At 37.8% G+C, this 72,089-nt stretch overlaps 2 protein-coding genes across 2 annotated transcripts; one reads left to right on the top strand and one right to left on the bottom strand.

The window, feature by feature from the left end:
- The first annotated feature begins 13,386 nt into the window (after positions 1–13,386).
- Positions 13,387–22,216, top strand: MANSC4 (MANSC domain containing 4). The gene is made up of 3 exons (XM_044677718.1): positions 13,387–13,618; positions 17,733–17,867; positions 21,585–22,216. The coding sequence occupies exons 1-3, from the start codon at positions 13,387–13,389 to the stop codon at positions 22,214–22,216; spliced, it is 999 nt and encodes a 332-aa protein (XP_044533653.1).
- A 13,957-nt stretch (positions 22,217–36,173) lies between these two features.
- MRPS35 (mitochondrial ribosomal protein S35) lies at positions 36,174–70,821 on the bottom strand. Its single transcript, XM_044679271.1, has 9 exons — positions 70,682–70,821; positions 70,297–70,643; positions 66,519–66,568; positions 65,874–66,041; positions 63,638–63,698; positions 61,766–61,905; positions 51,667–51,776; positions 48,987–49,056; positions 36,174–38,586 (listed from the first exon to the last, which is right to left on the bottom strand). Exons 1-9 carry the CDS (start codon positions 70,819–70,821, stop codon positions 38,317–38,319), a joined length of 1,356 nt encoding a protein of 451 aa, XP_044535206.1. The 3' UTR covers positions 36,174–38,316.
- Positions 70,822–72,089: the final 1,268 nt, after the last annotated feature.

The following is a 72,089-nucleotide window of genomic DNA, read 5'->3' as shown; positions in this document are numbered from 1 at the left end:
AAGGATATGAGCCCAGATTTGAATCCAGGTCCTCCTTACCCCCATCTCAGGGCCTGGCACTCTATCCACTGATCCATCTTGCTGCAACCCCTTTTCCCATCACTGTTTTTTTTTAAACTTGAATCAAAAATATTTTTTCTTTTCATTTGCTGTTATATTGCATTAACAAAGAAAAACTAATTTTTAAAAATTTAATTACTTATTTACATTGGGCTTAGAACTGATTTCTCTTTAATATATACATATAACTTTATGTATTAACATATTTCATATATTACATGATCCAAGTAATATACATTATATTATATTGTAAATATTATGTATAAATTACATGTATGATTTATATAAACATTACATTTTATATTATATGATAAATAAATAATATGCATTATATATTATATAAGTAAGAATAAAGAGAGCCTCTAACCAATGTTATGAATGAAAGAGATAGAGAGAATCTGTATGGTGAGTCTCTCTTCTAGCTCTCCCCTGTGCCTGAATATATACTGGGAGACTTTAAGGGGGTGTCACCCCAAAAGTGGGTGACCTGGATGGTCATGCCGCCCAAAAGGCATTGGGGGCAAGGCTTCTCTATAAAATGAGGTATGTGGTACCCCAATATGATTCCAAATAAGGACAGGGTTTACACAAACCTCCCCCCCCATCAGTTAAATTCACAGCAGGTGGTCTGGCTTCAAGATGGAGGCAAGATGTGGTTCCTCTATCCCTCATTGTCTCTCAGGCACTCTGGAATGCTATCTGACTGATGAATGGCTTTTATTATCAGAGATTGGGGAAAGGGGTGAAGGGCAGAGGGATTTTGGGGTGCCTTCTTCTCTACTCCTATGGGGTCTGTCACTTAGGTAGGAAACCCAATGGTTCCCACTTCTAAACTTCTCTCCTCACCTATTCTTCTATTTCTATTTCTATTTCTATCCTTTACCATAATTGTAAGTTTTTACTGAAAGGGGGTCTCTCAGCAAGATTGGGTAATGGGTGAGGGAGACTAAGAAATTGCTCCCAAAATGGAGTTCAAAAACTTAGCTGACTCAATGGATGAAGTCTTGTTGGATGAGATGCAAAGGAATGGCTTTGATCAGGGAATCAGGGTTTCAGTTTCCACTAGAAGATCCTCAGGAAGCCCTCAGGACTGGATCTGAGTTGAGATATCCTCCTCTTCCTCCTCCAAGTCCTCTGCCCAAAGACCTCTTCTCCTCTTCCTCTGGAGAACTTCCCAGAATTCCTTCTGGTCTCTCAATTGTCAGTAACTGTCACCAACTACCTTCTCGCTCCTTTTGTCCTGTACCCCTTGCACAAATCCCATCCTTACAGTGTTCTGGTTTTGTGTGGTGGGACTTTTGAAAAAGTCCCACTTAATTCATGCATCGCTATTTCCTATTCCTATCTTATGTTCCCCCTCCCTCCAAAATAATAAATCCTTATCTTGTCTTATCACTATACTAATTTTCTATCTATTCCTATTCTAAGACAGGTTTTGGAGAGGTTGGTAGGGAGAATGAGGATTGCAATTTATATAACAATATTTCCAGGGTGTAAAATGATTTTGTGACAAGAAAAGTTTTCCATTGAACACAATGTCTAAGTTTACAGTGTAACAATTTTCTTATCCTTAAACTCTTCTAAGTTATTATTTAACCCATCTATGATTTTAACAGAATTTTAACTTGTTTCTACTTTTAATGTATGTCTGTCAAGTAATGTAATTATCTTATTATTTCTAGCTGTTATCAAATTATGTTTAAACTACCCATGTTTTAAATGCAATGTTAATTTTTATATTGAGAATCTATTTTAGTATGATAGTATTCTTAGTTATCTATCCAACAACACATATATTTTATTCTTATGCTTTCCCTGCACAAGCTTGCTAAACATTTTTTGAACTTCCCTAGCCCTTACTGCACTTTCCCTATGTCTAATGTCCAAATTATCTGCTAAATTGTTAGTACGCTATAGTATCTACATGGTTAGGGACTATTATTTACAATTCTACTCTACTTTTCCAACCTATGTTACAGGTATGTATAAAATTTACATTATTTGCACTATTATACATTTATACAAGCATTAGTCCTGCATATTGATGTTAACCAGACAAGAAAATCACTTGATTTTCTTATGTGGTGAAAATCTTATGGAACTTGCAACTATTTACATTATAGACATATAAATTTTGTATTTTCACAATCTTCAGACACTTGCTTATTTACATGAAGTCTTGACTAGATATCAGTTTTGTGTTGTATTTTGTGTTCTCTTTATGTACTGTGCATGCAAAATACTCACTCTTGTTTTCAAAGTTGTCTATTTTCTTCAAGTTGTTTGCAGCTTTCTCTTGTATCTTGATGCTATGTGCTGTGGTTGCATTTTCCCTAAAGTGTGAGGTTAATTTGTGCTATGGCCACACCATAGTCTTCCATAACCCGTTTCCTTCTGTCCTCTTCTTTGTGCAATTGTCCATTTTTGCAAAGTTCAAAGTTCAAAAGTTTTTTTACAATGTCTTTTCAAGTACTGTTTTCTTGCATCTTTCTTCTTGGTGATCTTCTCGGTTTCCTTTTCTTCTCTTTGATGCTTTTCCCCTTCTCTGTTTCTCTGTCACATGTTGTCTGTTGTTGTTCATGTTGTCGGATGGGCTCTCTGGTCCAGATGCAGGAACAGTGCGGATTGTGATGCTTTGTCAGTGATGTCAATCAATTGTTTATGTGTGTATGTTATATGTACTTTCAGATGTTTTTTAATGATTTTTGTGTTTTGCAATGACTTGGCTAGGTTTTGTGGATCAATATCCACTTACATATGCTTTCCTTTTGGAGGGGTAATGTTCTCTATTGGTGGAACTAGCAATCCAATATTGCTTTGATTCCATTTATATATACTGTTTTCATTGCTACAGTCTACTCCACATTTTGTTTGTAATCCTTCTGTATTTAGGTTTTTCTTTAGGTGTTCTGTACTTTTGATGGATTATTCATCCAATACATATATGAAACATAGCCACTCATGTCTTTCCTCAATGCCTATGTCTGGTACCCTGATTACTAGTACATTTGCTTCTTGATATAGTCTTTTCATTTCCTCTTCATCATCAGAACACATGTCATCAGAGTCTGTGTAAATAGGGTATGGTTGGGATGGCTTGGTATTAATTACATCTAATGCTAAAATTGCTTCCATGTAAGTCATTTTCTGGTAGCATGCTAGTCATGTGTGGTTCATTATTTTCTGTCATTTGATTTACTTGTATCATTGGAGCCTCTATCTCTGTATATACCATGTCCCCTTCCTGTTGTAAAGTGACTACTGTTTGTTCTGACTTTGGACCTTCAGATTGCGATGCATTTTGATCTTGCAATGCATTTGCTTCCCCTACATTGTTGTTTCTGTATGGCATTAACATGTTGTTATCTTGATTGTTATCCTACCTTGGCTGTATTGTTTTCTGGATTGATTCATTGTTCTGTGTGAGTGAGCTGTTAGTGGGCATGATGCTGTGTTGTAATGNTTCCAGTTCACATGGAATTCCTCCAGTTTATTATTCCTTTGAGCACAATAGTATTCCATCACCAGCATATACCACATTTTGTTCAGCCATTCCCCAATTGAAGGACATACCCTCATTTTCCAGTTTTTTGCCACCACAAAAAGTGCAGCTATAAATATTTTCATACAAGTCTGTTTATCTATGATCTCTTTGGGGGTACAAACCCAACAATGGTATGGCTGGATCAAAGGGCAGGCATTCTTTTATAGCTCTTTGCAACTCAGCATCTATTAAGCATCTAGTCTGTACTAGATGTTGTGCTAAGTCCTGAGGTCCTGAGGTCTCTAGCACTCCATAAAGGACACTGGAGATCTAGCACCATGAACCTAAGAAATCCAAGGCAGGTAGGATAGGGTGACTAACCCCAGGAGATAGTGGCCAAGACAAGAAAGCAGGTAATCCAAGCTGAATCCAAATACAAAGCTTCATTTCAGGAACCAAAGCTGGAGAGATGAATTAACAAGAAAACAAAGACCACTATGAAGAATTTTAATAGGTGCAGGGATACCCAAAAATCCAGCCTTGAAGGAGAGAGCAACTTAATCTTATCCTTAGAGGTAATAATCACTGAAGCTTCTCGAGTAGGGAAATGACATGGTTAGGCTTATAATTAAAGTTATAACCATCTGAGAAACCCCAAGGATTAAAATGAAGAAAAGTATATGTGTATATTCATTACTGTAGTATAATAGCTGGTTACCATTTAGGACTAGATACTTCAATCTCTCCCAGATAAAAAGTATTAGTTAACAGAGTTTAAACTGGGACATCATAAAGTAGTGAACTCTCTTTGTTCCTTTAGAATCTCTCATTAATGGCAGCTTTTATTCCTTGACTATCACAGATACATCCCAGACTGGTGTTCTCTGGCCTGTTTTAAATGGACCAAGAGGCACAGTGAATAAACTTGTGTTAGAAAAGCAGTAACCTAGGATTATCTGAGCAGGATCAACCTGGACAACAGTGTTTGTCTGACAATAAGGATCATTGGCACTCCGTGCTTTTTGTCATTTGACATGATGATAACATCATTTAGGAATGGAAGGCTCTTAAGCGATCAGATCATTTATAAAACTCTCACAATAGGCTTTCTGTGGAGGTAGGATTGTGAAGTCAAAACACACAAAAGCACTCTTCTTTATCCTCAGCTGGCCTATTTACCAAAAGACCCAATAATAGATTAATTCCCCTTCATGACAATTTTGTCTGGATATTTATAGAGAATCCTCTAAAATAGGAATCTTAACCATTTTCTTAACACAGAGGCCTTATAAAAACAGAAGCCTAGGTTGGATTTGGCCCTCAGGCTGACCCCTTATTAGAAAGATCTAATAATAAAGGCCAGAATTGATAAGTTTCCCTGCTTCTCTCTAAACTCTAAAATTGGTGTTTGTTTTACAGAGGAAAACCTATCATCCAAAAAAGTCAAATTGTTATGTTGATCATACAAAATTGACCAGTTTTCAATATTAAAATTTAGGAAAAGTTGGCCTATTACAGAGCTTTGCTATCAAAATTTGGGAATGAAATCTAAAATGTGGTATATATCTAATATTAAGTGGGTAGATTCTCTTTGCTCTGAGTACTGTGATTGACTCATAAGAGCCATCAAATAGCAGAAACATTTATCTGTGAGACCTATTATTCCTTTTAAGTAATAATTGCCTAAACTGAGTTTATACTGAGATACATCAAGAGTTCATTTAGGGGGGCAGCTGGAGTGGAGTGAGAGTCAGGCCTAGAGACAGGAGGTCCTAGGTTCAAACCCGGCCTCAGCCACTTCCCAGCTGTGTGACCCTGGGCAAGTCACTTGACCCCCATTTCCCACCCTTACCAATCTTCCACCTATGAGACAATACACCAAAGTACAAGGGTTAAAAAAAAAAAGAGAGTTCATTTAGGGCAGGGACAGTACATCCTGGGTTCAAATCTGACCTCAGACACTTCCTAGCTGTGTGACCCTGGGCAAGTCACTTAACCCCCATTTCCTAGCTCTTACCACTCTTCAGCCTTGGAACCAATACACAATACTGATTCTAAGACAGAAGGTAAGAGTTTTTAGGGAAAAAAGTTCATTTAGTTTTGTTAATTCAAAAGTTCATTATGTTGTGATTAAAATTCTCTTGAGAATGTATATTAATTTTTAATTATTGATTAGTAAAGGTTAGAGAGAGAGAAAGGGAAAATCACATGATCATCTAACCTTGCCTAATTAATCTAAGTTTGCCACACTGTTTCCATTGGCCAGCCAAAAGTGGCAGGACCAGTAAGAGTCTGCTGCCCACCCTCACCAAGAGCCCAATGGCAAAAAGAGCACTCGCTCCCTCAGAACTCGTTCTTACAAAGCTATTTTTGCCACTCCTTCTGGGTCTCTCTAGCTGGACAGACCCAACCTCAGTCCAAGTCAGAGTCCCATCTTCCAGATGCCAGGAGTCAAGTGAGACTAAATCCAGCCTCTTCCAAGATGCTGGAGAGCCACGAGCCTATCAAGGAATGGGGCTGATACTGACCAAAATGGGTTTTCAAAGGGAATAAGGGGTACAATTTATATTAAATATACACAATGATCTAACCTGGGCTAAGAGGCACAAATTTAGGGTTACTATGCCCATTCCCTCTATAATTATGTATAAACACAGATACAAAAACAGGGACCCCTCTGCTCTGAACCTAGGCAGTAGAGGGAAGTGTTTTCAGCCCTGGAATAGCCTAGCCTCTAATGAGAGGTTGGGCTCCTTTTTCTCATGCTCTTTGGCTTTTTATGCTTCCCCAACCCTGAGGAAAATGCCTCAAAGCACCAATTTTAGCCAATATGTTCCTCCAAAAAGGCAGAGTAAAAAGATATTGTGGAATACAAATCAAGCAAAGCAATTATTTATTTCCTCAATATCCACAAAATGCTAAATTCAAAAGACAAGCTCTCATTTAAAGGCGTCAAATAAAAAAAATCTGTGAAGAGAGAGGTCTAAGTATTTATTGGCTTATTGCCAGTATTATACATAAATAAATACAGATACAAAAAGAGGGACCCCTCTGCTCTGAACCTAGGCAGTAGAGTGAAGTGGTTTCAGCCCTGGAAAGCCTACTGGAATACCAGTAATGGACACAGAGTAGCTTTTCGTACAGTTTGGAGGTTACGTAAAGACCAATGATGCAAATTAAATTGACAGTGATTGATCTATGAGAAAAAGCGATGGGTGAGATATATATACATCACACTAACAAGCAAGAGGGGGCTCCAGAATCCATAGCAACAGGGTTATAACACCCTCTGGAAAGGCCTAGAGCAGGTACCACTCAATACCGGAGACCCAGTGCTAGGCAAAACATCTCCTGACTAGACTGACCTATTCGCCATTCATCTTCCTTATCTCCCCAAAAGGATAGGACCAGCTCACAGCCTTAAGACAAGAAAACATGAGCTCTCGTGAAACCCACTACTAAGGGGGAGCAAGGTGGCTCAGTGGACAGTGCCAAACCTGGAGACAAGAGATCCTGGGTTCAAATTTGACCTCAGACACTTCCTAACTTTGTGACCCTGGGCAAGTCATTTAACTCCCATTGCCTACCCTCACTGCTCTTCTGCCTTGGAACTGATGTGCAGTATTGATTCTAAGACATAAGGTAAGAGTTTATTTTTTTTTAAACCCTTACCTTCCATCTTGGAGTCACTACTGTGTATTGGCTCCAAGGCAGAAGAGCAGTAAGGGTAGGCAATGGGGGTCAAGTGACTTGCCCAGGGTCACACAGCTGGGAAGTGTCTGAGGTCAGGTTTGAACCTAGAACCTCCTGACTCTAGGCCTGGCTCTCAAGCCACTGAGCTACCCAGCTGTCCCCAAGGTAAGAGTTTAAAAACAACAACAGCATCACATAAACTCTTTTACTAATGCCTACAGTGTTAAATTAAAATATGATCCATAGATATTAGTTTCAGTAATCGATAATCAATTTCATAAAGGACAAAAACCTTAAAGAAGCAACAAATATAACTGTAAAGTATGTCTTCCTTGTTATTCCTTGCATTCCGTCTCCATGCATTTTCACTAACTATCCTTCATGTCTAGAATTCTCTTTCCTCATGTCCATCCTCCCAGCTTCTCTGGTTTTCTTTAAATCCCAAGTAAAATCCCACCTTTTTCAAGAAGCTTTAATGCTAGAGGAATCTCTTCCCACTAAGATTCTCTCCAATTGATCCTGAACATATCTTGTTCATACATAGTTGTTTACATGCTGGTTTTTTATAAGGCTGGGAACTGGAAAGCAGGAATTGCCTTTGCCTTTCTTTTAATAATAATTATAGCATCTACTATGTGCCAGGCCCTGTGCTAAGTGCTTTACAACTATTATCTCATCTTTGAAGTAGGTACTACTATTCTCCCCATTGTACAGTGAAGAAACTGAGGTAAACCAAAGTTAAGTGATTTGCCCAAGGTCATACCACTCACTAATAACTGTCTAAGGCCAAGATTTGAATTCAGGCACACCTAGTTCTATGCCCAGAACTCTATCAACAGCTTTGTATCCCAGCACTCATCACAGTTTCTGGCATGGAGTAGGCGCTTGATAAATTCTTGTTGATTTGACATACTTTTCTAGCGGTTGAGACTTAAAATTATCAAAATATAAGCCAATTGTTAGGACTATTAAATAGACATTTTCTATTTCACCTTGGCTTTGAACTGTCCAAACAATTCTCTCTAAGTCCATGTTCTCTGTCAAGCCCGGTTACTCTAGTAAGCTCTATCCAAAGACCTAAGAACTCTGGCTGGACCTCTTAAACTTAAAAGGTTGCCTCCCAGACTAATCTTTCCATCACTGGGATCAGAAAAGAACTAAAACTGAAAAAGGAGGCAGGGACCTAAGGACGAGGCTGGTATGTCTTTTTATTTCAACATTTCTCCCAAGATGTGAAGAAGGGCACCAGCCCTTCCAGGAATAGGGTCAACTAATTCTAATCTCTACAGAATTCTGGGAAGATTAGAGAGACCAAGAGCATGCCAGTTCCTTCTAAGAACAGTCCTTTCTAAAGAACCACTGGATCAGAGACGGTTCTTGCTCAGTGGATGAGAAAGAGATTGCTTCATTATCTCAAAGCACAAGCTCTTCAACATTCAACCCCTACAAGTCCTGAAAGTCATCAGAATTGTTTCATGGCATGCTCCCTGGCAGCCTTCATGCTCACCCTCAGGCATGATCTGTGAAACTCCCAGACCATAGAAGAGGAGAAAATTAAGTACAATTAAGGCATTAACTAATCAGGATCCAAAACTAGAGCTTTAATTTATGATTCCCCAACAACAGGAAGAACAAATATGATGTTGTATCTGATAAACTAGCTCACAGGCAGCTAAGGTGACAAGGGAAATCTAGGCAAAACTATGAAAAAAAAATCCCTTGTTCAACTTGTAGTATTTGTTCCCAGAGTGTTCTGGTCACATCTTGGCACGCTGCCTTGCACACTATACCATCACCAGTCTCCTGATTTCGAACCTTTCTCTCCCAGCATTGTTCTACCCCTGCCCAATTTGTCTGACCTTCATGAAGTATTTACCAAGGGGAGGATGCTTATTCAAATAACTATAAAACAAAAAATTCCATGACAATATATGAGAGACACAAATTGCTTTGATGGGGGAAAACATTGCCAATTTTGCCAAGTCAGAGAATTCTTGGAGCAGGGGGCTGCTCAAAAGGGCTTTAAAAGATCGATAGGAATTCAGCAGATAGAGGAATAGTCAAGGCATTATTTAAACAGGGAGATGCATGTGGGGACGGGAGGGACTGGGGGTGTTCAGAAAGAACTAGAACTTCTGGTGTGAGGGCTTGTTCATCGACCTTTGGCGTCCAACTTTGACCTAACTCTCACACTGTGGCCCCAAGGAATGGAGCATGCCAGTCATCATGACTTCTCTCCCACCGCTGGGCTTCAATGACTAGAAAAGAGAGTGGAGCTGATGACTTTGAGTAATTCTGCCTCCCTTAAATCCAATTTGTGCTCAAGTTAAGACACCATACCATGATATCACTGGTCCTCTTCCAAAACGAAGGACAAACAGCAACAGGACAGATGGAGCAAGCTGTAAGGTGTTCTTTGGGAACAAGGCTAGTTCAGTTTGATTGGAGATGAGAGTACATGTATGGAAGCCACATGAAATAAGGCTGAAAATAATCTGGGGGTACCCGGGAACCCTACATAATATGCTTATGGAGCCACTGAAGGGAGAGCGGAGTGCTATAACCAAATCCATGCATAAAAAAGATAAGGCCTTGGGGGCAGCTGGGTAGCTCAGTGGATTGAGAGCCAGGCCTAGAGACGGGAGGTCCTAGGTTCAAATCCGGCCTCAGACACTTCCCAGCTGTGTGACCCTGGGCAAGTCACTTGACCCCCATTGCCTACCCTTACCAATCTTCCACCTATAAGTCAATACACAGAAGTTAAGGGTTTAAAATTTAAAAAAAAAAAAAAGATAAGGCCTTAAGTCTTTGAACCTTGAATAGGATAACTCAAAATATCTAAATTAGAATGGTGCAGAACCCTTGGAGAAAATGAGGTTTTTGGCAACTATTTTAGAGTACCTATTTACAGTCCATGTTTCAAATCATTTGCCAAAAATTATAGTTATATATTTGTTCTTTGAAAAAGAATTTTTATGACAACTTTATTTCAGAGTTTGTTTTTAAACACAAAAATTACCTGGTTCATACTATTAAGGTATATCATATGGGACTGTTAAAGTCAATTACATGTAGCACTCAGTCTTAAATTTTTCCCGTTTGGTTTAAGTTTATAGACTTCACCCAGGCAAAACTTCTATTGGCTTCAGTCATTTGAATGTTTAATTTCATTTATGCCGCTATCTGAGGCCCCTTAGCAAACATTTCTTAGAAGTACAGGCTACTGGATACTCTTTTGGATATTATATTTAACTCTAAAGACTTTGGGTTAGGTCAAATTTACCACTTAGTTTCTAAGTGACCTTAAGAGAATCTTCAGCCGAAAAATAAAATTAATTTACAACTTGCACTTTTCCCAGAGGAAAGTCATGACAATTAATAAGACAACAGACTTCTGAGCTATAAATTTCTCCCAAGAGGCTCGGCATATATATGGAATTCTTATTACTTTAATATAACAAAATTACTTTAATATAACAAATAGCAATTTGCAAACCAAATATCTTTGTCAGGATTTATGCAGTGTTTCTGAGAGACAGTGTGGTAGAGAAATATTTCAGGTCAGGACATGGAGAGCCTGGAATCAAATTCTGACTCAGGCACTTATCTTTATGACCTTCTTCATCTCTCCAGGCTTCAGTCCCTCAACTGTCAAATAAAGGACTTGGACTAGATTCCCTCTCAAATCCCTTCTAACTCTAACCCTATGACCCCATGATCCAATTGCTGCATTCAATCATTTGTTCTGAGTTGCATTTTTTCCTGCTTTCTTCATTTCATTGCATATGATCACTAAGTATTCCTGCTTTATTTTTGATAAATAGTATTAGCCTTAAATGTCATGAGATTGGATGTGCCCATTATACCTGCATGTAACTGAAATTTCTATTCCTTTTTCTATTTTTTTAAACCCTTACCTTCTATCTTAGAATCAATGCTGTATATTGGTTCTAAGGCAGAAGAGCAGAAAGAGCTAGGCAATTGGGGGTTGAGTGACTTGCCCAGGGTCACACAGCTAGGAAGTATCTGAGATCAGATTTGAAACCAGGACCTCCCATCTCTAGGCTTAGCTCTCTATTCACCAAACCACCTAGCTGCTTCTGAAATCTCTATGTTTAACACGTATTTTAATACCAGTCCAGGTGCATTCCTTCCTTTCCATGAGGAGGGAGACTCATCTGCCTATGGCTGGTAGTGTTTACAATCCTTTTAATCATAGTTCTGATCTTTGGCTTTTATAGATTCCATGGAAAATAGTTTTCTACTCTTTTTGATCCTTGTTAGACACCTAAGGGGTTAATAACAGAGCTCCCTACACTCCGAAGGTTTTGGATTGTTCCATTATCCTTCAGGGAAGCTGAGAACTTTGAAGAATGATTTATCAGAGTAGAAACTGTGCATCTTTTCTGTAAAGAGAGAAACCACTTGAGTATAAGGTTTTTGTAATCTTGGTAAGTCGTGTTAGATGTTAGAGTAATAAGAAAACTGAAAGGTTGTTCTAATAGAGAAAAAATCATGAATAACAGAGTCAACTTTGAATGTCAGCTTTTTGCCTTCCCTTTAGGAAATGCCATTTCCCTCTTCTCTCTCAACAGGTGGAAGAGTCTGACTTCTGCAGGTAAGACAGGTTTGTTGAAATTGTTCGTGGGAACAAAATCCCTATTCTGTTGTTTTGGTGTAGCTATTACGTGATTCCTATAAAATTAGGTGAATCACAGAAAACTTTTTAAAACAGGCATCTATTGACCTTCACTGCCCTTTTTTGCATTCAGAAGCTACACACTATGTGATATTGCCTTGTCTACTGATAGTAAACAGCAGGAAGAAGTTGCTGTAAGGAACGATTTCTAAAAACTACTTATTGTTGTTCTGAATAAATGAATCACTAGCTTGGAGAGGAGGGAAAGAATATGATATCTGTATTTTCATCTTTTTAGAAAAGGCTGCCATCACTCCTGAAATAATGTGTGTGGAGTCTTTGCAAAACTTAAAGCACTAAGAAAATAACTTAGAATCCTTGTTAGACGGGCTAGAAACGAACAAAGCAATACGCGAGTACTTTAGAGTTGGTCAGCTTTGGAACCCTGGGATGGGAGGCTCTTCCTGGGGCATCCGTAACTGAAGCCATCAATAATAGAGGGCTGTTTAAATAATAATGGACCTCCTCAGTGGAGAATATGTAACGTTCCACCAAAGTAGGAGGCGTATTAAAGAAAGGAGTGCCTGTTCTCTGGCTTCCAGCACTCAGCAGACCCAGAGATCAGGCAAGCCGCTTAGGGTGGCCATTAAGAAATCTGCCTTTCCCTTCAGATCACAAAGCGAGTAATAACCTCTCTTGGAAGAACTGTGGCTCTCTCAGCACGTTTGCTTCCGGAGGCGACAGCATCCTTTGCTTCTTGGTTGGGCATCTCAGGAAACAGAGCGAAATTCACAGCAAACCTTTTTCACTCTTGATTCCCATTTGTCTAAGTAAGGGAGATGGCAATGCTTTTCTGGAGCAGAAAACAAATCCAAGCACTGGGCCAATGCATGAGGGCAGGAAAACAAACAAACAAACAAACAAACAAACAAACAAAAAAACACAACGGATTCAAGGAAAGAAATAAAGCTAATAAGTCTGCCAAAAGGGGGGAAAAAAAAAACTAGAGGCAAATAACAGTTCATCTGTCTGTTTTGTTTAAAGTGAAATCTCCCCAGGACCATTCTGTTATCGGAAGCTCTAGTGAGGGAAATATTGTTTTCAGAGAGAAGCTCTCCCGTGTTCCCCATTTGTCCCCATTATATTTCCATAGTAAAGGCTTTCTGTGTCTGTTCAATTGCAGGGGAAGAGGGAGCCCACAGGAGAGGCTCTATTTCTCTGTCACCAAGTTAAAAGGGAGGCATCGAAAGAACGCTGAAAGTGAAAACTATCCAGAAAGGGGCAGCAGGAAGTCTCCCAGTCTCTGGGGAGCTCATTTTGGAGAGAAAGAAAGAAAGAAAGAAAACCAAATCCAGGTCCCCAAACGCACTGAGCCACACGTCAAGACGGGCCTGGCGAAACCTCGCCGGTCTTTAACGGTGGCCCTACGTACCATGCAAGAAATTCCTTCCTAAACCAAGAAGTTCTATGCTGGAAAAAAGACTCATCTTGAACTTTTCATATTGAGGAAATGCATGGGTCGGGGAAGGCGGCGGCCCAGTTGCTGTTGGTCCTGAGTATGGTCTGGCGCTCAGATGCCCTCTGTTCGCCCACTGTGTTTTACAAGGACTGCTGGATCCGACGCTTTCCAGGTTTCCTGATAGACTTGGAGGAATCTCAGAAGGTCGGAGCCCGGTTCCTCAAGTATTACTCAGAAAGCACAGGCCAGAAGTGCGGCAGGAGCTGTTGTCTGACCAAGGACGGTAAGTGTCGCTTGTCTGCAGGAGCCCTGAAAATAGGAGGTTCCTCGCAAATAGGAGGTTCCGGTGTTTATGAGGAGTTTTAAATTCTAAATGATTTTTAGGCAAAGAGCAGGATGCTAACTTGAAAAATAAAAAATAAACTCGTGCCTCCAGCTCTTATTCCCTAGTACTCCTGATTGCCATACACCGATCGATCGATCAATCAATCAAGGATCGATCAATCAATCAACGATCGATCAATCAATCAACGTTCATTTAAGTGCCTACTATGTTCCGGGAACTGTGTTAGGCGCTGGAAATACAAAGTGAAATAGAAGAGAGTCCATACTTTCAGGAAACTTTGATGCTACCGAGGGAGAGAATATGTACATATATAAGTATCTACAGAATAAATACTAAATAAATTCAAGGTAGTGTAGGAAGGGGAGGCATCGGCATTTGGGGAATCAAGAAAACGCTTTGTGTCGAGGGTGGTTATTGAGCTGTCTTGAAAGAAATAAAAGATTCTTCAACACAAAGATAAAGAGAGACTCCTTCCCAAGAAGGTGAAGTTTTGCCATGCAAAGGTGCAAAGATAGGAAATAGATTGTCGAATGTCAGACATACCAAGAAGGCAAGTTTGCCTGGACTGGAAAGTGGAGGTTCTCAAATTTTTTCATCTCTGGACTCTTTTATACTCCTAAAAATCATTGAGGACTGCAAAGAACTCTTGTTTATAATGGTTAGATCTATCGATATTTATCATATTTGAAATTAAAACATACCTTTTAAAATATTTAATTCATTAACAAATAACAATACTGAACCCTTTACAACAGTGTTAAATATTGCAAAGGTCAAAAAAGATGAGACCTGAATAAAGATCATGTCTGACAGTTTAGAAAGCCCTGGTCACTTTAGAGAGTAATTTCAGTTGAATAAGTTTGGGCAATGGAATGCAAAGGACTGAGAAGTGCAAGGAAAAAAACTGGAGACAATGAGTATCTTTTCCAGGAATTTGTCTGAGAAAAAGAGCCAGATATAAATGATAGCTTAGAGTGGAACAATCAGTCAATTAAGTATTTATTTGTAGTCTACTATGTGCCAGGGATTATGCTAGATGCTAGGGAGATCAGTACCAAGAATGAGCGTCATTCAAATGATGGAGACAAGTACAAAAAAATCTATAAAGCATGAATATAAAATTAATAAATATAAATAAATACAAAGTTTTAGAATGAGGGTGATTAGTGGTTGGGGAGATCAAGAAAAACTTCAAGCAGAAGTTGATGGATGAGCTTAAAGGAAAAGAAGGACTCTTAAAGAGTTAAGTAGCGAGTGCATTCCAGCCATGGGGGATAGCTATTGCAGAAGTACATCTCTATGGAATGTCTTGTGTGAAGAATAGAGAAGAGGCCAGTTTGGCTAATTGCAGAATGAGGGAAGAGTGGTAATGTCCAAGAGAACTGGGAAAGATAAATTAAGAACAGATTATGTAGAGCTTTAAAAGCTAAACAGAAGAGTTTACATTTTATTAGAGAAAAATAGGAAGCCACTGAAGTTGGTAGAGATGGTAGATCTAATGAAGAATCTTTTAAGAATGTGGGGAGGTTATGGTAGATAGTCATATTCAAATTCTTCCCCATTGTCCATTATAATTATCACACTCACCCCCAAGCAATGACCTTTCTTTTCTTGAATCTTTCTCTTTTCTTAATACAGTTAAAAAACAAATCATGGGGGCAGCTGGGTAGCTCAGTGGAGTGAGAGTCAGGCCTGGAGACGGGAGGTCCTAGGTTCAAACCCGGCCTCAGCCACTTCCCAGCCGTGTGACCCTGGGCAAGTCACTTGACCCCCATTGCCCACCCTTACCAATCTTCCACCTATGAGACAATACACCGAAGTACAAGGGTTTAAAAAAAAATCATAAATTAGTCAGCCTCAGTTCATTTGGGGCTCTAAGTACCAGTATTTGGTTATTCTTCTATACTAATTTTCAATGACCAATCCTTGCTTCTCTTTTCAACAAATGTCTTTTAAAAATATGAGTTGGTAGTAACTCCCTGTAAATCTACATTTTTAGGTCAATTTTCCTCATCTTTTCTTCCTCATCTGATTTCTCCTTGTTTCTGAAATCTTAAAGATTTCTTTTCTTATTAGGCCATTAGTTTTCAATTCTATTTGAATCCTCTAAAATCTATACTCCCCAAATCTAGAGTACATGCCCAACTTTCTTCCTCTTCTCCATCATGTACTCTAACTGAGCCTTTATTCACTACTACCCCAAACCTTCACCTTTTAATTTCTTTAATAAATTAATCATTGATTAGAATCAAAACCAGAAAGGCAACTCCCCTCATCCTTTTCTTCACCTTTTGAAAGTTAAAATTGCCATTAGAATAAAACATAGATTTCTCAGAGTTTTTTTTTTTTTTTTGCTGTTGTTCGTTTGTTTTGCTTTTGATAAAGAGAGCTCCAGCAGATTTTCAGAAAATTGGAGTCATCCGTCATTACAGTGTCGTGCTTTTGTAACAGTTTTATCTTCTGTTTCCTCAGCTCGTCCAATTTCTTCTCCTGTCCAGGTAGCATGTAGCATACTCTAATAGAAATGCTTTCTATTTATGTTTTCTATCATTTCAGTGAGTTCCTGTATATCCTCATGTGAGTATATATTTTTCATATATGATGCTATTTCACAACTCCTTTGATCTATTTTTGCTCCTTTTAAAAAAAAGCGTTCCCTTCCAAAACAATGTTCTAGTCATGAGTTCCATTCTACCAAGTCCCAGTGAGATCTCCGAGATCAAATTTGTCTCCTGTGTTCAGACTTTTGGTTCATTCTGTTTATTAGCCATACTTTGTGCATAGTTGATAAAGTGCCTCAGGAAGGAAGTTGCATTACAGTGAAGGAATGTTTGTTTTTTATTCATCTCATGTGAAGTAGACTTGAGCTTTGCAGGTGTCTCGTTTAATGATTTTTAGATTGGAGAAGAGATCTATGGGAACAGTGTAATAGGCAACCAAGTGGGAGAAGGCAGAACTAGGAGCACTGGATAGAAGCAAATTTAGGACTGATCAAATGAAAAGCTTTCTCACATTTACTGATATTCCAAGGTAGAATAGGCTGATTCCAAAGGAAGTGAGCTTCTTCCCAATGGAAGTCTCCAAGCAAAATCTAGATGACCACTTGTCACGCATGTTGTATGAGAAATTCTTTCTCAAATATAGGTTGAACTAGAAGCTTACTGATTGCCCTTCCAACCATGAGTGTCTGTGGAATTTTCAAAGAGGGTGTGCCCAAAGAGGGTAGATTCATCAGTGCATGAAATGAATGGATTTCCTTGTACATCTATGCTTTGATATAGTAGATAGAGTTCTGGGCCTGGAGGCCCATGTTCCAATCATTCCATTGATGCCATCTGTGTAACTATGGATATATCCCTTAGCTTCTCTGAGATTCAGTTTCTCCATTCATAGAATGGATAAATAACAACCAAGTACACATACAAGACTGTTGTGAGGTTCAAATGAGATAGTGTATGTAAATTCTTTGTAACTGGAAAGTGATAATAAAAAAAAGCGCCAAACAGAATTATGTGAAATATGGGAAGATTTGTACTAATTGATGCAGAATTAAAAAATAGCAGGACCAAATCAGAAAATATTTGTAAAGTACTTAGCATAGTTCCTGGCCTGTAGCAAAGGCTTAATCTATTCTTATTTCTTTCCTTTGGCAATCTAGGACCTACTCACTGATGGGGGAATATTTTCTCTCTGAATTTATTTAGAGAACTTCTCTTAAAGTTCCCTTAAAATGATCTCAGGTCATAGATGGTCAGACTGTAGATGGAGAAAGGACCCTGGAGGTAATTTAGTCCAACCTTCTCATTTTCCAGATAAGAAAACTGGGACTCAGAAGATAGAGCAACTTGCCTATCTTTTAGGTCCAGAGAAATAAGGCTATGACAAGAATCAAGTTTACAATGTCATTCAGAACTGGGTTCTACTGTGTAAATGAGCTTATCCTTTGTTCTGCACAATAGTATAAATAGGGCTGAAGTCAAAGTTTTGTTGTCAATATTAGAAACTTTCAAATATGCTGTCTTTTCTTCCTTCTTTTCTTTTTTTTAAATAGTTCCTTGCAATCTGGCTATTTTCTTCCATGATCCCATCCATGACAATGTCAACTGCCTTCATGTTTACTGCCCAACCCTGGAGAGCTGCATCTTACAGCCTATGCATAGTGCCATCTTGTACAACATCACCGCAGGTAAAGATTTGTGGGATATGTCTAGACTTTAAAAGACCATTGGTGAGTCTGTATTAGTAAATCATTGTGGTTGGTGGAAGACTTCCTTGAAACAGTTTTCCAATGAATTATTTTCCATAAAGCAAGCATTGGCTATGAGGCACCCAGGAAGGAAAATTAATTGAATAAAGTTTGCACTTAATCAACCACCTAACAAGTTCCCTTTGGTTTATTAAACATAATGATAAAAAAAATCCATGCCAGGTTAAAAGACCAACTCATAAATCACTGAACATAAATCATCTTACATTCAAAAAAGCATCCTTCCTCCAAAGAGCTCAAAGCACTTTAAACATAATATTATCCTCCTCCATTTATGCTAAAATGAACTGAACAAAATCCAAAGTTGACATTTTTACCGCAGGAGCTAAAATTTAATTAGTACCTTAATTTATATACTAATTAATTTAGCTGGAGGGAAATAGGCCAGTTAGACATCATTTAATTAAATTATTAAATGTAGTTTTAGTCATTGGAGTGGAAAACTAAGCAGATATTTTGAAGGATGTGGAAAATCCAAACCATAATTCTGAAAAGGTAGAATGTTTGAGCATAGAGAATTCCATATCAGCCTTTCCCAAACTGTGCATTATCCTTCTTTTGGGCATAACATAAACAAGGTTTCCAAGAGAAAATCTCAGCGCCAGGCTTGATAATGGCATAGAAAATACATACTGGTGGTTACATAAAGCACAACACATCAAGGCAGCTAGATAGACTAACAAAGATCTTTGTGGCATTCTCCTGGATACCTCCTGTCAAATTGACACTGAACAATTATTGACCGGAGTCCATCTATTCGACCAATTCCGAATACATCTAATTACACTATTGTTCAGCCTATAAATAAATAAAGGAGAGTCTAGAAAGCCTTGGAGCAAAATAAAGGAATTTTTCCTCTGCTCATTGAAGAAATTCTGCATGTAACTATTTTTATATTTCATATTCAATATTTGGAGGAATTAATATAATAGAATCATAGAGTTAGGGCTGCTGGAAGGGATCTTTGAGAAGATGCAGTCAACCTTCTTTTTTTATAGATGAAGAAACTTGGGCCCAGAGAAGTAAAATAACTTCCATTCTTTCCTTCCTGCATGATTCAAGGTCACACACAGCTGGTAAATGGTAAAGGCAGGTTATGAACCCTGTTCCTCCAACTCCAAATGTGGCATTATTTCCTCCATAACGATCCTTCTCCAAAAGCCTCACATCATCTTATCTTGTAAGATGTAAGAAAAGTAGAGACCATCCAACATAGGCAACATATTCTATGTTCACAAATCGTTTGTGAATTAAAGACAGGGAACCCAGTCTTCTTGCATATTCACAAACCATTTCAAAAAATTGAAGTTTTTCATTTATTTCTGAACTCCTTTGGATCATGCACCTCCAAAAAACTATTAGAAAAGGTATTCATAGTAAGGCACTAAGTTTTCGTCAGTTAAGAATGGCATGGCATAAAATCTATTTTCTTCTGTAGGATTTTTAAAAGTACTCTTCCTCATCTGTTAAATTGAAAGGGTTAGAAGAGATTATTTCTAAGGTGCTTTCTAGTTCTTCATTCTAGAATACTAATCTGTCTTAAGAATGAAAGTAATTGGACTAGATGAGCCATATGTTTCCTTCTACCTCTAAATCAATAAACTATAAATTTCTAGGCAGGATGATGAAGAGGATGGAAGTGAGGGTGGTATCAGTGACCTGAAAAGGAAAGTTCGTAGTGAAAATGGACTTGAGTGTGGAGGGAGTTAGGGGCAATATAGATAAAGACTTTGATTGAGTATGTGTTCAATATGAGGTAGTGTAATGGACAGGGAGCTTGGTTTAGAGTCAGTCTTAGTCATTGTGTGATTCTGGGCAAGACATTGAACCTCACTCAACCTCAGTTTCTTCAATTGTAAAATAAAAGAGTTAGACTGGATGGCCTCTGTTGTTCCTTCCAGCTCTTCTAACCTATAGGCAGTTTGAGATATTATCTTCTCTTATAGGCTAAGTATCCTATTTCTTTCCACCAAGGTGACATGGTGGCGCCCAGTTCTCTCACCAACCTAATTATGTATTGGTTTGTTGATATCCAGAACTGAACACATGACTACATATAAGGTTTAAAACAACCAGAATGTTAGGATGAGCATCTTCTTCATTTTAAGTATTATTTATTTGGGTCCAGTGAGGTGGCTTCGTTAGATTGAGAGTCAGCCCTGGAGATGGGAGGCTCTGGGTTCAAATCTGTTCTCAGATACTTCCTAGCTATCTGACCCTGGGCAAGTCATTTAACTCTCATTGCCTAGCCTTTATGGCTCTCTGCCTTGAAACCAATACACAGTATTGAGTCTATGATGTAAGGTAAGTATTTTTATTTTTTTTATTTTTTAAACCCTTGCTTGTCCACTAAGTATAAAATATAATATAATAAAGTATAATATAAAATTTAGAATTAGAGGGTCTGAGTTTGAATCCTGCCTACTCTTTGATCCTGTACAAATCACTCCAATCCTGTTTGCCCTCATGATGACTGCTGACCTCAATGGATGATCGTAAGGAAAACACTTAGGAACCCATGCTGGTACTTAGTAATTATTGTTTTCTCTCCTAAATGCTCAAACTCTTGGAGTGCTCCACAAATAGAAGGTATGTTATTAAACCCTTTGAAATTCTTATCATATGAACTGTCTAATTAAGCCCTCCCCACTCTGTGCCTATGTAATTAATCTTTTTTTTCCTCCTGTTTACATTTTATCTTAATATGTCTGGTCTAATATTCTAAGTTGTTAAGATCTTTTGGTTCCTTACTCTGTTCTCCAAGATACTAGCCATCCCTTTCAGCTTTGCCATTTTGAGGATTTCATAAGTATGCTATGTTTGCATTTTTCAAAGTTATTAATAAAAATGTTGAACAATCTAGGAAATAAGACAGATTAATGGGGCACTTCCTTTCAACTACTCCAGATCTACCTAACTGGATCCTGTGCTATACTCCTGTCCAGGCTTCTCTGTCTTGATCAAAAAAAAGTATATCGTGAGAAACTTTTCTCATGCTGTAATGCAGGTAAACTGCTGAACACTTGGTTTCTGGTCTACCAATGACCTTGTCCTAAAAGGAAATCAGGTTAATCTGACAGGATCTGTTTTTTGATGGACTTATGCTGGTACTTAGTAATTGGTTTTCTATTCCAAATATCCTCAAACTATTCCTTTGATGATGTATCCTACAGTTTTTCCAGAATCAAAATCAAACTCATCAACTTACAATTTGTAGGACCTACTCTCTCCTCTTTTTGAAAATGAAATATTTTTTCATCTCTAGGGTGGGTCATTTCTCCTATTCTTCATGATTTTTTCAAAGATCACCAACAGTAACTGAGCAATTATATTCATCAAGTCTTTCAGCACCCTGAGATGTAGTGTACCCAGGTTGGGGAACTTGAACTCAGAAGAGGCATTTAGATGATCTGTTTAGCAGAATTTGATGGATAGAAATCATTCTGTTACAATTAACCAGATTTTCTAACAATGTGGGAATCATTTCATAAGTTATAATGGATTTAAATTTCATCAGTGCGTTTCTAACTTTTTAGAATTTAAGTTGCATTCTAAGAAACTTTTTCAAATATAACACTTCTACTACTCTTCCTTTGAGCCAGAAAGACAATCAATGATATTTTATTTGCTTTATAGGTATTGATCCAGATTTGCTTGTTTTCCAAAAATCTTCTTCCAAAGATCCGAATACACGTTCTTCATTTAATAGAGGGAACAGGCTAAACAACATAAAGGCTACTCATTTAGAGAAACACCAAACTATCATGGCAAGCCCCATGTTACTGTCAGTAGAGGCTCCAGCTTCAACCACACATCAAGATGTGATTGTAAATACCAGCAATATCAGTTTTTCTAATGCTATAACCACAGATTATTGGACAACATCCATTCCACTGAATGTATCAGTTACTACACAGATAAAAATGGCTTCTCCCAGGTCTGATCTCCTCAATAGTCCAGGTAACCAGACAGTTTCTCCTGCCTTTAAGTCAATAGAAACAAAAGTTCTTTCCCACATGTCTATTCCAGAACATCTCAACAGTAGCAAACAACTATTGAATGAAACCAAATGGTACAACAGCAGGAACTACACTTCTGAAAATGAAGGACAGCAGCCTGTTGGGGAATCTTCAAACACATGGCTGGTCCCTGTAGCACTCAGCATATCCATCATCCTTCTTTGCTCTTGTCTGGTCTTCCTTGCATCAAGATGCTGCCAGAAACAACAAGGCCATTATGAGCCAAGATACAATAAGACACACCATTGAAAAGGGAAGCTCTTGACAGCAGTTAAGGTTGCAGGGATGATGAAAAACTTTAAAGTTTATTTCATTGTCAGTACTGGCAAGATAAAAGAGGGTTGGATTTGGAGTCAGAAAGACCTGGGTTTGAATTCTGCTTCAGACATTTGCTAGTTGCATGACTGTACGCAAACGATCTATTCTTTCTCATCCTTGGTCTCTTAGGTGTAAAATGAGATTAGACTCGATGAACTCTGAGGTCTCTTCTAGCTCTACATCTCTAACATAGTAATCCTACCTATTAGTTTCTTATCAGTCATCACACTAATTATTTTTTCTTACCACACATGGGATTTCATTGATATAAGGATGAGTCAGTATTCTACCAATGCAGATAGAGTTCTTTCTATAAATATTCATGTTTTACCAATAAGCAGAGAGAAAAACTCATTAAGCAATTGGGTTTATATTTCAAATAAGGTAAAATTAACCCATTTTTATGTGTTCTCTTGCTGTGCTTTTCCCTGGGTTGAGAACGCCAGCCCCTCAGTCTCCGTCCCTTAAGCCACATCTATACTCATTCTTTTAAGCCAGCTCAAATGCCACCCCCTCTAAGAAGCTTAACTGATCCCCTCATTCAGATTTCTCTTTGCTTAGATATCCTGTAACATTTTACAAACATCTCTTTTATGCACTTATCATATAACTTTTTTATTTTATCTCCTTACTGGACTGAAAGCTCCATGAAGGCAGAGTTTAACCTTCAGTAGGGCATGATAAATGCTTACTAAGTAGAACTGTTGAAATAAAATCTTGATTCTATCATCAAGTAAGTCATCTTTCCAACCTTTGTATGTTTGGCACATTGGATAAGGGTGCTTTCTTTGTCTCCACCCAAGCCATAGATAAAAGGGAGCCTGAATACCGATGCCTGTGGCATCCAACTAGATACTTTTTCACTTTGACCTAGATGTGTTAGTTTTTAAGTATTTTATTTTTATTGTCATGCAAAGCCCACTTCCATATTGGTCACTGTTGTAATTACGAGCACACTCAGACATAACCAAAACCCCCAAATAAAACCATAAATACACTGACCTCAAAGACAGTATGCTTTGATCCGCGTCCATCTGACTCTAACAGTTCTTTCTCTGGAGGTGGATTGCATTCCCCAACATGTCGTTCAGGATTTAGACATATTCATGAACATTTTTTAACTACAGATTATTACTCCATATTACCGTTAGTTATGTGTACGTGTAGCCCTGACTAGATTGCGAGCTCTGTAATGGCAAAAAAACCTGTATTTTATTTAATCTATGTATCGCTCTAATTGTCTAACACAATGGAAGACAAAATGTGGGTACTTAATAAATGTCTTTCAAAGTTGTTTATAATTGTCATTGATCTGCCAATGTCTTGAATGAGTCCAGATCCTACCCTTTTGCTGAGGTTCTCTCTTATGACTTATTTTCACATGTTTCCTGGACTTCAGGGTTTTTTCAGTTCTCAACTGAGTTAGCTTAACCTAAAAGAAGTAACCAATAGCAGCGCTTTTGAACTTTAGAATTTAGAAGCAGCACTCCTGAGTTTTCCACTTGTTCACTCATCATTCAAGAAATATATATATAGGGGCAGCTCAATGGCTCCTAGAGATGGGAGGTCCTGGAATTAGTAGGTGATGTGCAGCCCCTCAATTTTCTGTTTCTGTTTCTTCATGACCCTGCTTCACCTCAAAATAATACCCCTGTCTTCAGGTCTGTGCAGAGCACTGGTTCAATAATTACCCCAACTCAGCACACCCATGCATTGACAACATTTTATTCTAATTGGAGCTTCCTTTGATTCACCATCATCCTGTACCCATTGACCAAGTCCTTAGCATTCCTCTTCCTTTTGATCTTCTGGCTAGAGAAGCTGAGGCCAGCATTAGTCCTGATGCTCCCACTTTGAACTAATTGTGTCTCCTGGCTGATTATTAAAGGTAAGTAAGTTCACAAGCTGTAGTATTTGTTGTATAAACCCAAAGTACCTTTGAACCTGAGAGCAGTTGCCTCTTAGAGACTCAACATACCACTGTAGGAGTTGACAGGGTAGCCCTAGCTGGGGAAATATAAAAGAAAAATGAGTTTCTTTTTGACTCTAGTTTGAGCTGTACATAAACAAGGTTACTAGTTAGATATGAATAAATATAAGGGACAGTTGAGGCATTCAAACCCAGAAGTAGCTTGTAGACCATAATCCTTTGTACCAAAGAGCAAAGGATTGTGACTCCATGGCAGGTGAAAAATCCAAGTAGTAAGGTGCTAAAAATAAAGTTTTAGAAATAGTATGATGCCTCATCATGACATGGAGGTGACAATGGGCTTTCAAAGGGCAAGCAAGCTGGAAAACTTTCAAGTATAAATCTGCTGCCCAAGGACCAACCTCGCTTTGGATGGAGAAATTAGTTGGTGCCAATGAGTTGTCATGAGGAATTAAATCATGCCCATATTGACATTTTTTTAGAAGTAAATGAATACAGAAGACATACTGTACTTGCAATGAAATGGAAGGATAGCTTGCCATTTCTCCTCAAAGCTGTAAATAAGATTTGGAGGAGTTTGTTAATTATGCACTCAAAGGGAAACATAAGAAGTCATTTCATAGGGACACGTGGCTTTTTTTTTTACAGTGCATTTCTCAGGACTAAGCTCAGGGATAAACAAAGAGAGGCTACCACAAAGATGTCTGCATTTTTTGTCCTTAACATCTGTTACAGATAGTTGAAAAATAGTAATTCTATAAAGAACTGTATCACATTCTCCAAACTAGATCAACATATATTTTGATACCAGGTTACTCAGTAAGCATAGGAGATGATCATCATTCAGTCAATTAGCATTTATCAAGCACCTTTGATGTGCCAAGTAGGAGGCAGCTCAGTGGACAGTATTGGACCTGGAGCCAGAAAAACTTGAGTTTCAAATCTGACCTCAAACTTCCTAGCTGTGTAAATCTGAGTGAATTGCTTAAGCAAAAGGATCCACTGGAGAAGGAAATGGAAAACCACTTCAATATCCTTGTCAAGAAAATCCCATGATCCATGAGATCACAAAGAGTCAGACATGACTGAACAACTAAACAGAAAATGTGCCAAGCAGTGTGCAAAGCATTGGGGATACAAAGGGGAAATGGAAGTCCTTGTCTTTATGAGGCTTAGCACAGTGCTGGGCACATAGTAGGTATAATAATAATAATTAACAAATGTTTACTGATTGATGCTTAAATTATAACTGGAGAGAGATCATAATGATAAAGATCTATAAAGATGTACAAAAAGCAGAAACAAGGTGGATGAAAAGGCACTAATTGTTGGTGGCATCTACATTGATTCTTGAAGAAAATAAAGTATTCTAAGAAGCATTTTTATTTTATTGACTTGGTCTACCCATAAGCAAAATACCTTCTGTCTTGGAACCAATAACAGTTATTGGTTCCAAGACAGAAGAGTGGAAAGGGCTAGGCAATTGGAGTTAAGTGACTTGCCCAGGTTCACACTGCTAGGAAGTATCTAAGGCCAGATTTGAACCCAGTCTTCCACTGAGCCATCTAGCTCCCCCAAGCAATGAATAGTTCTCTATTTAGTCTTGTCTTCATTTCTGTGAAGGGTTTTATGATTGTATTAATATAACTACTGTATGTGCCTTCACAGGTACTCGCAAATATTTTATGCTGTATGTCTGTACTTTAAATGGAATTTTCCTTTCTATCTCTTCCGGCTGGATTTTTAGAAATAATAAAGAAATGCTAGTGTTTCACTAGAGTTTATTGAACACAGGATCAAAACTGAGCCTTGGGAAAATCATTTTTGTAGCATGCATAGAAGATAAAATGTCGTGGGAGAATTAGTATGAGGAAAGACTTGAGCCAGCAACACCAATTAGACCAATTGCAATAGTCCAGGTGAAAGTGATGAGGGACTGAACTAATGGCTGGGTCAAATGTGGCAGAGAGATCGAATGAATGAGGGGCTGTGAAAATATCTTGAACTTGGCAATGAAGACATTATTAATGATATTGGCAAGGGTAATTTCCATTGTAGGATTTAAATTAATATCCAACACTCCAAGAATTATATTTTATAGAGTTTATTAATAATCACTTGGAGAAGGAATAAAAAGGAAATAGAAGCAAAAAAAAAAAACTAAGTATCTAACAAAATTAAAACCATGTGAGCAAGTTCTCCTGCCTCTTCCCCTCCCCTCACCTCCACAGCTATCACTGAAAGAGAGAGAGAGAGGCAGGGCTACATAAAATTTATATCTCGCCTACATCAGCACATAACATGAGGAGAGTGGGGTGCTGGAAGTTGTAGTTCTGGGGATCAGATTCCAATTACATGCCATCTATCAATAGTGACAGTAGCTACATTGCAAGGGGCTGAGAAATAAGTGGGAGACAAAAAGGTGGAGATGAGTGGAGTTTTTCTTGGAGTTTGGCTATGAAAGGCAGAGATAGGAAGTAATGCCTTAAAGAATCTAGTAGGTGTTGAATTTTCTTTTTTTTAAAGAATGGGGAAACTCTGGATCTGTTTGTAGGCAACAGGGAAAGAGTTGGTAGATGGAAAGAGACTAAAAAATAGAGAGAGGGCACAATTATGTGGCCAATCTGCCAAAAGAAATGAAATGAGATGGATTTAAGGGCACATAGAAAGGGGGTTACCCATAGTGAGAAGGGCAACCTCTCAGAGACTAGAATAAAGTAGAGGGGGAATGTCAATGGGTAATAAGATCTAGAGAAAGGGAATATTAGAACATCTACCATGCTTGCTCATCTACCAGTATTCTACTAGTCCTTTTATAATATTGCCATTGTGTTTAAAACTATTCTTTGAGTTTGTCATTCAATCAGTTATAAATCCACCTAAGGGTACTGTAATGTAGTTCATCTGTCTCCATCTTTTCCACAAGAGTAACACTATAGCTTTTGTCAAATGCTTAGCTAAAATCTAAGTAAACTACTTTTTATAGCACTTTCCTGATGTACCAGTTAATAATTCTGTCAAAAAAAATGAAAAGAAAATGAAGCACAGATATCTGCTCTTAATCTAGCCTGGTTCTTTATAACTAGCTGATCTTTCTACATGTTCATTTATCATCTCTTTAGTAATCCATTCAAGAATTTGTCCAGGAAGGAACTCTGTGTGAACTGGAATGATCTCCAGGGATTGATGCACAGTGAAAGGAGAACATTGTACACAGAGACTGATACACTGTGGTACAATCAAATGTAATGGATGTCTGTACTAGCAGCAATGCAATGATCCAGGACAATTCTGAGGGACTTATGAGAAAGAATGCTATCCACATCCTGAGAAAGAACTGTGGGAGCAGAAACACAGAAGAAAAACAACTGCTTGATCACATGGGTAGATGGGGATATGGTTGGGGATGTAGACTCTAAACAATCACCCTAATGCAAATAAAAATAATGTGGAAATAGATCAATAAAAAATTTTCAAAAAAAAATATGGAAATAGGTCTTGATCAATGACACATGTAAAACCCAGTGGTACTGCTACGAGAGGGGGAGGAGAAGAGGGGAAGGAAAGAACATGAATCATGTAACCATGGAAAAAATATTCTAAATCAATTAATTAAATAAAATTTTTCAAATAAAAAAAAAAGAATTTTCCCAGGAGTTGGAAGTTAGGCTCACTGGACTTTGTTTCTAGGCTATCTTCTCTTCTCTTTTCATTTTTTTTTAAGACAGTGGGTTGGAATGGAACTAAGTGTGTTTGATTTACGACATTTAACATCCTCTGGTTCTTTCCCATTTCCCCTGTCTTCCCAATATCACTAAAAATGGTTGAACAATCATAACTGCCAGTTCTTTCAGTACTCATGGATACTATTCACATAGGCCAGGTGATATGAATTTAGTAATGACAAGTCTGTGTTTTCTTATTATGCCACTTCCAGAACAAAAATCAGTCTTCCTTTCAGAGAAAACAGCTCCTGAGCAAGTCATTTAATTACTGTCTGGCTCAGTCTCCTCAACTGCACCTACTTCCCAATGTTGGGAGCTATTAAGAGAAATTAGAATCTCAAGTAGATATTTTTATCTGGACCCCCTCAAAAGATCAATACAGACTGGCAGAGCCGTGTATTGGCTTTTCTACCTATCAGGTTAAGATGGAGTGGGCTATCTAAGATAAAAATCTGAGATTCCTCTTTTGATTCCTTTCATAATTCTCACCTTCCTTTAAAATGCATTAAGTCTTGTTGAAAAAAGCTTTGGGCTCTCAGGAATCCAGCAGGAGGGGGGCTAACACTGTTCCCCTTTGACCAAGAATGCAGCTGGTTGGTACAGCCAAGGTCGAACCCTTGGCAGGGCATTTTGCCCAGAATTAAAGTAAAATAATGAGGCTCAAAAAAATTGTTTAATACCATCAAGGTTGAGAACTTCAGGGGCTTTCCGACCTAACAAGATGTCCCAGGCTCCACTTAAAGATAACACATATAGTTGATAGTTTAGCATAGGTTTTTTTTATCTACACCTGGAGGCTTCTAAGACTTTTGTTTTGATTATAGTAAAAATACTGCTCTCTGTAACTGTAGGAAACTTTCTTGGGCTTTTGGGGGAAGGGGATCTTTAATTTCCTTTATAATAAATTGGTGACTTCAGTATCCCTCAGAGCATTATGAGCTTGGAAGCTGTGCTTCCAATCTGTTTTGTTCTTTCCATCCGACAACCACCCTAGGCCACTCAGATAAGTCTCTGGTTATAGAGCAGGATCTCTATATCCCAAGGCTGTGAGAATCAAATGAAAAATTTGTAAAGCTTTTAGCATAGTGCCTGGAATATAGTGAGTGTTTAATAAGTGCTTGTTCTGTTCTCTTCCCTCCACCTTTTGTATATAAGTTAAAAAATCTAAATTGGTTAGTGTGTTTTCTATGCATTCAGATCATTCTTTCTTTTTTCCTCTTTGTGTAATAGTTTCCTTTTGTCTTCAGAATTTCATCCCTGAAGGTTTTCTATCCTACTTAGTTTGATTTCCCCTATAGAATTTAAGTCCATAGGATCTTATCTCTCCTTCCATTGAACCCTTTGAAATCTGCTTTCCCAAAATCTTGGCTGCAAGTCTGAATACCTGGCTTACTTCTCTTTCACAAATTCTTGGAAGGTGGAGTCACTTTGTCCCTAGCTTACCACCTTTTCCACCTCAGCAACAAGTTCCTCTGTGTTTCTAAGAATCAGATCCAATGTAGAATTTCTCTTGTACCTCTTAAAGGATGAAATTTTCAGTAAAACAAGTGATGATATTAATGACGTTGCCTTTGTCAGGGCACCTACACGGCAGAGTAGATAGAGCACCAGGCCTGGAGTCAGTAAGACTCAGCTTCCTGAGTTCAAATCTGGCTTCAGACACTTAATCATATTCCCTCTACAGGTATTCCCCTGGAGTCTTTTTTCATATGCATATGGAACTTCTTTGCATCAGTTATTCAATCAGTTATAAATCCACTGAAAGTACTGTAATGTAGTCCACATCTCTCCATCTTTTCCACAAGAGTAACATGCAAGTCAATTGCCCTGTTTGCCTCAGTTTCTTCATCTATAAAATGAGCTGAAGAAGAAAATGGCAAACCATTCCAGTATCTTTGCCAAGATAACCCCAAATATGGTCACAAAGAGTCAGACACAACTGAACAACTTGCTTCTGGCAGAAAGAGAAAATTCCAGCAGAGACCTGAATAACTAAGACCCCCCCCCCCCCAGGGCAGTGGCTAGGAGTGGACCTGGGTTCAAATGTCACCTCTGCAACTTTATGCAAGTCAATTAACCTTGGCAACAATCTGATGAGAAGAAAAGCATTAAGAAAAAAAGTTTATGCAATAACTCAATCTTTTCAAATAACCAGTGGAAAAGGGAAATGTACAAAAGATAACATATTTCAAGTGCATCATTGTGGGAGGCCAATAAGAGAAACAGAATCTTAAATAGATGAAAATCTGAGACTCCTCTTTTGACCCCTTTTGTCATCCTTGTGATTTCTTGTTAAAAAGTATTGTGGCCTTATTGAAGAACTTTAGGTTCCTAGTGTGCCAGCATTTAAACGGGTAACACTCTCCCCTTTTGACCAGGAATGCTGCTGCCTGGTATAGCCAAGGCCAAAACCTTAGCAGGGGCAATTCAACCTTGAGAAAAATATTCCCCAACTTGGCTTTCTGATAAGAACCCAGTCAAAATTCAGCCTTGGCCTTGGTCTGTTCTGAAGCCAGTGAGACCTTTTGTGTTTTGATATGACGTAATTTATAACTTCTGTGCATCTGCAAAGTTTCGGGGGAGGGGGGTTCTTTTGTGTGAAATGAGTCTTGAAATATATATAATAAACTCCATGTTCCTGGAGCCAGAGCTGGAAGCATGAGCTAAAGACAACTCCAGTGTCCCGTTATTTCCTTATCAACTAAACTGACCTTATCATGTTATCAGATATGATAAAGAGATCTAGAAACATCATCTATCACTTAATATTCCCTTAGAGAAAATGCCCCCATAATGAGGACACTGAAAGAATTCAGAAACTGTTTTAGCTAGCTAATGCTTCCCTTATCAAGCTGAGAAACAAAACTGTTAAAGGAAACACCACTTTAGGGAATGATTTTTTTTTTAACTAAGACAGAACCATTAAGGTCTGGGCAATTAGGGTTTAAGGGACTTGCCCATAGCTAGAAAGTGTGTGAGGCCACATTTGAACTCAAGTCCTCTCATCTCCAAGCCTGCTTTCTCTCCACTGAGCCTAGCTGCCCCCTTTTGAATAATATCACAATGGAAAATGACAAATAGAGAGAGAAAATGACTGTGCCATTTAATAAGTGTAGTATAACTCCTACTTGGACAAATTCTCTTCCTAAATGCAGGCTGGCACTTTCTCCGCAACTTACATTCTTAGGAAGTTGACTAGAGCACTAAGACATTAATTGATTTAAGTGCCAACCATGTATAAGAGACAGGACTTGAATCCAGGTCTTTCTGATTTCCAAGGTCAGCTCTCTTTTCTCATTTAGCCTCTCTGATGACTGCCAGGACTATTTTCTCACACAAGTGGGAGAGGGAGGGAAAAGGGGAAGAACTCTTATTAAGCCAGATCATCCTAAAAGCATAGATGAAATCAGAAGACCAAAAATCAACAAACAAAAAAAAACCCAGACGAATGCTGATAGATATGTTTCATTTTATGATCTATTTTCCTTCATGGTGAAATCATTGCATGTGAAGTGATAGCTGTGGAATTCAAAAAGATGGAAGTTAGAAAGATCTCCTGAACAGAAATAAATCTATGCACGAGGATACAATTTTTAAGGCCATTAGAGATCACTTAAGATATCAGAGAGGAAGAGTCCAAAGGAATAGAAAAGGTCATGGATGTAGCTTTAAAAAAAAAAAAGGCAACAAAAATAACAACCACACATATGCCTACTTTCTCTTTTCTAGTTCATATTTCCAAGAATAGGTACATGAAGGAAGAGTATCCTTTGTTTTAAAAAATCGGGAAGGGAAAAGATGGGCTTTTCTACAGTGGGCTCCATCTTTACTGTCATAATGAGAATAATGAGAATAAGAGGTCTTTATTTGATATAAGAATTCTGTTTGGGTAAAACAAAGCAGTTTAGAAGAATCTCAAGCCCAACAGAATGTCCCTCATTGTTTAAAATTATTCAGAATGGTGAGAGATAACTTTACACAACAATCAACTTGAAGGGTAAAATAGGGAGACACAATCACCCAAAGCATTTGCCTACCATAGAATATGGACATTTAGAAAAATAAAAGGGGATTCCTCATTGATGTTAAGATCTCCAAACATTTCTGTTCATAGAATAACTAATTAGAGCCCCAGAAAACATTACAAATCCTCTGCAGGTGAGATCAAGAACACAAAAGAAGTTGGTCCAACCACCACAAGAAACAAAGTAGATGAAAGACTAGGGCATACAATTGCTGGAAATAGCCTCTAATCTACCTTTCCAATTTTATTCCCTATGACTGCCATTCACATATGCTTTGTTCTGTCCAGTCTGGACCACTTATTTTCCACTGGTGCCTCATCCTCTTACACCATTGTATATTTGTATGTTAACAATTGATCCTGGGCCTATTTTGAAATCCTTCTTTCCCCTCAAATTCTAATTCTTCTACAGGAAGCCTGTCCTGGTTTTTTCCCCTGATTCAGCCTTCAAATTTTCATTCCATTGTTTGCCCTGTCCTATGCGACTAATCATATTTTAACTCTACTACATTTTAATTTGCTGAGGGCAGGCATGTCTTTTTCTTCTTATAAAGTCTTTCTCACATTGGAAGTATTTTTTTTAAAACCCTTACCTTCCAAAACTATAAGTAAATTAGGTGAACACAGAATAGTATACCTGTCAGATCTTTGGGAAAGGAAAGGTTTCAAGAGCAAATAAGAGTTAGAAAAAAGTACAAAATGTAAAATAAATAATTTTGATTACATTAAATCAAAAAGGTTTTGTGCAAACAAAACCAATGCAACCAAAATTAAAAGGAAAGCAACAAATTTGGAAAAAATCTTTATAAAAAAAACCTCCGACAAAGGTCTAATTACTCAAATATATAAGGAGCTAAATCAATTGTACAAAAAAATCAAACCATTCCCCAATTGATAAATGGGCTGCGGCCATGAATAGGCAATTCTCAGATTAAGAAATCAAAACAATCAATAAACACATGAAAAAGTCTTATACCTCTAAGCAGATTGGCTAACATGACAGCAAAAGAAAGTAATAAATATCGGAGGGGATGTGGCAAAATTGGGACATTAATGCATTGCTGGTGGAGTTGTGAATTGATCCAACCATTCTGGAAGGCAATTTAGAACTATGCCCAAAGGGCTATAAAAGACTGTCTGCCTTTTGATCCAGCCATACCACTGCTGGGTTTGTACCCCAAAGAGATAATAAGGGAAAAGACTTGTACAAAAATATTTATAGCCAATGTTAAAAAAAAAATATATTTATAGCCACGCTCTTTGTGGTGGCAAAAAATTGGAAAACAAAGGGATGCCCTTCGATTGGGGAATGGCTGAACAAATTGTGGTATCTGTTGGTGATGGAATACTATTGTGCTGAAAGGAATAATGAACTGGAGGAATTCCACGTGAACTGGAAAGACCTCCAGGAATTGATGCAGAGTGAAAGGAGCAGAATCAGGAGAACATTGTACACAGAGACTGATACACTGTGGTAAAATCAAACATAACAGACTTCTCTACTAGCAGCAATGCAATGACCCAGGACAATTCTGAAGGACTTATGAGAAAGAATGCTATCTACATCCAGAGAAAGAACTGTGGGAGCAGAAACACAGAAGAAAAACAACTGCTTGACCACATGGGTAGACGGGGTTGTGATTGGGGATGTAGATGCTAAAAGACCACCCTACTGCAAATATCAATAATAAGGAAATAGATCTTTATCAATGACACATGTAAAACCCAGTGGAATTGCACATTGGCTATGGGGGGAATGTGGGAGGAGGGGAGGGAAATAATATGAATCATGGAACCATGGAAATTTTTTCATAATTAATCAAATAAAAATAAAATAAAATGTAAAAAAAACTTATCTTTCATCTTAGAATCAATACAGTGTATTGGTTCTAAGGCAAAAGAGCAGTAAGGGCTAGACAATGGGGGCTAAGTGACTTGCCCAGGGTCACACAACTAGAAAGTGTCTGAGATCATATTTGAACCCTGGACCTCCTGTTTCTAGGCCTGGCTCTCAATCCACTGAGCCATCCAGCTACTCTCCTACAGTGGAAGTATTTAACAAATGTTTGTTGAACTGTTTGAGAGAATATGTGAAACAGTAAAAGAAAACCTATAGCAAGTATTTTTGGTCAAATCAGTGTCTGGAATGCTATGGTGATGGAGTTTATATTTTTCTATAGGTAATGGGTGAATATTTTGAATTTTTTCTTAAATCCTTAAAGGTTTCCTTTATTTCAGCATCTTGGATTTTCTTCTCTCAAAAGAAAATACTATTTTTGAGAATCTGAACCAAACAAAATAAAATCTACCTTTGAGGAAAAAATGTCACTCTTCTCCTTTGAACTAATATGAAACTGATATCATAATGTCCTCTGTTAGGCCTGACATATGTAGAAGGGGAACATTGGGGAATGTGGACCTTTACTGGCCAACAGTAGAAAATTATACTAAGTTTCTTTGTGAAGCTAGGTGACAACCAGGTAAAAGTGCAATGGGGTCAAACTCAAATAGAAATTGGGGCAACTAAACTATACAAATCCCTACAAACTGCATGTTGACTTAGAAAACTACATATTAGCATTATCTATGTTGTTAGTTTTTTTGGTTAAATACTTCCAATAAATTTTTTTTAATCCTTACCTTCCATCTTTGGATCAATCAATATTGGTTCCAAGATCGAAGAGTAGTAAGGGCTAGGTGATTGGGGTTAGGAGACTTGCCCAGGGCAACAAAGCTGGGAAGTGTCTTGGGCCAGATTTGAATGCAAGGTCTCCCCTCTATAGGCCTAGTTCTCTAGCCACATAGCTACCTGCTCCAATTATATTTTAATTTAATTTAATTTGCTGACAGCCTTGTGTTTCTACACTTCTGCCACTTCTGACTGAACTCTGGTTTTGGAGTTAGGAAGACCTTAGTTGAAATCCTTTCTCAGATATTAGCTCTATGACCTAGGCACTTTTCCCCACCTTGGTTTCTCATCTATAAATAAAAACAATAATACCTACTTTAAAAGGTTGTGAGACTGATCCAACCATTCTGGAGGGTGATTTGGAATTATGCCCAAAGGGCTATAGAAGAATGCATGCTTTTTGATCCAGTAATATCACTATTAAGTTTGTATCCCAAAGAGATTTTAAAAAATGGTAAAGAACCTGTTTGTACAAAAATTTTTATAGGTGCGCTTTTTCTGGTGGTAAAGAATTGGAAACTAAAGGGATGCCCCTCAATTGGGGAATGGCTGAACAAATTGTGGTAGATGATGGTGATGGAATATTATTGTGCTAGAAGAAATGGTGAACAAGATGACTTCAGAAAGAACTGATGCAGAGTGAAATAAGCAGAACCAGGAGAACATTGTACATAGTAACAGCAATATTGTGAAATGCTTAAATGGGATGCTAAGCTACTAGTAGCACTAAAATGATCCAGAACAATTTTGAGGAACTTATGAAAAAAATGCTATCTACCTCCTGAGAAAGAACTGTTGGGCGTAGGAGTATAGATGAAAATATGATTTATCAATTGTTTATTTGGGTATATATGTTTTGGGGTTTTGATTTTATAAGATTATTTGCTTACAGAAATGAATAATATGGAAATATTTTGCATGATACATGTATACCCCAGATTGAATTGCTTGTCAGCTCCAGGAGGGGAAGAAGGGAGGGAGACAATATGGATCATATGAATTTGGAAAACTTATGTGGAAATTTGTTATTAAAATAAAAAAATAAATTTTTAAAAAGGTTGTGAGAATCAAATGAAATATAGGTAATATTTTTTAAACCTTAAATGCTAGTTATTATGACTTACTAAAATTAAGTAACTACTATACCAATCTGCACTATTGGTGAAAAATTAAAATTTCCCAAGTCTGACATTTATTTATTTAAAAAATAGTTTATGAAAAAGTCTAATTTTGACCTTGCCATCTATTTTTCTGTCAATCCTTCTTTCCACCAGGAAGTGACCCTCCACAGAAGTGAGTTATTCCTTTAAATTAGCGCACTTCCCTTCAGGACACTTTAATGAGATGGAACTTTCCTCATTAGTGGGTGAGTGAAAATCCATCTCACCCATTATCTATCTAGCCAAATCCATACCATGCTTCATATCCTATCACAACTAAGACAGCAGGGACAGGTGCCATCTTGCTACTGGCCTGGCCCCCAAGTTGTGGGCATACCCATATACTTCCATCTTTTCCTATTGCTCTGGGAACAATATTCACTACCTTAGTGAGTGACAGTCTACTGCTAGATGGCTCTTCTCACCATCTCTCTGATTGCTTTAACTAAAAAATCTCTTCCCTGGCCATCTCTTCCCTATATGAATTGTATTCCTCTAAAAGAATGTAAAGTCTTGAGACAGGAATTATTTTGGTTTTATATTTGTATCCTCAGTCCCCATTGTGTAACGTCAGGCATATAGAAGGAATTTAATAATTGCTTGTTGATTAAGAAAACACCTGCTTATCAACTTTGGTATAAACAGCATCTTTGTCTTCTGAAATTAAAACAGAGAAATTTCTCCAGATGCCCTATTTTAATTAGATTCAGTAAACATTTATTAAGCACCTAATCTATGCCAAGCACAAGGACAAAAATTACAAAGGAGCTTACATTTCTCAAATGATTTGATTATCCAATGGCTGTGCTAAATGTTCAGGAAGCATTTATTAAAGATTTATGTGAGAAATGACTGCATTTCAATAGTAAAAATAAGTAACTCTATCCAAGCTAAACGATAGAGTCCAATGAGATCAATTCTTCCCAATAAAAAGTCCAATATAAACACCATTATTTTCCTCCCACTATATTATACTTTATTATATTTCTGCTCCTTCAAAGGCATTTATGATGAATCCTTTTAACCATACATATCTTTGGGGACGTTCTTAATGTCACTTCTCATGCATACTTGAGTCCACAATGGGCTTTTTTTGTAGTCCTTTGCACATTATGTATAATGCTGGCTGCTCTAAGAGCATGGTGTTCCACAATCCAAAGATGTAGAACTGCAGGAAAATTTTGTTGCTCGTGACGCTGGCTTTTGCAACAGTTAGCAGTTTAGGATCATTGAAAACACTGCATAACTTTCCAAATTCAATCGAATGTGATCTTCATTTCAAAGTTCTTATATTTAAAGGGCTATGGTTTTAAAATATCACAGTTTCACCTTTAAGTCTGAAAAACTACAATTATTAATTACCAGAAAATACAACCTAGAGCCTGTCATTTTGGCCACCTTCTTCAGGCCATCTTGCATGATTTTCATAGCCTGAAAGAGTTCCCATTAAGCCTCAATTAGTATTGCTTCATTATTATATATGCTTTAATGTGCACTAATTATATGCCTACCAATCCCTGGGCTCTTCTATCATTTCACATACTCCATTTTTCAATTTTTAACACTTTGCTTTTCAATCTTATTTTTAAATCTTTTGACTTTTTCATTTTACTACTTCACAATTTCTCTTTTAAATTTTGAAATGTAGTATTTCTTAAATTATGCTTAAAAACATAACCCAAGCCAAGTAATTATCCTATTTTACAAGTGGCACATAAGTTAATAGAATATAATACAGTGCTGGGTTTTTTTCTCTTTTTGGCACACTGTCCTCCATTATTATATAACATACAGCTTGTCAACTTAAATCTTCACTTTACATGAATCCTGTGGTCAATTACTTTGGAAAGTCCTTTGATTTCTATTCATTTTTCTACTCCTCTGTCAGAAATAGTTGAGTTCTGAAATCTGAATTATGGTCAACAAGTCCCTCATTCTGCCTCTTACTTTTTTTTTGTTGCACTGGCACAGTACTAGGTGATTCAAAGATTTAAAAAATACAGACTCTAAAGCGAATCAACTCTATCATCTTCCTATCGGTGGCTGGGGAATTTTTAATTAAATCATATACCTTCATTCAATTTACCTCTATTTCCAGCTGCTATCATGGTGCCTGGCACATAGCAGGTTCTTAATAAATGTTTCTTGATTGACTTGTATTTCAAATTTGACATGCAGCGACTATTCTTCGGTATCACTTAATATTTGGCAGACAGGTCAAAGCAAGCAATGTGCACATATCTAAACATCAAAGTTTGTGTATTTCAAACAAAAACCAAAGTTAACATTATGGATAACAATTTCACTCTTAATTACAGGGCACAAAAATCAGTTAAGTGTATTTATATCTTTAGAAGTGTGAAGTAATTCTAATTCTGGAGTAAAAAAGAGTGGTTTTAATACATTATTTTAAAATTTGCATACATTATCAGAGAGACCAGACCATCCAATATCTGACAAAAAATTTTGACTAAGCATAAGTGTTTTTCCCCTAACATCTCAATCATGTTAAATTCAATAGTTTCTTTACTGCTTCTTTATACTGGGAAAGGTTGTTTTCAGTATCACCTTCATTCTTAAGTGCGACAACAGATTTTTTGTAATTCTCAATTTCTTCAGAACCAAGGAGCTCTTCCTCTGTGACTCCAGAAGTTTTTTCTGAAGCTTTAATTTGAAGAAGAGTCTTCAAGATATTTTCCTCTGAGCGGCTCTTCTCCCATACGTATTCCTCCATGTCTGCTTCAGTCTTCTTTTTCTCCCAATCTTCAGTTTTCTGGAAGAAAATATTTTTGAACAAACATTTGAAATTCCTTACCACAGATTTTAAAAATGCGAAACTTAAAAAATTTCTTGTTTGAAAAGTGGCAAGCCACCTAATCTCTCTCCAAACCTTAAATATGTTTCCTCATCTGAATTTCTTCAATTTTTCAAAAATCTGTGACGGTCAGGTTGAGCACCGACTACATCCCCACACACTTTATCTTTCCTATGACCTGATGTCACCAAAAATTTGTCACCCTGCAACAAGTCCTGCTTCTAACATGGTGAGGCTGATCCTCAGACCATAAATGTACAGTCCATGGTGCACGGCTGAACTAAAAGCATGGTAGGACCTGGAAATAACAGCACACCACTGGCACAGTCTTCAACTCCACATCACATCCATAAAATGGTGATAGTAATGGTAATAATAATAATGACGATGATGATAATAATAAATAATAATAATAATATCTCTACTAGCTACATGGTCAGAAACCTGGGACACCGCAGGCTGAGAGGGGAAAATGAAGTCCCAGATGTGCCCTTTCACAGAGGTTTCTTGTCAGTCTCTTTCACCCCCATTGCAAGAATAGTTACAAGTTTGAGAGTTTGCAATTCTTCAGGTGAGCTTGGGAATATCAGGAATAGTCTCAAGGCTGTCTGCCACCCAACCTCAGACATATAAGAATGACAAAATGGAAAAGGAGGCACTGGTTGGGTTGAGAAGATTCTGGGTGCATATTCATGTGGTATCAGATAACCAAATCAACGCAGGTATATGTGAATGAGAAACTTGGAAGCCTTGATAACATGCTGAGGGCTTGGCATGAAATTTTTATTCACTTTTGTTTTGAAGTAACACTTCTAAGAAGTTGACTTCTTTTTATAGATTATCTTCCTATCACACTGAAATGCAATACACAAATTGCAAATTAGGGATAGTTTTCCTTGCCAAACTTCAGTTCTTAAAAATCGTTACGATACTTCCAACAATCTCATACAGCTTTTTCATGTCCAGGCAAATGAAGATTTTTTTTTTTTAATTAAGACTCAGAAACAACAAGTACCTCATACAGGTATAGTATTTCTCATGCATAATGGAAAACTAAGTGCTGCACCTGGCCACAGCTAGAACACAAAATTTATCCTTATTTTCTGGAGCCATGTCCTCATTTCAACAAACAGGTCATTGTGAAGTCTCAGACACTGTTGAGTTTCTAAGGCTTTCATGTTGATAAAAAAATAAAAAGTATAATCATCATATTAATTTTTTGAAACAGATTTTTATAGATATCTTTTATTTTGCTGTTATCCATGGGGTCATGAAGAGGTGGACACAACGGAACAACAAAATCTAGATTTCCCCTGGTATTCCTCCTCTTCCCACTTCTCAGGGAGCCTCCTCTTAGAATAAGAAATTTTTTTAATAAAGGAAGAAAAAAACCTGGACAAAATAGTTCAATACATTAAAAAAAACTGATGCTATCTGAAATATACCACACTCATGGGCCTTGACCAGTGCAAAGGGATCGAAATTTATATTCCCTTTTGGGGGTCCATGCTTGTTCTTTATAAACCTGCAACATTTACTTCTGGTTGATTGGAGGTTGCTGTTCTTTCTAAAATATATATAACATTGTAGTCACAGACTACATTGTTTTCTTGGCTCCGTTAACTCCACTCATTGCTGCATATACTATTCCACTGTATCCACATTCCTTTGCTACCAAGAAACCTGCTACAAATAGGCTTTTCTTTTTTATCGATTACCTCCCTCGTGCATATCCCTAATAGCAGGATCTCTGGGTCAAAGCGTATGGCCATTTCAGTCACTTTATTTGCAGAATTCTAAACTGCTTCCCATAATGACTATCAACTAAATTTCAGCTCTGCAAATAACGTATTGGTGCGCCTCTTTTTCTACAACTCCAACTGCTGACTGTCCCTGCTTTTTTTTTTTTTCCCCCATTTTTGGCAATTTGTTGGGCATGAGAGGAAACTTCACAGTGATTTTCTTTCATGTGGTTGCTAAAGTTTGCAATTCTTTTGAAAACATTTTGTTCACATTCTTCGACTCCTTCTCTATTGGATAAAATGATTACATGAATGACTAATAAGCCAAGAACGGCTTTTAGTCTCACATGTTTCTGTTAAGATATCTACGTAAGTTTGATAACAAACCTTTATATTGGGTTTCTGAAAGATTTTTCTTAATCAATTGCTTCCCCTCATTTCCCTAGACCAGTAATGGGCAAACTTTGTAAAGAGGGGCCAAAGGAAAGGAAATGCTCCTCTGTCAGTCTGTTTCTAAGGCAACTCTCTTGAAGTTTCATTGTATTGTATTCTACTCATTGTAGAACATTTCAGGGAGCATCGCCTGGCCCTCGGGCCCGTAGTTTGCTCATCAATGCCCTAGACAAATTAAACTTTGTTTTGTGTACAGGTTCTTCAAATTCATGTAATCAGAATCTATTTCATCTTTCAGAAGTGCCTATTATTTGGCTGTAAAAGGTATACCATAGGCTTCTTTTCTAAAAAAAGTCTTAAGTTATGGCCTTAACTTTATGTTACAATCCAGGGCATGCATACATTTTGAATTTATTGTGAAATATGGTTTAAAAACATTCATTTAGGACCCATTCTTGCTAGACAACTTTTTTATCAAGCAGAGGGCACTTTTTTATGTAATCTGAATTTTCCAATTTATGGATTACTGAATTCTATTATTTCTTATCCTTCCTTCTCAAATCTATTCCAATTATCTAAACAATTCCAAATAGGTTAGATGACTGAAGCTCAAAATAAATTTGTAGACTAGAAAGGCTATTCCTCCATTATTTCTACTCTTTTTCATTATTTCCCTTGACAGTCTAGATCTTTTGTTTTCTAAGCAAATCCTGTTATTATTTTATCTAGATCTGTACAAGATTCCTTTGGTAACTAAAATGGAATTAAATCTGTTCCCCTTTGGCCAGGAATTCAGCTGCCTGATACAGCCAAAGCCAAACCCTTAGCAGGGGTATTTTGCCCAGATTTAAAGTACACTAATGGGTCTCAAAAATATTGTTTAATGCCATCAAGGCTGAGAAATTCAGGGGCTTTCCGTCCTACCAAAATGCCTCAGACTTCACTTAATGATAACAAATATAGTTGATAGTTTAGCATAGGTTTTATCTACACCTTGAAGCTTCTAAGGCTTTTGTATTGTCTATGTTAAAAATACAGCTGTGTGTAGTTGTGGGAAACCATCCTTGTGCTTTTGGGTGAAAGGGAGTTTGAATTTCTTATATAATAAACTTGTGACTCAATGGCACTTCGGAGAAACAGCTATGAGTTAACAGTAAAGATCGTCTCCCATGTCCCGTTATTTCCTTATCAACTAAGCCGTTGTTATCAGATTATCAGAGATGATAAAAAGATCTAGAGAAATAGCAATATTATTTTTATGGTACTGACTATGATTTAGAAATTTTTTATTTAAGGCTAAGATTACAACATCAGGAAAAGATAAAGTATTAAATTATACTTTGTGGGGCAGCTGGGTAGAGCTCAGTGGATTGAGAGTCAGGCCTAGAGACGGGAGGTCCTAGGTTCAAAGCCGGCCTCAGACACTTCCCAGCTGTGTGACCCTGGGCAAGTCACTTGACCCCCATTGCCTACCCTTACCACTCTTCTAACTAGGAGCCAATACACAGAAGTTAAGGGTTTAAAATTTAAAAAAAAAATTTTTTTTAATAAATTATACTTTGTACTTTAGATTGTTATTATTTAAGTCAGCATAGAACATCAGAACACTTATGATGATAATTCTAAGTTTATTTCATCTTAATACCATTGATAAGTGGAAATTTGGGAAGAAAGTAGCTGGAGTGGAAACACAGAGAGGGGATGGAATGAAGGACACCAAGGAGTGCAGGGGAAGCTCTCAGAATCCTTGGGTTAGAATTCTGAGGAAATAACTGCCAGAAGGGGAGTTGGATTTGACTCTGGCGAGAGAAACATCTCCAAAACCCAGCTTCTGTCTCTGTCTCCTTTTTCATCTTCAACCAGTTCCTGAGAGAAAACATCCATTTCCAAAACATCTCTGATATACCATCTGAAGAAGTCTCAAACAAGAATTACCAGCGTCAGCGACTGAACTGCTCGGCTGCTCTGATGAGCCTTGGCTCACAGGAGTGATTTGATCGTGGCCGGCATCTATTCTGACTCCACAACTACCTGCATTTTCTCACAAAGACTTTATCATTGTGGGCTTAGAATATCATTGTGGGTAGTTAGAATAGACGGGGATTCTGAGACAGAGAGAGAAGTTAGTATAGCCTCAGCTTTGCTGAGGGTCAAAGAGATTCTTTGCAGAATCAGTTGGTGGGAGAAAGGTAAAAGTGACTAAGATTAGGGAAATCCTCAGCCCACATAAGTTACACTATCCTGAATAACCCTTTTAAATAAACCTGTTATTCTTTTAAGTGTAGTCAGAGTGATTTCAACTGGCCTAAGACAGAAAGCAGCCATCTTGTCCTCTGAACTTGAGAGGATCATCAGCCCCAACTGGGTTAAGTAAAATCCCAGCCACCCATTCTTTATTTACCATCCTTTCACTGTAAGCCACACACTGTTTGAGAAACAGCAATGTCACAACACTATAACAGTTATTATGAGAATATTACTGAAATTACAGGATCCAGGCCAAAGATTTATAAGTAATATAATAATAAAGCCTTTTTTACATTTTGCTAATTAAACCTTGAATAAGGTCAACCAAACAATTCAATGACAAGCATTTATGAAGCATTAATATGTGCCAGGCACTATGATGGGCACAGGGGAAAAAGTAAAATCCAATATAAACTAGGGGGCAGCTGGGTAGCTCAGTGAATTGAGAGTCAGGCCTAGAGATGGGAGGTCCTACGTTCAAATCCAGCCTCGGACACTTCCCAGCTGTGTGACCCTGGGCAAGTCACCTGACCCCCATTGCCCACCCTTACCACTCTTCCACCAAGGAGCCAATACACACACAAAAAAAAACAATATAAACTTCTCAAGTTTATATAAGCTCATAGTGAATAACTACAAAATAAACACAAAGTAGTTTGAAAAGGAATGGTCATGAAGACAGAAAATGTAGAGAAAGATGAGGACAAGGCATAGGATGGAATCATAGGAAACACACAGTTAGCGGGGGCATGACATAGATGATTAACCAGCAAAGGAGAATGAGGAATGGTGGGACAGGTAACAACAGGAGAATCAGGAGAGAAGAGTGTCAGGAAGGGGCAAAGAGATCAAGTGTCAGAAGTGCCTAACTGCTGAAGAAGGATCATGAGATCAAGGGCAGGTTCAGTTCTATGAGGTTAGAAGCCTAAAGTCAGTAAGTAACAATAGTTTGATGGAATGGTAGGAACTGGTGAAGGTTTTCTTTTTTAACCCCTTACCTTTTGCTTTAGAATCAGTACTATGTTGGCTCCAAGGCAGAAGAGCGGTAAGGGCTAGGCAATGGGGGTTAAGTGACTTGCCCGAATTTATACAGCTAGGAAGTGTCTGAGGCCAGATTTGAACCTAGTCTCTATTCTTGACTCTCAATCTACTGAGCTACCCAGCTGCCCCCTGGTGAAGGTTTTTTTTAAAGATGAGCAAAACTTAAGCAGTATGGAAAGAAGCAGCAGAAAGCAGAAACTGAATAGTAGAAAGAGGGAGAGGATGACTGAGATGTCAGTCTTCTAGATAAGGGGGTGAGATGAGCACATTCAGAGATTTTGGCTTTGGAAAGCAAAAGAAGACAGAATAAAGGATAATAGCAAGGAGTTTTGAGTTGAAGAGAAGAGGAGAAAGTGGGAGCGCACAAGGACAAAAAAACCTCAATTTTTGTCAGTTAAAGTTAAAAGGTAGAAATCCTCAGCAAAGAAGATGGCAGGAGGGGAGGCTTGAAGAAAGATGGTCTGGAATAACTTCTTTGGGGTGGGAATCAAATCAGGAAGGAATAAAAGGATTGTCATCTATGGTAAAGGTTCAGTTGAAGAGTGAAAAGAAAAAAAATGAGTAAGAAGGAAGGGGAGCAGAGGCAGGGGAGGAGCAATCTCAAAGCCTAGGTGATAGATGTGGAGACCATATTACTTGAGAATTCTTTTTTTTTTTCTAAACCCAAGTAAATGTTTAGTGTGCTGTGGTTTCTTATGACAAAGAATACTGGGCCCTGAACATAAATAAATTGGAACTACCATTTTTAACATTATGAAACTAAGATGGAAGTTAATTTTGCATTAACTAGAAGGGCCCTTCTTTACAGCATAAATGCATTTTGCCTCCAACTGTGCCTGAAAGTTTAACCTTTCTATCCATGCTTCCTGCTACAAGTATATTGGGACCAGGATTGAACTGCATTTACTCATCCTATATGGGAAAAATAGTGTTATATTCAATAATCTGGGAAGAGATGGATGCCACCTTGACTGACAGGCATGGCAGTTGAGACTTGGAATGTTCCCAGGTGCCGTGAGCCGGGGCAAATGTCAATTGACCTCCCCCTATAAATACCCCTCACAGCCACTTTGAGGGAGGTCTCTGGACTAAGGTCTTTGGACTGAGAAGTCTCTGAACTCTGAAGTCTCTGGACTCTGAGGCTGAGAACTGGAGATCACAGATCTCTACCAACCTCTGTGGTTCAATCTGGGCAGAGGGTGGCTGGAAGGGTGGTTGAAGGGTTGCCAGGTGGTTTAAGAAGAAGAGGGTAGGAAAAATCTGAATCTATTTCCTGATAGACGGTGAGAGCTAGTGAATCACCAACAATGGTGATAAGAGAGCTCAGAGAATAAATACCATCTGCAGCAATAGCCTCCCTATTCTCTGGCTTGGCTGTGGCCAGGTCTGCCGGAGGTAGAGGAGAGGTGAAATATCCAGCTTCCACCTGATCAATAGCCTCCAGTCCTGATTGTTATTTAGTCTACAGATAATAGATCAATAGGGTTTCCAATCCCCAATCCTTGACCTTGTTATCCTTTCCCGATTTATAGATAAAAGAGTGTTCAACAACGAGTATCTTCCTGAGTGGTCCTTCTATCACGGCCCTTGGGAAGGGACTCAAACGCAGTCAGATCCTGAACGTTATCCAAGGCAGATCAATAGCCCAATACTAGTTTATCCAACCTCAGGTTGGACCTGGAAAGGTTACCCATCTATCTAACCTCTCAAGGGTCCTACTTGAGCAGCTGTTAGAGAGAAGGGGATAACTTACAGTAGCAGTCAGGGTGACAGGAGTAGGAGTTCCTCCCACCAACTATAGCTAAGGAGATCATAGATAGATACACATCATCACCATCATTATACACCTATATCTCCTTTGTACCCTATATTCCTATAACAACAGAAACATACTTAGAAACATAAGAATTCCAACATTTTAGAAAGGTAACATCTATATGAAATTCTCACAATTCCCACACAAAAATTCCAACATTGTCAGAAAAGGCAATCCATGTTTTCACGCTTCTCATTAAGAAAAAATATAACTCATTTGTTCTGTATCCTCATACAGGATATTTCCGTTGCTCTGTCCATCTATTTCTCATGGCTTTACTTCTGCTTTATAGAGTTCTATTAAGACACAGCTCAGGTATCATCTTCTAAATAAAGTCTTCCTTGATCCTTTTCAACTGCTAGCACTCTCTCAAACTACCTTACATTTTACTACTAAGACTGTACTGGTAATGACTTTATAGTTGTGTTCTTTAAATAGATTTTCAAATGTACTTATTATCTCCTCCATTAGAATGCAAGCTCATTGTGAGTAGCCATTATTTCATTCTTTTTTCTCTGTAATGCCAAAACCTGGCACAGTGTCTAGCACACAATAGGCTCTAATAAATAACTTGCTGATTGTCTGTCAATTGGTCCCCTCAAGCTATCATCCTATATCTCCTCACCTCCCTTCTGCCAAACTACTAGAAAAAGCTGACTTCACTTCCTTTCTTCATATTCAATCCTTTGTAATCTGGCTGCCAACCTTATCACTTGCCTGAAAAAGCTCTAAAGTTACCAAAGATCTCAAATGTTAATTCTGAGAGTCCTCCTTATCAACCTTTTTTGAAGCATCTGACACTGCTAACACTCTCTTCCTGAAGACTCCCTTTCTGGGCTTTCATGATCCTACTCTTGCCTGGGTCTCCTGCTACCAGTCTAATTGTCCTTCTCATTCTCCTTGGCTGGGTCTTCATCCATGTCACACCTCCTAAATCGAATATGGATGCTCCCTACAGTTCTGTTCTCAACCCCCTTTCTCTATTTTTTCAGTGAATTTATGAGGTCCCATAGTTTTAATTACCATCTCTATGCAAATGACTTAGGCCTATTATATCTAGCTCCTGTCTTTCCCATGAGCTTTACTCTCACATCGTGAAATGCTCAATAATAGTTCAATGAAAACTATTTTTTTAAATGTCCCAGGGAGATATAGAGCTTGGACAACATGTTATTGCACTGAAATACAAACTGCCAGGAGGGGAAACTTCCCATACCAAAGCAGGTTGCCACCATCTCTGCAGCTTAGTCTCTAGAGTTGCCTTTAACCTTGAGAGGATAAGAGACTTTCTGGTAAGTGTGACACTTGCGCCCAAGTCTCCAAAGACTCTAAACACAATGCTGTGTCCCACCTCAAACAACACAACTCATCCCTCAGTCTTGCATGTCCATAACCTTGACCTTCTCCTTGGCTCTTCAATCATCTCTTACTTCAAATATTAAAAGTCACCAAATCTTGTTTTTCTATTTCCACAACACCTTTTTTTCTTTTTAGTAGTTTCTCTCTACTCATAGAGCTACCATCTTAGTTTAGGTCCTTATTACCTCTCTCCTAGATTATTAGTTCAACAGCCTCTAAATGGTCCAATGTTTAGCTTTTAAAGCCCTTCACTAACTTGTCCAAACCTATGTTTCCAGACTCATTCATTCCCCTCTGTGACCCAGTCCATCTGGCCTTCTCTCTATTTCTTATACACATCAAATCTCTTCCCACTGGAAGGTAACTCCTCCCTTGACATTTGCCACAGGGAAACTCTTCCTTCCCTGAAGAAAGCTTAAGTAACACCTGCCAAATGAAGCTTTTCTCGATTCCCTCAATTGCTAATGCCCCCCTTCACACTACTTTCATTTAAAGATATAAATCTACTTATATTTACCCTCTCCAGATTTATTCTTCTCATACTTATAGGTATCATTCTAGATGTACTCTCCTTATGAGTAAGGATTGTTTCATTCATTGTATTTGTATCTATAGTGCTTAGCACAAAGGAGGTACTTCATAAAGACCTAATGATTAACTGATTGACAATTAAAAATAAATACTAATGAGATGAAGAGGACTGAAAGACAGGGCTCTCATCAAATACTAAGTGGTGAAATCTATAATATGAATTCCTCTTTAGTAAAGGAAGAAGAGACTGCAATTCATTAAAACATCTGTTTAACTCTGCATATTTTCATGGCTCATCTGGATTCTCCAGCTCAAAGTTTCTTCACTGATGGGACTTGTTGAGAAAGGGTCAAGAGCCAAGTTTAATACAGTCATTCTTTAATTACATCTATTCACTCCAGCTTTCTGTTGCTACTCTGGCACCAAAGCAATTAACCTCCAAGATCAAAGGCTTCTCCCATGTGCCCAGAATGCAAGCTGATTGGGATTCTAGATGAAGAGCCAGAAAAAGAATCCAGTAAGTCAACTTTCACTCTACTGATGCCTTGTCATGTCCTTCGGAACAAATTTATGAGAGAGACACAAAACTACTTGCTCTTTATTGTTCTGAGTTAACAGAACGAGTTCTATTCACCAGGTCATCAGTCCTGAAAGAAGTTTTACTTCTTTAAGCCAAAATCACTTTTAAGATAAACCAACTCAGGAAAGAGTAGAATTCACTGCTGGTGCTATTCAAATCCTGAATTAAACTCATACTACTTGACCTTAGCCAAGTCATTTCACCTGTCTCAGGCTCCTCATCTATAAAACAGGGATAATAATAACAACTACCTCCCAGGGTTGTTGTGAGGATACAATGAAATATTTGTAGAAAAGTTCTTAGCACAGTACCTGGCAAAGAGTGGGTAATAAACAATAAATAATAATGTTAAATATTAAATAAATTTTATTAATTAAATAGTATTTAATAAATTAACATTTTAATTAAAATTTTTTAAATAACAATAAAATATAATATAATAAATGCCTGTTCCCTTCCCCTCCAACATGGTAGATAGGCTTCTCTGTTTTAGCTACCTTACTTTCAGTATGACAGCTCCTAACGACATTCTGTTAAATAATTGGTATTTATAAACACTCAATTGAGTTTTTCCTTATAAGGCTTTATGTTAACAATATTTGAATAAAAACTTGCTAAAATATTAAATATTCAAAACAGAAGAACTTACCCATGATTCATGGTACAAAACTGTTAATAAATACATGGCATAGTCATAATTCTGTCTCCGTAAAGGGCACCTTAAAAAGGACAAGAAAAACAGTGACTAAAGTCTCAGGAGTTTGAATTCTTTACAACCATATATATTAATGTACACTTTTTATTACGCATCAATATTTTCAAATTCAATCCTTTGCTTGGGATGCATAGCTGATATATATGCTTGATTTGATGCCTTATTATATATTATGTATAAAACAAAATATTTCCCTACCTGTTATTTTCATTTAATTTTGCTTCCTTCTTTAATGAAATTTTTGCCTAGTAATTGTTTTAGACTTAAAATATCTCCAAATTGAATTCCATAACATTCATTCTCTCAGTAATGACTGTCTAAAGGAATGCATGTGTAAATTGTTGAGCTCATTAAAGTTTTGGCTACTAATAGTCTCAATATTGAAAAAAAATTATTTTCACAAATCTAACTTTGAATAGTTAACTAGAATACATAATCTGATTTTTTTAGTGTAGATAACCCTCTAGTATTAGGTAATCTTTCCATCTGTTTGAGATATGTGTCCTGTTAAACTGTTAAAAAAGAAAGTAATGCAGAGAGGGAAATAAAGTATCATTTGGTTTATTTAAAAATAGAAAAATGTCTTTTTTTTTTTTAACCAGACCTGTGGTTTCACTGGTGTAGAGCAGTGGTGTTAAACTTAAATAGAAACGGGGACCACTAGACCATACGTAAGGATCTCTGCAGGCCGCGTATTGACTTAAAAAACCACTTATGTTTATCTATTTCTTTTTTTTATTAATTAATTTATTTTGTTAAGTATTTTCCAATTACATTTTAATTTGGTTTGGGCCACACTCAAGAGTGTTGTGGGCCGAATGCGGTGTTTGACATTTGTGGTGTAGACAACTTCTGATGAGAACACTCCTTCTACCAATGCTCTGCAATTTACAGTCTTCAGAAAGTTGCCTAAAGTACTGTGAGAGAAGTGATCTGCCCTGCCCAAGGCCATGTAACAAGTATATGGCAGAGACAATATTTGAACTCAGGTCTTTCTGACTCTGAGGCCATCTTCCTATACGCCACACTGGCTTTTGAAAGGCAAAAACCACATAATAAATTGCTTGAATTACAGTATCACTGAAGTTTATTTATAGCCTCCTACTGGAAATAATTGTCACAAAACAGATAAATACAGACATTAATTTATATTTTTCATCTTAAGTATTCTGATATACTCCTGTCCTTCTGAGGAATAATAATGACTTCTAGAAGAGCTTCAATTACAGGCCTCATGATGGATTTATACATCTCTTGTCCAAACATTAGCCTAGCTAAATTTGAAGAGGCTTCAAGGGATTATGTCTGGCCATAACTCACAGAGACTTTCTACTAAGGTATGGCAAGAGCCGGTATAGCTGCATCAGTTAAGAGAATCCCTCAACTCCTTCCCCGCCCCCCCAACACAAAACCATATATTTTTAAAGTAATGTTAAACAAAGTTAACAGCATTAAGCTGATAGAATTTAATCCATAAGGTTTAAAAGGTTTTTCCCCCATGTTAAATAAGTTGAACTACCAAATTTATTTTCCTTGAGAGTGGAAATAGAAGCAAAATGTGAGGAATCAATCTCTGACAATAATTAAGGATCTACAAATTGCTTACCATCTCCGGGAAAGGAGGGAGGGAGACAATTTGGATCATATAACTTCAGAAAACTTATGTGGAAAATTATTACACTTAATTGGTAAAATAAAATATCTTTGTAAAAAAATAATTAAGGATGTAATAAAAATCCACCAGATAACCATTCTTCTTCCGGGAGCCCCCAATATGACAGTCTAAGATAATAAAAATACTTTAGTATCTTCTTCAAGCTGATTATGCTTTTAATGTTCACAAATAAAGAAAATGAGTTAATGATGAATTCAAATAAGTTAACGTTAAACAAGGAGATATGGCTATTTTATATCTGCTGCATAAGATTTATGTTTTTATTTAGTTTGGGTTGAGCAAAAGCTTTTTTTCTATGATGCCAAAATCCATGAATTAAAAAATGAATCATTAACAACTTTAGTTTACAAATTGAAAGTATCCAAATGTTTGGCAACTTAAGAGAGAAAACTTCCTGATGACAGAATTTTCTACTTTACAACCCAAATGTATGGCAGAGTGTAAACATAACTATCATACTGAATTCAAATCTCCTAGGATCACTTCTACTTTGACACTACTTCTCCCTACCAAAATAACCTAAGTTCAATTTATTAAGACAAAGTAAACATTGTTACAAAGGACTTTAATTCTGGCCCTGAAACTTATAATAATTCAAAAAGATTCTTTGGTAAAAGAATCTATTACTGGGGTAAAATATTTAAATTGTTGCACATTTAAAATTATATGATTCTTACATTGTTTTGTCCTTGCAAAAACAGCTTACAAATTAAAATCACTAATAATTTAAAATCTACCAATAAATAAAAATTACTGACTTTCATCTTCAGGAAATACACAAGTTCCTGATACTGAATGTATACAGGTAAACTTAAAATGAACAACAGTAAAAAGCTAAATTGGAGGCTGGTGTTAAAGTAAAATGACTGTGCCACAATGATTTCTGGTGGGAGAGAGGCAGTCCTACAATGGCTTATAGAGCTAAGTTTTTGCCTTTACCTGTCAGTAGTGATGGTAAGCAAATCTGTATTCTTGCAGTACCTCTCTCCAACGAGTTTAATAAATTTCTTCTTTGCATGATCATCTAAATTCAGACTGGAAAGCCTAACCTTAAAAGTCCAAGAGGGAATATATTTAGAAAAATTAAGTTTAGATATTTTTAACATGAACAACAACCAAGAAAAAAGTAATAATACTAATTAGATTTTTAAGTCAACTAGGATGGAATCACTTCAAACTCTTGTTTGAAGGTAAAATCATCTGTTGGTCCTACTACTCATGCAAAAAGAATAGAGATTAATATCATATTAAATTTCTTTGAATTTTCTGGTTAATCTATCCACTTTCCCCCAAAGATTGTCAGGTTTTCTAGGAAAGCAAGTATCTCCTTCAGGAAGTTAACTCTCAAGGGTAGACTTGTAAGACTAGGATAGAGAAATAAAAGATTTTATGTAAAAACCACACAATTTTGTAGTCATAAGGTCATAAAGAGAGGGCTGAAAGGGACTCTGAGTCATTTAGCCTAAACCTCTCATTTTAAGGTAAAGAAACTGAGGCTCAAAGAAAAATTAAGTAACTTGCTCAAGGCCACAAAGGTAATAATCAGAGGTAGGATTTGAACCCAAGTTTTCTGAATATAGATTCAGTGCTCTTTTCTCTATAAGTAGGGATTATTTCATTCTTTGCATTTCTATCCCCAACACTGTCTGACACATAGTAGGAGCTTAATGCTTGTTGACTGATGAATTGACAAAAAAACAGAACCATATTACCATGTCTAGTTTAGAGGCATTCACTTATAGGGATAACTTAGACCTTGAAGAAGGTTAGAAACAGAACCTAAGGGGAGTTGGGGGTGGGGGTGGGTAGTACAAAGACTTGGTATAACAATCTGAAGAAACAAGGGGCACCTCCAGTATTTTTTATAAATATATGGTCATTCTCTATTCAAGGCTGAAGAGAAAAAAGCTTGGTGAAGATATACATACCAACTACTGGAAACAGGAGACTAAATGCAACTGGGTTTTCCTTACAAAGACCAAACTAGACTCCTATCTATCTAAAATGGCTTGGGTAATATCTTGTCTGGAAAAAAGGAGGAAAAAATTAAATGTCTGACCTTTCCTACCCCTTTGTGAACTGTCTTTCATTAATTTTTGTAGATTTTATTTTTAAAAAGAGATGGGATACATTTTTTGGCTTAAACCTAAATAAGTTTTATTAGAAACACCTTTTAAAATAATAAAGGGGGAATAACATAAAAAGGCAAAATGAAAAGTTTTTAAAGGCACTTAGTAATAATATTGACCATTAAAAATCTACTGGCCAAGAACAATGAATATGAATATGAATATGACTGAAGTATTTTAAAAGCATAAAACTTCTAAGAAATATTTAGTAACCACAATAATTTGGGTATTTATCTAATACAAAGAAAATGTATATAGGTAGCTTCAATTCTTATTGTTGCAGTATTATTCAAGTCATTACTTATTCAAGTTCACACGAACATTTTAATACTTCAGCAAAAGTGTATAAAGTTTATACCATATAAACATTTCAAATCAGCTTCATGGTGCACTTACGCCACCTGCTAGCACAAAAAGGTATTGCGAAATCACTTTTGTCTTAAACACACTGTCCAGGTTTTTTATGATTTTCACAAAACTACAAAAAAACAAAGTTTTTTAAATTCCTTTATTTCAGAGTATAAAAATTCATGTATTCGTATTATACCAAAGGTAATATAGAATATTTAAAACTCCTTTCTAGTTTGCTACACAGATGTGTATCTATTTTCAAAAAAGCATTCAGCAAGATGAAGAAAAAGAAAATAATAAAGTTCACAAAAGCTAAAATATATTCAGTGTTTCTTCTTGCTGATTCTGGGTTACTCCTATAAAACTCAAGACGGTCAAGGGAATGAATAAGAAACAAGATATTTATTTCCTTCCTCTGTAGTAACAGTTCCAATGTTTCAAGGGCTATTCATAAAAAAATAGCCACAAGTTCCTAACAACAACACTGTCCTAACCTGAGACTATGAATTTATTTTTTAAAATATTTTGATAACTGTATTTCAACGTAATTGATCTACTTTGCAATCTTGTATTTTACGTATTTAAAAACATTATTCTAAGAAGGGATTCAAAGGTCTCATTAGGATGTCAAAGGGACCTATGATATTAAAAAAAAGTTAAGAACCTCTGTTCTGTGCCAATCCTAACAATGATGAATAAGCCATCCCCCTCCCCAAACTCTACTTTTAGTTTTCTCATCTCCATTCATCTCAATCCTACTTTTCCTTTATCTCACCCCTTCCACTTACCACTCTGGAATTCCCCTTCCATAAATAATAAAAATCCCTTCATTTTTGTTCTCCAGGCTACTTCTAGCTTCTCATTGTCACATTTAGCTCTAGTCACCATCTCCCAGCATTAGCTATGTTTTCTTTCCTACTGCCTATACCCTGGTCGAGGAAGAGGAGTCAAAATTCTCCTTGTTCCCCATTGCTACTTTCAGGAATCCCCTTTGCTGTCACTGGTTAGCAATTTGTCTTTCTCTGAGATTCATATCATTAGATGACTACCATGAAGCCACTGACCAATGAGTCCCTTTCATAAACAATCATATTATGAGAAAGCCTAACCCTTCTGTTACTTCCAGCTCATCCTATGGCCTGATCTTCTAGCCTTTCCACTCTCAATCCAGGTTTTCCAGCTCCCTTTTATGTTTTGTCTCCAATTCATTAGAATGTAAGCTACTTACTCAAGTACGGAATTATTTGTTTTCCTGTTTTCATAACCCCAACACTTAGCACAATGCCTAGCATAGAGTAAGTGCTTAATAAATGCTATCTATTTATCTATCTATCCAATAATCCAGATCCTAATAGCAATTATCTAGTTCTCCAAAATCATTCTGCCTCCTCTCTTAAGAAATCTAGTATTCCAACTTGTATCTGTCCTTATATGATATTTTTAGCAAACGCTCAGATCTATGACTCCTCTCTCCCTCAGTCAAACACAGGAATGGAAAAATCCTTTAGCTCACCAAACCCACAAGTGTTTCACTTCAATGATCAAAAAAACAGAAAATCTCTTATCAGATCATAGCATTCCATCTAGCCTAGACCCTAACCCTCCCAAATCTGGTCTTCAGCCTTACCTGGATCACTAATCCCTCTATCCTTCAGGATTCGTCCAGGCCACCAGTCCTGCTCTAACATCCCTTTCCTCTCTTTTCAATCTCAACCCCATAGTTAAACAATTCAACTTTATACTGTCCTTTACTCTTGAATCTCTTCCCCCCCCCCCCTTTTTTTTTTATGCTTTGACTTTTCTAAACATCAATCCTGGAATATTCCATCTGTCTCCTTTGTTCCTACTCTTATGCTGATAAAAAGAGTTGGAGGAAATTAGGCAACTGTGCTATTTGAGTCCACTATGAATTTATGTTATCTAAACTCAACAGGGTCCTCACAACACAAAGACAATCCTTTCACTTGTGTAATGGTTTTCTCTATCCCACTCCCCACAGAGATTGTTGTAAACTGTTTCTTCTCCCCTCAAACCTCCCATTCTATACCCTTCCCATACTGTCTCAGCAGAGGCCCTCACATAGTACTTTACTGAGATAATCAAGACCTTTTGCCAGTTTTCCATCTCGAAACCTCTTTTGACATCATACTCTTACTCTTTTGCTTTACTCATCTCTGATGAACTATGTAGTACAGAGAGAGGGGGTCAGAACAGTTTTTACAGGCTTTGGCTGAGTTCTGAAGTCAGTTAGAAGTTTGAATAAGGAGAGGGAATCGGAGAGTAGTTTCAAATCTGTGAGGGTTTAGCTATACTTTGGCAGTACTTTATCTAGAGATTAGGTAGTCATCATCATATTCCCTTTTGATTTCAAGATCACCTTGAGAGCTGAGTTAAGGCAGGACCTTGCTCAAACCCCATCTCTGCCTCCCTTCCCCCACCTGAGGTTTCTTTAAACAACTGTTAGGGCTTCCTTAATCCACTTTTCCTGACAATTTAACCTGAGAAGACAATAAACCCCTTTTGTGTTTAAACAGACCTGTTAGTTACTTTGTCAGTTAATGAGTAAGAAAAGGGAAGAAGAGGAATAGAGCCAACATACTCTGGGCTTGAAGGGAAGCCGGGTATCCATCTTGAAGGAAGATGTAACTTTATAACAAGTCCCTTCCTATGAAATTAACTAAAGCCTGTAGTTAATTTCAATCAGTCTATTTCCCTCAGTTTGTCTTTAGTCTAAATCCTAGTCTGTAAGCCCTGCTGTCTTTGCCTGTTTAGATTAATTCCTCCTCTCCTTATTCACTCCTCACAGACATTTAGGTAAGGGAAGGAAGGTAGGAAAATGAGGTAGGGTATGGAGATACAAAGGGTTTATCTAAGTTAACAAATCTCAAATAAATACTCTAAAGCTAGGCTAAATTTTCAATCTTTAGAAAGGAGAAGCAGCAGCTCGGCTGGCCCTGGCTCTCTCCACGAGGTCCCAGATCCAACTGAAACTTTCTTCCAAGATTCTAAACTTCTGACTGACTTCAGAACTCAGCCAAAGCCTGTAAAAACTGTTCTGACCCCCTCTCTCTGTACTACAACTACTGTTAAGACCAGCTCCACTAGAAGTATTCTTGATCTCTTCTCTTCTCCAATGAAGCTTATTTTCTATAACAACTAATCTCTCTCATTAACCTTCAAACTCTTCCTGTCTCCTGGGTTCTCCTTTTCTGCTTACAAAAAAAAAAGCCCAAGGTGATCAAACCTAGGACAAACTCTCATTCTACCTTACCATTCCCTCAAATTCCATGCCCCGCCTCCCTTTCACAAACATTTAGAAAAAGTTTTCCACACATCTTCTCACACTCACTTCTCAGTTCTTTGTGATCTGGATTCCATCATCGTCATCTTCAGCTGGACCTGTTCTCATCAAAGTTACCAGTGATGACTTTTTTTTTTTAAAAGAGGATCTTTATGAAAATAAGTCTCCTATTGGGAATGCCACCAATACATTCAGTCTTGAAAGGATTGGGTTCTGGGAATTGCAGGCTTGCTGCTTCCTATGTCCAGCACAAGTAGAGTTGTTGACAATGACCTCTTGAATGCCACATCTTATGGTCTTTTCCCTATCTTTATCCCTCTCAAGCTCTCTACAGCACTGGATACTGGGGGACCACCTTTTCTCCTGCATACTTTCTTATCTCTTGAGTTTTCATATTGTATTCTCTTGATTCTTCTACCTGTCAGAGAGTGCTCCTTTTCAATTTCCTTTGATGATTTATCATTCATATTATGACCCCTAACTTTGAGTGTTTTCCTGGGTCCTTATCTCAATCCTCTTCAAATCTCTCTACAATTAGCTCTCTCCTCATTAGCTCTGAGGAGTTTAATTTTCATTTCTATGCAGACGATTCTCAAATGTCTCTCCTAAGCACTAGGATTGCCTCTTCACCTCCCTACCAAATATTTCAAAATGGTTGTAGCAGAGACACTTTAAACTCAGCATGTCCAAAATGGAACTTATTTCCTCCAAACAGTTTTCTTTATTAATTATACTTCATTAATATTATTACTGATATCTTGATATTTTGCTTCTGAGACTAGGTCTCCCCATCTTGCCCAGGTTGTAGCAGACACTTGTGCGTTGATCCCCACGCTGATTGGCACAGAGTATTCTGACCTGCTCTGTTTACAGATGAGTTGGTTTGCCCTTCCTTAAACAGGTGATCTTGCCACTCCTAGATCTCACTATAGCTGGACACTTAGTGCAGACACTTGATTCAGACTTTAGTCCTGCTACAGCTCAGAATCCCCAAGTGCAAGTAATCTTCCTCCCCAGTTGCAAGGATTGTCATGTATCAGGAATAGTCACGTAACCCCATGCCCAGTGATATCTTTTGTTTTTACATCACCCAGAAAATCTCTCCCTATCCAAGAAAATCATCCCTTTTTAACAAAGAACAAAAAAAGAGGGAAATTTTTTTCAGCAAAACAAATCAATACATTAACGCTGTCCAGCATATATACACAGTCTGGAAAACAATCTAGAATTATATCAGTGATTCCCAAAGTGGTGCCACCGCCCCCTGGTGGGTGCTGCAGCGATCCAGGAGGTGGTGATGGCCACACGTGCATTTGGGGGCGGTGAATAACTGTAAGGGGTGGTGATAGTATGTGACAGGGGGCGCTAAGTCATATTTTTTCTGGAAAGGGGGCGGTAGGCCAAAAGAGTTTGGGAACCACTGAATTATATCAAGCAAGTCATTAAACTGAATATACCTTTTGCCTGAGTAATAGCTTTACCAGGAACAAACCCATATGAGGGTCAAAGACAGAAATAAAAGCCTTATATATGCAAAAAATATTTGTAGCAACACTTTTTGTGGTAGCAAAGAACTGGAAATAAAGTGGGTGGCCACTGGCTGGAGAATGGTTTGAACATATTGTGGCATATGAATGAAATGGTCATTTACTGTGCCAAAAGAAATGACAAAATATGAAAAATTCATAGAAACTTGGGAAAACTTTAATAAACTAAAGAAGAGAGATGTCAAAACAGTAAAAAAAATTATTCAATGACCACAATAATGTAAAGTAAAACAATCCTAGGAAGAAATTTGATCTCTTTTGCTTTTATATCACCTTCATTTCAAAATCTATCCCCGCTGTCTCTCCTACCTTGGAAGCAATCCTTTGTATCAGAGATTTTTTTAAAAAGGGGGAAAAAGCATGTCAAGAAAACCAACCAACCATCAACCGGGTCTAGTAGCATATATAATATTTAATACCCATGGGTTCCCCCATCTCTGTAAAGAAGAGAAGGAAATATATTTTCTCAACTCTTCTCCAGGACCAACCTTCTTGGTCATTATGAATACATAGCTTTCATTGTTTTTGTTCTTTATATTTATACCGTATTCAGGTTATATATTATCTAATCAGTCACCAAGATATTTTTTCCATTCTGCCTCCATCTCACATTTGTCCCTTCCTTTCTAGTCACATGGTCACCATCCTGGTTCAGGCCCTCATCTCCTCTTGCTTGCATTATTGTAATAGCCTCCTATCTGGTTCTCCCCTCCTCAAGTTTCTGTTCTTCCCAATCTTTCTCACCATAACTAACAAAATTATTTTCCAGCATAGGCCTGGCCATATTACTCCCATATTCAATTAATAATAATGATAATAATAATGATGATGATGATGATAATATCAACAACAACAATAATAATTATAATATACAACTGCCTCTGGGATCAGACATAAGTTTCTCTGTTTAGTCTTTTAAGGCCCTTTATAACCTGTCCTCAACATACCTTTCCAACTTTACTGAATATTATTCTCCTTCCCAAACTCTACTGTCTAGCCAACTGGTCCTCTCTGTGTTCCTTACATAAAGCACACATCTATACTAGGCTGTCCTCCATGACTACTCTCTCCTCATCCCTGCCTCTTAGAAGCTCTCATTTTCTTCAGAACTCAGCTCTACATGAAATCTTTCCTAATCCCTTTAGCTACTAGTATCTTCTACTTCAAAATTACTGAGTAATTTTTTGTATACATTTTGCATCTCATAATATATGTATGTGTCATCTCTATCCCCAATCCGTTCCCCCTCACTCTCAAATTCAAGGCCCTTAGGTAGAGGGGTTTTCATTTTTGTCTTTGTATGTTTATGACAATGCTCAGAACACAGTGGGTGTTTAATAAATGCTTAATTACTGATGGACTGCTTATTTCACTGCTTTGGTTCATGTCCATCTTCCCATGGTTCTCTGAATTCTTCACATTCATCATTTCTTATACATTAGAAATTCTCCTATCCTTTCATAAACCACAAATAATTTGTTTAGCTATTCCTTACTTAATTGGCATTACCTTGTTCCTAGTCCCTTGCTACCATAAGTACTGTTATGAATATTTTAGTATATATGGAACCTTTCTTTTGACCTCCTTGAGTATATGTGCCTAGCAATAAGACCTCTGAGTATGGGTAATTTGGATAAGTTTAAAGCTACTTTTCTTATTTTAAAATACTTCCAAACTTCTGTCCAGAATAGTTCATCTAGATTCAAGGAAAGTCTATGAAAATGCTATTCTTGCGGAAAAGATGGAATGATAGAGACTAGACAATAACATAGTGAGGTAGACCTTGAAAGAGTTCGATGGCCAAAAAAGTGTCATTTAACGGGTAAATGTCAACTAGGAGAAAACTCCCTAGTGAAATAGCCCAGTGATATAGAGGTGGCTCTTACTGTTGTACATTTTTATCTATGATTTGTATAAAGGCTAATGGAATATATCAAAGTTGCAGACTACACAATACAGTGGACAACAGAATCAGGATTCAAACAATCGGAACAGTCAGAATGTTGGGCTGAATATAACAAGAGGAAATTTAACTGGGATGAAGGCGACCGTCAGACAAGGGAGGCAGAGCTAGTCAGAGAAAAGCCTGTGGCTTCTGCAGAAGGCCAGTCATGTAACACGGCAGTCATGAAAGCCAATTTCATGTCAGACTACATCCAGAGAGGTCTAGAGCCCAGGAGTAGGTAGGCAGGAGACCGCACCACACTCCCCTGGTCAGTGCCATCTTAAGTAGTATGTTCAGGGCTGGCAATCCTGTTTTAGGAAGAACACGGATAAACTGGAAAGCATCTAGAGGGTGGAAAAGAGCTTTTTCATCTGAGGAGCAGCAGAGGGAACTGCGTATCATTAGCCTGAAGAAGGGAAGACTCAGGTTGAGTAGTTTCTGAAGTGCTGTCACATATAATAAAGATTAGGCTTTTTCTGCCTTAGCACATAGAAAAAGGAGAAGCAATGGGAAGAAGTTATATAAGTTACTTACACACACACACACACACACACACACACACACACACACCTCCTGACATCAAGAAAACTTTCCTAACAATCAGAGCAAGTAAAAAGTGAAAGTGAGAAGCTGCATGGGGGGGTGGGGGAGGGAGGCAGTCGATTCCCCTTTGCTGGAGATCTCTGAGCTTTAAAGGCTCAATGACCATCTGTCAGGCAGGACACAGACAGAGTTCTTGTCAAGTACAAGACAGACTAGATCTCCTCTGAGGTACCTCAATCAGGCAGGAATTAAACATAATCCTGTGAGGAGAGGAAATCATCTACCAGGAATAAGGAAGTTGGGCATGGATCAAGAGAAACAAGAATAATAGCTTCAGTAAGATTTTAGTCTCTTTTAGTCACTTAAAAAAAAAAGTAAAAGGACCAAAGCTGAATTTCTGAAGGACTGAGAAGCAGTGAAATATGGTGGATTAGATGAATTAGGAAACTTGAGTTCAAATCCTGCCTCAGATACTTGCTAGCTATGTGACTCTGGGCAAATCACTTAATCTCTGAGCCTCAGTTTCCTCATCTGTAAAAAGAGGGAGCTGGTCTCTATGATTTCTAAGGTCTCTTTCAACTCTGAATCTATGATTGAGGAAATCTCTTAACTGTGGGAAAAGCAAAAGGGAGTGAACAAAAGATAAATAAAGAGATTGGCCAGTAGCAGTTATGCTCAGCTGAGACTGGATATAAGCCATCTATAGTGGCCCCATTTTCTGTCCAGGACAGACACATGGGAAAATGAATGGCAGGAGTAAGCTAGAGTTACAGATTCAAATACAAGGCACCTGGACCATCAAGGATCCAAGGGATGCTGAGGCTTTAAAAAAATGCCTCTCTTTCAAAAGGGTAGCACTGAGCGGGCAGCTGGGTAGCTCAGTGGATTGAGAGCCAGACCTAGAGATGGGAGGTCCTAGGTTCAAATCTGACCTCAGACACTTCCCAGCTGTGTGACCCTGGGCAAGTCACTTGACCCCCATTGCCTAGCCCTTACCACTCTTCTTCTACCTTGGAGCCAATACACAGTATTAACTCCAAGACAGAAGGTAAGGGTTCAAAAAAAACTTAATTGTGAAATCTCTAGAATCAGCCACCATTGAAATATAGGATTATAAAACAATGTTAATTTATTTTAGAGCTAAGTTTAAGGAATTTTGACTTCTGGACCCTGAAGATAAATAAATTACAATGCTTTTTACTTTTTCTAAAAGTTCTCTTACCTTTAATGTTACAACTCTTGCTTTGGGATTACAAATAGATGGTCCTGCTGAAACATAATCAGCTGTCTCAATTTCGATGGGAAAATGCTTCTCACATTTTTCATCACTGTCCAGTGCACTTGGCCAATCAGTGCAGAAATCTGGGAATTTTAAAATCAGTTTATTTCAGATAGATTAGAGAATATGGAGTTCCCACCAGACTCCAAGAGCTTTAGTCAGTTTACCAAAGTGCAAAAAAAAGAGTGATTTGGTCTATATTCATATTATGTTTGTCATCAAAGGAAATATGTAAATATGTAAAATGCTTTGCAAATTTTAAACTACTACATAAATGTGAATGATGTGTTGAGGTAAGAGAGCCAAAGTAGTTGAAAAAAGCTTAGGAAGATTCAGGGACTTACCCCAAATTACACAAGCTGTTAATGATAGAGCTCTGACTAGAATCCCGGTCTCCTGGCTCACAGTTCTGTGTTCTTTCACCTACAGAACTTTTCTTCCAGAGCTCTCACCCTCTGTTCATGGCCCTTCTGCACTTTCTCTTTTTCTCCCAAACACTCAGTCCATTACAGGCTAATACATAGTCAATTCAAGGACACAACTAATATTTAAAAGACTGTAAGGGCATTTTGGGATAAAAATTAATTATAATAAAAGTAGCATACAAGTATTATTTTATGTTGCTTAGTTAACTTGGCAGAGGTTTAAAGCATAAAGAACCCCTTCTAGGCACCTCCCCGTAATCATTTCCTTACCTCTCAAAGTTGAAATTCCAGCTACAGACCAGATCTGCTCTGTAGATCAGAGAGGGTGGAGCTTTGGAAAGAGTATGTTTATTCTCAGTCCTTTTTATGCTACTAGAGATAGGGCCTAAACTACTGATCATAGCCAATGGGAAATCAGAATCCAATTGTCAAAGTCTAGTACAGATTAAGGTGAGAAGAGGAACACTATTATTGATGACCTGCCTCTCTGAAGCTCTGCTTTAGTCTTTTGTCCTGGCTCTTAAGGATCTTCTACCAGGTGGTTCCTGATAGTCATTCCACTTTGTTATCATCTCAACTTACATTCTTTTTACCATCCCTGAATTCAGTTTCTCTAAAAATCCATTTTCAAATTGGCCCTGGAGGATAACCAGTCTACTAACCAAACCAGGAGGTTTCCTCTTGGGAGGTTCAACATAGTTCATTCTTGAGGCTTCACTTAGCCTAAATATTGGCTGTTCTTTGCTGTCTATTTTTTCAATTTGTACTATATTAAATTTTATTTAGTAATGTGACTCCCTAAACATTTTTTTCCCCTCTTTTACATATTGATTTTCCAAATCAACTAAACTGTAAGTTTCCTTAAGGCAGCATGATGCTTTCTAACTCTTTGTATTCCCCATTGGATCTGGAACAGAGACCACAGTAGCAAACAGTGACCAATAATAATAATAATAATAATAATAATAATAACTACCATTTACACAGTACTTGAAAGTTTGCAGAGTAGTTTACTTTGATCCTTACAATGACCTTGAGGTAGGTAATATTAGTATCCCTATTTTATAGAAGAGGAAACTAAGACTGGGAGAGGTTAAGTGACTTGCTCAAGGTCATGCAGCTAATTGTCTGAGGCAGATTTTGATTGGATCTTTCTGACTCCAAATTTCACATTCTATCCATTGTGCTACCTAGAGCTTATTCAATAAATTCACTAAATACAACTACAAGGGACCACTAAGAAACATGAGAGAAATAATGTCAAATCAAAATGAGAAATTTCACAAAAATGAAGAAAAGTTAGTAAGGTTTGCAATGTAGTATGATTTATGAAATTTATATTTTTCACGCTGTTTAAGGAAACATTAGGTTTTCTTAAATAATCACTTACCTTTAAGAACTGCACAATGCTTTTTAATTGCTACAGGAGTCAAATGCAAGAAATTGGGGATCTGAAATGAATCCACATTCAAAAAAATAAGTTAATAAAATATCTTTGAAACTTGTTTTAATTGTGGAAACTAAAATATATTACCTTAATGAACCTTCTGCAAACAACAACAAAAATCTTTCTCCTTCAAATCACTCTCAATCTCTACTGTTTGGGTTAAATCATTCAACCAGTTCAGAATTTACCCAATATTCCCATTCAGCCCACAAGCTTATGGAGAGAGACTTTATCAAATGCTTTGCTGAAACTCAGTTATGCTGTATCTTCAGCATTCCTATGACTGATCAGTCTGACAGCCCTTTTTCTGAGTAATGTTCTCTTTTGTGCAGAAATTATTCTGAGGTCAAACCATCAATAATCATTCGGAAGCATTTAGAAGACACAGTGCCATATGACGAGGCTCATCTGTGACCAAGCACTGGCTTCTTCACAGTGGCAATGTCCTCACTCACAAAGAACTTTCATACAGACAACTTCCTTACTCAGCAGACATAGGCCCAAATTGGTTTTGTTTTTTGAAAAAAATCAAAGCAACTCTCTAACATCAAGAACTTGTCACCTCAAATAATGTCCCCCTGAGGACAATTCCAAAAGAATGTTTGAAAACTGTTTTCAGCAATGGAAAACAAACAAGGCCTCCTACAGGGACAATCTGAAAGATAAGACAGATCCTGGGATGCTGTTTTTAAAAGGAAAAACCTTAAGTTGCAGTCACACTTGTTTCCCCTAATATTATCTTTCTTATTACATTCACCCCTTCCACTGCTTCAAGTTATTCCCCATGTATTCATAGGGACTGGGGATAGGGACTAGATCTGTGGCTTTGTTGGTCTGGGGAACTCCCAGCTGAGGCCAAATCTCTCAAACGATGTAAGTCAGCAGCTTCTCTTCAACTAAGAGTTTTAAAGAATTTCCTACAGGACTGAAAGGGGAAATGATTTCCTTGGGGTCCCTCAGCTAGTATATGTCAGAGGTAAAATTTGGACTCTGGTCTTCTAGGCTTTGATTCCAGCTTTCTATCTATCATCCCCTGCTCCCTTCTCCTGATCCATACTCTCCACTTGCCTATACTTACAATCAATCTAATCAAGCTTTCCTGTCATTAGGAGCATTTATAATATCTCAGCTCTAATATAATTTCCTTAGATTCCTTCAAACATTCCCTCTAACAAGTCAGTCCAAAATTTCCTAGAGCAACAATTATCATTAATTTTTCCCCACAGTTCATCTCCAACATTCTCCTTCAGCCAACTTTTTTCTAAGAGCCCAAAAGAACCTCATTTAAGAATACTAACAACTTTAAATTATTTATTCAAACTATTACTTTCTTAGTAACAACTCTAAGGCATCTAAAGGGCAATGGCCAGGCAAATGGGGCTAAGTGACTTGTCCAGAGTCACATAGCTAAGAATTGTCTGAGGCCACATTTGAACCCAGGACCTCAACTCCAGCTGCTCCTATTACGCTAAGTTTTGTCACTATTACCCTACGAGGTAAAGAGTACAAGAATTATGATCCCCATTTTATAAATAAGAAAACAGGCTATGAGAGGTTAGATGACAACTCATGGTCACAAAAGTCTGAAGTATCTATAGAGGGATTCAATCCCAGCCATGACAAATCCAAGCCCAGCACTCTCTGCTGGGCCTGTTTAACGGAGTAACAGACCAAGGACTAGTTAATTATATATCATATTTATAGGAAGAAACTGTTCACATAGAAACCACCTTAGTAGCCTTACAGCTCATATATTCTTTAAGAAAGTACCGGCCCATGTATCAAGAGTTTTCAAATTATTAGTGAGGGAAGGAAGAAGTTGGGGCTTACTTCTCTCATCAATATTCTACTATCTTCCAAGAGGGTAAGAAAAAGGGAACTTTATCTGAATGGAGAGTAGAATTTTCATAATCTTATCTCTGATAAAACATCTTACTTCTCCATATTTTACTTTTCCTACTCCCATGACTAATGGCAATAAAGAGAAATAGTCCAGGTAGCAGCTCCATTTACTGAATTTGGATTTCTTTGGTTCTGCCTCCCTGGGATAATTAAGAATGTTTTGCATCTATTAAAATTAAATGTGCAAATATTACACTTTAGAGCTCAGTTATTAAATGCAAGTGAAAACTCCTTTTTTCATTTTTTTCTTAACTAATAGAATAGAAACTCATCTTGCCTTTAAAAGTTCTAGATTTCCTTCCTTTGCTGGGGGCACTCCTTTTTCCACTGGATAGCCCATTCGAATAGGAAGAGGCACTGCTGAGGGTTTAAATGGTGCTGCAGCAGGATAAACACTCATCCAATCCTGGTCAATTGTCATCTTTGTTGTCCTAGGATTTGGAACCTAAAGGATAAACAAAAATATTTAAATAGTAATGTATGTTTGTGTTTAGTTTGTTTTTTTCCTTTTAAAAAAAGTGAAATATATGGAATGGAAAGAACTTGGGTTTGTGTGTGTGTGTGTGTGCGTGTGTGAAAGAGGTATCACTTATGTGTGTGTGTGTGTGTGTGTGTGTGTAAGAGGTATCACTTATCTTTTTAAAACCAATATACCAGAATTTATTCAAGCCAATGAGGCACTGGTACTTCACTAAAGTACTACTCTCACTGTCCACTCAAGCCCTAAGTAGAGAGCTGTGTCACCTTTACCCACTTCCTTCTTGAAAATACACATTTTACAATTAGGTTGTTATAGTTTTCTTTATTGGAGGAAAGAAGGGCAATCCTTGAAGTAATTATATATCAACATATATATGCCCATTTAGATTTCTCAAAATTATTCACTAACAATTTATTGATTAGTATTACTTTTATTGCTTACCTGTTTTCTGTTCTTTCCACTTTTCAATGTTTTATTGTTTTCTGCTGTAACTATAAGGCAAAATAAAGAATTTTAAAAATTCATTTTGTAGCATAGCTTAACTGTAAATATAAACTCATAATGGCAACTTAAAGTTGCTTAATATTTAAAATTAAAGGATAGTAGAAACAAAGATGGTGGCATAGAAGAAAGCAACATTTCCTTCCTAACCTACTACAGCAAAGATTTAGAAAGAGAACCATACCAAAACAAGACTGTAAAACCCAAGGCAAAATCCAGTGAGTCACTTCTCTGGCTGAGGTCAGCAAAAGGAGATAGAAGTCTGAGGGCAATGGGGACTGGGTGTATCCAGTAAAGAGCCCCAAGGCAAAATTGGAACCTGCAGCTATATATTCTAGGGCAGTGATGGTGAACCTTTCGGAGGGGCAGGTGATGTTCTCAGGTCTGTGTGGGGAGGGAGAGGGGGGCAGCTTGGTCCCATGTCCCTCTGGCTTTCTAATAACGAACTCTGGTGAACTTTGTGCTACAGCAATGGCAGGTGTGCCCACAGAGGGCATGTGTGCCATAGGGTCGCCACCGTGAGAACAGGGTAAGAAGCAATCCTGGATTCAACAATCTGATGTTCCTTAAGTAGCAGAAACAGGTGCCAACTGGCAGCTCTGTGGTTTATACCGCAGAGATGGGTCACAGATTCAATCTCCTCCTGATTCATACTAAATTATACACATGAATTTGCCAACCCAGGAAGGTTTGGATTTTTTGGAATTGTAAGTGATTTTCAGTACCTTAGACTAGGGATATTCTAATTAGGAAAAATAGAAAAGGAAAATGCATAAGTGCCCCAGGACCTAATGACTTTGAATTGCTAATGTTGATCACCAAAGTCCTCAGCAGGGAAGAAAAAAGGTCCTGGCCAACTTTAAGAGAGGGAGTATTTGTGAATGGGGAAAAGAACTGCTTGGTTTTAAATGGCTTTTGCAGTCCAAGAGTATACAAAACAGCCACCAAATTAAACAGTGGCACAAATAATTCAAAATAAGGCAGGATCCTTAGAATTTTAGGATGGTCTAATAATTGTTCTAAAGGAATGATCTACATTTGTTTTGTTTTTATTGGTAGTTGAGAAATTTGTTCAACCTAACACTTCATGACTCGATTTGGGGTTTTCTTGACAGAGATCCTAGAGTGCTTTGCCATTTTCTTTTCCAGCTCATTTTACAGATAAGGAAACCAAGGTCAATAGGGTTCATTGACTTGCCTAAGGTCACACAGCTAGGAAGTGTCTGAGACCAAATTTGAAATCAGGAAGATGAATCTTTCTGATTCCTGGCCCAGCCAGTAATGCCACCTAGCTGCCCAGCTGAGAAACCACCTGGAATCTGTCTTATGGACTTTGTTGTGATTCTATGGTGTAAACCACTTTGAGGGTCCTTTCGACAATGCTTAATTCTCCTCAGTAGCCCAGACACTTCTGGAAATAGGGAAATAAGACAAAGGCTGCTTTGATTCGCATTTATCTATTTATTAGTGATTTGTAATATTTTTTTATATGGCTTAGATTTCTTCCTTAGAAAACAGCCTATTTTTGGTTATTTAACAACTGAAGAATAGTTTTATTCTTATAGATCTGAATCTATTCCCATGACATTTACCCTGTCTGAAACTTAGGAGAGCACTAAGACAAGAATTACACATAATAGACAACCATGTATGTTTTACAATCTGCAACCTTGAGAAAACCATTCATGTTAGTGAGATTGCAGATTCATGTGTGTAATTTAGTATGGAACTGAAAAAGTGTTCTACATATTGGCTCCTTAATAAATGTGGATACCTGCAAAGAAAAAATCAAATTCTGCTTGACTTAGTTGCAAAAATTTAGGTTAAATACCTGCTTATATAAATGAACAAAAAGCAATCAAAACATAAGGCATATTATTCTTTTTGGCAGAGAGAATTTAGCCCTTTCCCCTATTCAATTAACCCTAATCTTAGTTCACTCACAGTTTAAAGATAAAGGGTTGTCATTCAAAAGGGGTTATTAATCTTGTTCTACTTCAATGACTCCAAGGTCTTGGAAAAAATGGGTAGTTGCAGAAAAAAAGGCAAGTTTCAGGGATACTGGTTTCCTGGCTGTTCCATAAATTCTAACTCTTGACTCCCAGCATTGTCTCTCATACTATCCTCCCTGTCTGAAAAGCTCCTTCTCCTTTTTCCTTTAAGTACCAATTAAATCCTGTATTTTACTGGAAGCCTTCCACATCCCCTCTTAATTCTAGTACCTTCCCCTCTGTTATTTATTTCCCATTCATCCCATCTGCAGCTTGCTTTGTATATATTTATTTGCATGTTGCACCATCCTAATTAGTTTTTTTAAACCCTTACCTTCTACCTTAGAATGGATACTAAGTATTGGCAGAAGAGTTGTAAGTGCTAGGTGAATGGGGTTAAGTGGCTTGCCCAGGATTAGACAGCTGGAAGTGTTAGTGTCCACATTTGAACCCAGGTGCTCCCCATTCCAGGTCTGACATTCTATCCACTGTGCTACCTGGCTGCCCATCCCCTATTAAATTGTAAACTCCTTGAGGGAAGGAAATGTCTTTTGCTTCTATTTTTAAAACATCCTCAACACTTTAGCATATAGTAAGTGCATAATAAATGTTTAATGAGTGAATGACTCCAGTTCCACCTCAGAAAGCATTTCAATTTCAATTCTAAAAGTGAACCGGACTATGTCCAGAAATCAAAAGACCACAAGTTTAGCACAGAGAGGGATCTTGAGGGCCATTCTGTGCAATTCCCAAGTTTTACAAAATCCTTACCCTCTGCCTTAGAATCAACACTGTGTATTGGTTCCAAAGCAGAGCAGTAAGGGCTAGGCAATGGGGGTTAAGTGACTTTCCCAGGGTCACACAGCTAGGAAGTATCTGAAACAGATTTGAACCTTGGTTCAGGCCTGGTTCACTGCACCACTTAGATGGTCCTAGTGATGGATTTTGTGTGTGTGTGTGTGTGTGTGTGTGTGTGTGTGTGTGTGTGTGTGTGTGTGTGAAGCCCTTACCTTCCATACTAGACTCAACACTAGGTATTGGTTCCAAGGCAAGTGATAAGGGCTAGGCAATGGGGGTTGAGTACTTGCCCAGGATCACACAGCTAGGAAAGAATCTGAGGCCAAATTTGAACCCAGGATCTTGCATCTTCAGGTCTGGCTCTATACACTGAGCCACTAAGCAGCTCCAATTCCTGGGTCTTCTTTCAAGGCACTTATGAAAGCTCACTTTTACAAAGAAGTCTTTCCCATGAATCCTTAACTCTGGTTCCTTCCTCCTGTGACAGTCTCTAATTTGTTCTGTATATACCTAACTTACATGTGTAAGTAGTTTGCATGTCGTCTCTCCCATTAGGTTGTGAGCTTCTTTTTTTTTTTTTTAAGTGTTTAAATTTAAAGATTATTTTTTAAAGAATTAATTTAATTTGGAAAGATTTTTTTAGGTTTTACTTAATTTTATATTTTTGCTTCAACATAAAAAAGATAAAAACATTTTGTTACTTTGCGCTCCTTGCGGGCAGGGGCTGTCTGCCTCTCTCAGTATCCCCAGCGCCCAGCGAACACATAGAGCTCCGGCTAAGAAGCGGTCTGACACTGACGCAGGCGCTTCCTAATCGTAGCTCGGCCGGGCTGTCCCGGTCTCCAGGGCGTCCCTCACGAGCCCCGTGGCTGGCGGTCACGAGACTCAATCTAGATAGGGACGGGGTGAGGGGAACCGAACTCACTCACACGTAGTCGGAACTTTCGGGTCGGTGGCCGGTGATAAGACCGTGGCCAAAGTGCGCAGAGTCCAGAGCCGGGGCCGGCCAGCTTGCCGGAGAGGGAACAAGGGCGCCGCCATAGCTCCCTTCCAGAGCCAGGGACGGCGAGTCGAGAAGGACATCCGTAGTGGCAAAGCGAAGGGGGCGGGGATTGCCCCTGGCAGCGTTTCCTGCTGCGGGATCCTCGACCTGCTGGGGAATCGCGGTGCTAGAAGAACGTGAAATTGTCTGAATATCGCGAGGTTAAACTTCAGGCCCCATTTTATTGCTTTTCCTTTAGTGATTGGAACAATCTTTCCTATAGCCGCGCCTTCACTATCGTCAGTCGCATTTATTAAATAGCGCCTTCATACTTGCTGAACTCTGGAACTCGGGACATCGGGACTTGCTCTTTTCTAAACTTCGGGGTGCTGGGCTCGGCTCCATTGGAACGCAGCCCCCTGATTGTGTGTGCAGAGTTCTTTGCGATGTATGTGTGTACATCTGGGCACATTTATACATGAATATATACTGGTATAATAGGGAGCTCGAGGGCTGGAGTCGGAGAGAAAGGAGAAAGAGAAACCGAGGGGAGGAGGAAGAGATGAGGGAGAAGGTGGGGGACAGAGAGAAAAGAAAGGGGGAGAAAGAGGAAAAGAGAGGAGAGAGAGACAAGGAGGGGAGAAAGAGGGAGGAGAAGGAAAAGAGCGAGAGGAGAGAGGGAAGGACCTAGAGAAGGGGACAAAAAAAGAGGGGGTAAGAGGATTGAGGAAGAGAGAGAAGCCAGTCAAAGTGCTTGTGCCGAGTGTAGCAAAAACAAAAAATAAGGAATAAGGAATAGAAATAGGAAAATAGAGATCAAATATTTTGAGAAATTAGATTTAAAATGATTAAAAATTAAAAGTGGGTGGTGGAATGGGTGATAATTATCAGCCAAAAAAGTAATAGACAGCAACAAAAGTTAGAACAACCTATCATGACATCATAAATCTGGTCTAGAAGGAGCATTAGAGGTCCTTCAGTTAAACTGTATTATTTTACTGATGAGGAAGCAGGTGCTTTTAGGCTAAGTGGCAGGAAGCATCAAAAGCAGAATTTGAATGCAGGGACTCTTAACTCTAGAGCTTTTTATGTTATACCATTTTTCTGCCTCCTGTTATTCAACTGTTGGCAACTCTTAGTGACCCCCTTTGGGGTTTTCTTGGCAAAGATACCGGAGTAGTTTGCTATTTCCTTCTCTAATTCATTTTGCAGATGGGAAATTGAGGCAAACAAGGTTAAGTGAATTGCCCAGGGTCAGACAGTTAGCAAAAGTCTGAGGCCAAATGTGAACTCAGGAAGATGAGTCTTACTAACTTTAGGCCTGGCACACTATACCACCTAGCTGTCCTGTTATTAAGTGCCTACTATGTGTCAGGCACTGGGGATATGTTATAATAAAAGGGACCCCCTCTCTGATACTCCTATCTATTAGATGTAGCTGTAGATGAAGTACAGTGAGAGGGACAGGATGACACCTCTCTCTTTATAACAGTTGCCCAGGCAGGATCCTTTAGGTCAATGGATGATATCCCTTCAGGATCCACCTGGGGTTAATTGATATTATTTATTGGATTCTTCAGCTTGGTAATGTTGTAATCTGACTGCGTGACTCCCTTCCCAAATAAGCTTTGAATAACCAATTCAGGAAGGTACTTTAAAACTTTGAATGTATTTGGCAAAGAAGGATAATGGCATGGGATAAAGGTATTGGGAGACCCTAATTTAAAATTGATAATAATG

This window comes from Gracilinanus agilis, chromosome 5 (assembly GCF_016433145.1).
Source record: "Gracilinanus agilis isolate LMUSP501 chromosome 5, AgileGrace, whole genome shotgun sequence".
NCBI classification, from domain to species: domain Eukaryota; kingdom Metazoa; phylum Chordata; class Mammalia; order Didelphimorphia; family Didelphidae; genus Gracilinanus; species Gracilinanus agilis.
The sequence above is the reverse complement of the archived record's forward strand: the minus strand, read 5'-3'. Positions and strand labels throughout refer to the sequence as shown.

Coding starts and splice junctions, on each gene's coding strand:
- MRPS35 (XM_044679271.1), bottom strand. CDS start 70,821: ATGTGCCCAGATGTACACACATACATCGCAAAGAACTCTGCACACACA. Junction 66,569..70,296: donor CCCGAAAGTTCCGACTACGT/GTGAGTGAGTTC, acceptor TTTGCCTTATAG/TTACAGCAGAAAACAATAAA. Junction 63,699..65,873: donor GAAATCTAGAACTTTTAAAG/GCAAGATGAGTT, acceptor GATTCATTTCAG/ATCCCCAATTTCTTGCATTT.
- MANSC4 (XM_044677718.1), top strand. CDS start 13,387: ATGCATGGGTCGGGGAAGGCGGCGGCCCAGTTGCTGTTGGTCCTGAGT. Junction 13,619..17,732: donor CTGTTGTCTGACCAAGGACG/GTAAGTGTCGCT, acceptor TTTTTTAAATAG/TTCCTTGCAATCTGGCTATT. Junction 17,868..21,584: donor CTTGTACAACATCACCGCAG/GTAAAGATTTGT, acceptor TTTGCTTTATAG/GTATTGATCCAGATTTGCTT.